Genomic DNA, 72,089 nt, shown 5'->3' on the forward strand with positions numbered 1-72,089 from the left:
TTAAGGAATACCTTCTTTCTAATAGTATCTTATTGGTAAAGTACTTTTTATTCTGCTGAAACAACTTCTTATCTCCTTCTCACAGGTTTTAATTATAAAAGCCATCTTAACTTTTTACACATGTACATACAATTTTCCCCATCACCTAGCCAAGAAATTTTCCACACACATTGCATATTTTTAACATGATATACATATGGCCATTATCCCCCCCCCCCTTTTTTTTTTCTTTATTCTCAAATGTATTTCATATTCTGGCTCCATTCTTCTGACTCATACACATTTGTAGGCTTCCACATATTTCCACTGTTTCTAAAATCTACTGTGCTCCCTCCCTCGTCCCGCTTGAAAATGCCCATAAATGAGCGGCAAAAATACGCATCTTGGTGCAGGACAGCCTGGAGGCTTTGAGGCCGTGTAGACCTGTCCTTGGCTGCTGGCTCCAAGGCCTACCTTGGACCAGTGACATATCACCTGTTTCTATCAGCATCTGTCACGTGGGGACAGTGATGGTGCCTGCCTTGCAGTGCTGTTGTGAGCACTGAATGAGACAGAAGATGCTCCAGAGTCTCTCCCACGCTTCCCTATTTTTGCCAAGTCGTCAAAACCTTTTTATAGGAGCATGTGAACGACAACATTGGCGGAAGTGGCAGGCCCCGTGTCCAATAGGTTATATGCACTCTGGCACTCACCATCATAGCCACCCTGCCAGGCCCGGTCTCCCCAGCTTGCAGAGCAGGTACCGAAGGCTTACAGAAGTTCAGTGACTCATGTGCTCAAAGTCACACAGTGAGGAGGTGGCCTGAAGCCCTAGCTCTGGCGTTCTGACTCCCTCTTGTGGAATTCCTGCACCTGACCTCCATTTCCTCCTTTTGGAGAGATTATGTTTTTCTTCTCGTTCTTTTTTAGATACATAGGGTGTCTCCCAAAAATGCACACACACACTTCGAATAATTATAAAGGCAGCGTTTATTAAAATACATTGCATTTTCAAAATAGACCGATCAGCTGTTACATTGTGTGTACATTTTTTAGAAGACATCCTATATTTTCTAACTTCGATTTTTTTAGTAATCTTATCACCTCAAATATTTTGTCAAGCAAGGTGGATATGAATAAAAACACTTTCATAGTGATATATTAAAAGCCCTTGGTTTTGAATTAAACCTTTCCCATGAGTTCCCACTTTTGTCTTAAAGTTAAAATCCTATAGCTACTTTCTGACATGGTAGCCACCTCACTTGCAAATCCATTGACTCCTTAAATCACCTTTGAGATTGCCTGGCATTTTAAATTCATCCTGTCATCTTCCTCATGTCTTTTTCAGACATTTATCTTCGTCTGTTAGGCATCTTCTTCCCTCCAGAGCAGTACTCCCTCCTTACCTATCTTAAACATAGGGCCGCGGAAATTCACAATTCTGTTCATGTTTGACTTCTGAGGCTTCCCCAAATACCCCACATCCGGGCTCCTGTGAGCTTGAGCACTCCCTCCCTCCTTTGATGCAGCAGGAGGTTCAAACCTCACAAGCCCCTCCCCACCTGGCCTCGCCCCCCAGCCCGCCTGGCCTCGCCCCCAGCCCACAATAAAACCCACAGCCACCTCCTCGCCTTGCTCTATGAAACCACTTTGGATAAACTTGGGAGGCCTGCTACTCCCCAGAAAGACTTATGAGTAATAAACCTCTTCATGCCTTTTGTTAGGGGAGGTGGGGGGAGGGAATCATTAGTGTTGACATCTAAACCAGATTTGGTGGGGAGGGTCCACCCTGTGTCTACAAGGCCCCGCAGGAGAGGAAGCCTTGCTCTCCTGCCTCTAATGAGTCCACTTCCCAAATATGTTGTTTGTTTTTCAGTTGTGTTCCTGTCTACATCATCATCATTAATATTTCACATAGTATTTTTTGGTGGGTGTGGGGGTAGGGCCAAAGCATCAGGGAAATTAAATAAATTCCAGTTTCAAAGGTAAACCTCAGGCAGCCTCATTCTGAACTGCCTTTTGGAGTCCATATAAAATCTCAGATATTTAAACTGGAGTACACTTAAAAAGCAAATATTTAAATGCCAAGACATTCCTTCATAGGATTCTGGAGAGGAAAAGTACGAATGATAAGCCCTGATAATAAAAATAAACATAACTGAAACATGCATAAAGGTTGACTCATTTAGGTAAACTCCAGTGAAGACAATTGGTATTTTCATGGGTGGCGATAACAGAAGTATTTTTGTAGGATGCCCAAAGCTGCTATCTTAAGACCAGCACAGAAATATACAGGTGATTGTAGGCTTTTAAAAAGTGACTTTGATTTCTATAGAAAAACATTTTTTTTAGCCATTGTCAGAGGTAGTTAAAAACAACAGATTGCACTTAATGCTGATCTGGACACAGAAAGATGAGTCGCTTAAAATGCATTTATCAGTGGCTCCCTTAAAAATGGGGGATGTTAGCTGGAATCTTGAAAAGCATAAACACTACATAATGAAATTACTAAACACATCCTAGAAAATAATAAAGGCTTGGAGAAGCTATAAACAACTTAGCACTTCCTCTGTGGGAGACCCCTGCCTGTTATTTCTACTTTGGTTCGGCAAGTGTGTATTTAGTGCGCACAAGAGTAAGACTCTGGCCTGGAGCAGCCCCCAGGGAGACAGGCATTGAGGCAGAAGGGCCTGAAGGGGAGTTCCCTGCTGTTTAGGAAAATGGGAAAATCGGCAAATATTTGATGGTTCTCAGCTAGTTAAGGTGCAAAGAGGATAGAAGACCCCAAAGTTTTTCCTGGGTCAACAGAAAGCTAGCAGACTCTGCGCCTGGGGAAATGTGGTTGTTTGGAGCTGGCGTCGGAAGCAAACCTGCACGTTCTGAGTCCGGGGGTGTGGCATCTGCCTGAGAACATGAAGGTTCCTCTCAGAATAAGCAACACTGAGTTCACTTTGGCGTGATTCTCATCATTCAAGCCAAGGGCCGTGGCCCTTTCAGTCCTGCTCACATCTGTACCATTTTATTCATTATTCGGTGCATTCAAGAAAGATTTGTATGGTGTTGGGAAAATTGGACAGGTACATGCAAAAAAAATGAAACTAGACCACCAGCTTACCTTACACAAAAACAAACTCAAAATGGATAAAGGACTTAAACATAAGATGGGAAACCATAAAAATATTAGAGGAATCCACAGGCAGCAAAATCTCAGACATATGCCAAAGCAATATCTTCACTGATACTGCTCCTAGGGCAATGGAAATTAAAGAGAAAATAAACAAATGGGACTATCAAAATAAAAAGCTTTTGTACAGCAAAAGAAACCATCAACAAAACAACAAGAAAGCCCACTGCATGGGAGAACATATTTGCCAATGTTATCACCGATAAGGGTTTAATCTCCAGCATTTACAGGGAACTCATATAACCTAACAAAAGGAAGATAAACAACCCAATCAAAAAATGGGCAACGGACCTAAGTAGATTCTTTTTGAAAGAGGAGATAAGGAAAGCCAAGAGATATATGAAAACATGCTTAAAGTCACTAATCATCTGAGAGATGCAAATCAAAACAACAATGCAGTACCATCTCACACCTGTCAGACTGGCTATCATCAACAAATCAACAAATGACAAGTGCTGGTGAGGACACGGAGAAAAAGGAACGCTCGTGCACTGCTAGTGAGAATGCAAACTGGTGCAGCCACTGTGGAGAACAGTATGGAGTTTCCTCAAAAAACTAAAAATGGAACTCCCATTTGACCCATTAATCCCACTTCTAGGACTATATCCCAAGAAACCAGAAACATCAATCAGAAAGGATATATGCACCCCTATGTTCATAGCAGCACAATTTACAATAGCTAAGATTTGGAAACAGCTAAGTGCCCATCAGCAGATGAATAGATTAAAAAACTGTGGTACATCTACACAATGGAATACTATGCTGCTGTAAAAAAGAAGGAATTTTTACCATTTGCAACTGCATGGATGGAACTGGAGAGCATTATGCCAAGCGAAATAAGTCAGTCAGAGAAAGATGAATATCACATGATTTCACTCATTTGTGGAATATAATGAACAATATAAACTGATGAACAAAAACAGATCCAGAGACAGAGAAGCATCAATCAGACTGTCAAACCTCAGAGGGAAGGTAGGGGAGGTGGGGGTAAAGGGGAGATCAACCAAAGGACTTGTATGCATGCATATAGGCCTAACCAATGGACACAGAAACCAGGGGGGTGAGGGCATGAGTGGGGAGCGGTGCGGTGGGAAGGGGGGATAAGGACACATACGTAATACCTTAATCAATAAGGAAAAAAAAGTTAAAAAAAATTACTTTTATAGGAAAAATATAACAAAGTGAATGGTATGCGAGACTCACCCTCCAATTATTTACTTTTTTAAAAAAATATTTTTATTGATTTCAGAGAGGAAGGGAGAGGGAGAGAGAAATAGAAACATCAATGAGAATCATTGACTGGCTGCCTCCTGCACGCCCCCTACTGCGAATCAAGCCCACAACACGGGCTTGTGCCCTTGACTGGAATTGAACCTGGGACCCTTCAGTCCACCGGCCAATGCTCTATCCACTGAGCCAAACCAGCCAGGGCTAATTCACTTTTTAAAATGTGATCCAATGAGCAATACCTCTCATTTAAAGTTTACCTTCAAGAAATACTTAGATAAGAAATATTCTAGCCCTGACCAGTTTGGCTCAGTGGCTAGAGCATCGGCCTGTGGACTGAAGAGTCCCAGGTTTGATTCTGGTCAAGGGCATGTACCTTGGTTGGGGGCACACCCCCAGTGGGGAGTGTGCAGGAGGCAGCTGATGGCTGTTTCTCTCTCATGCATGTTTCTAACTCTCTATCCCTCTCCCTTCCTCTCTGTAAAAAATCAATAAAATATATTAAAAAAAAGAAAGAAAGAAAGAAACATTCTAGAGCTGAGCTGGGCGCATGCTTTCTCTAAGGGCCAGACGGAGATAAGTTAGGACTGCAGGCTGCACTCTCGGTCACAAGCCCTCAGGTCTGCCGTGTGCGACAGCCGCCACAGATGACAGGTAAATGAGCGAGCGGCTGTGTTCCAATAAAACTTCATTAGCAAATGTCGAAATCGGAATTTACGTAATTTTCATGTGTCTGGTATACCGTGCTTTTTGTTTTCTTCAACTGTTTAAAAAAGGTAGAAGCCACTCTTCGCTTGTGGGCTCTACACAAACAGGCTGGGGGTATGTTTGACCAGGGGCCCCCGTTTGCTGACACTACTGCCATCAAGACACCAACATCTATGCCCCTCCACCCCGCCCCCCAACTTCAAGCTTTCCAACAAAGGCTGATGGAAGAAAACTGGACCATCCTCGAGGGAGAAGGGGGTTGTAACTCCTGTCATTAACTGAAGGCTATATTAAGCCCTGGGGAGAGAGATGGCAAGAACAAATATATGTTGAAAACCTAGTACCGTGCCAGGGACTAACCATGCTATAGTCTCATGACTTAATCCTCGGCATACTATGGGCTAGTTCACATACATACACACTTCATCCGTACACACTTTTCTTTTCATGGATAAGGAAACGGAGACAGAGAAATGGCTAAGTGCTATGCCTAGACCTGGTTCCCCACAAGGATTTGAACATGTGTCAGTCTTTTCAGAAAAGCTTCTAGGTGGCGTCTTGACCTGGAAAAGAACCGAGTGTGGTGGAGACGGGAGGAGCAGGGCCAGCACTCGGAAGAGATGAAACTCAAGAGCAAGGGCCCCAATGCCAGGGTGCGCGGCCTCGGCTGAGCGAGGGCGCAGGGGAGAGGCACGAAACCGCCTTGCTCTGCTGGTGTGGCAGCCCCAGAGCTGCCCCAAGTCAACCCGCACCGGCCGAGGGTGTGACCTGGGTGGGCCTGTCCCGGTGAGAAGGTGAGACAGGCAGTCAAGAAGCGCATCATTAACAAACCCATTGTAACTAAAGCCAGACCAGAGAGCAGGTTAATCCTCACACAACAGCTAGAGGCTTAATGTTCTATTTTGAGCTCTGGTATTTAGATTAACTTCCTGACATTTCCTTTTTTCTCCTTTTACAAATGAAATGCATATTCACTTTGTAGAAACATCAGAAAAAATATAGATAAGGACTATATTTTATTGATTCAGAGAGGAAGGGAGAGGGAGTGATAGAAACATCAATGAGAATCATTGACTGACTGCCTCCTGCACGCCCCCTACTGGGGTTAAAATTGTCAAGATCATCACGGCGAACATTTCTGTGTAATATCCTTTAAGTCCTTCCAGCCTTTCGGCACTGCGCTATTCGGACCACTTTTTGCACCAACTCTATATCATGAACATGTTTCTATGTCATTTTCCAAAGTGTGATTTGCCAAGTGTGCCCCCGCAACAAAGCCAAGCAATCAGAATCAAACAGGTTTACGCAATTCCGCACGGTCAGGTGTTAACAATGCCCGTTGCAAAGGCTCGCAAGGGGCTCCAGGAGAGAAACCTGGCTCCCCTGGCCGGGAACCTCCATCAAACTTACCTAACCACAGGATCTCTCTAACGTAACTGCTGAAAAATTAACGTCCTACAGGATATCCTTGGTGGAAACTGCTCTACATGGTTTGTCCTGGGTGCATAACATCCCCCTGTTATTTAAACAATCCGCCAGAACGGAAGACTGAGGTTGTTTTCAGATGTTCACTATCATAAACAAGGCCGCCACGCAGATGTTTGCAACTAAGTCTTTGCAGACATTCATGGTAATTCCTTGGACATGCAGCTGCTTTGTCAAAAATATGAGCATTTTTAAGTTTTGTGTGTTTTTTTAAAGAAATGGATATGAATTGGTACTTTGAAAACGGTTGGCAGCGCCTACTAAAGTGAATGCATGCAAACTCTGTGTTAGTTTTCCGTGGCTGTATAACAAATTACCACAAACTCCAAACAAAACCATTTTTACTCACAGTTCTGAAGTCCGACACGGTGCGACTGGGTTATCTGCTCCGGGTGTCACAAGGCTGAAAACAAGAAGCTGGGGGGACAGAGTCCTCATTTAGAGGTTCTGGGGAGAAACCCGGGTCCTACCTCAGTCAGGTTGTTGGCAAAATTCCGGTCTTTGGGGTCCTAGGGCGAGGGGCCCTGTTTGCTCCCTGTCAGCAGAGGCCACGCTCCAGTCCTCGTGTGGGGACCCCTGTATCGTCGAGGCAGCGACGAGGCAGCAAGGAGCACTGATCTCAGACCTGGCTTCATCTTCTGCTCCCAGCCCCTTTCTCTTGCTTTTAAAGCAGTTGGTGTGATCAGAGTGGGCCCACCTGGATCTCTCCCCATCATGAAGCCCACCTGGAAAACCTCCTCTCATCAGGGTGTGGAATCTTGGAGGCAATTTCCAACATTCTGCCTGTGACTGAGAGATTCCAGTCTTAGACATAAAACCAACAGAAACGTATACATATATGTTGACCAAAATAACATGCAAAAAGAATGCTAATAGAAACACTACTCATATAAGCCAAAACCTGGTGAAATTCTCAACAATAACTGTGCTATATTCTTAGAATTGAATACAGAAACGAGAATGAACAAACTGCAAGGACTTACATGAATGGATCTCACACACTAATGTGGAGTCAGCAGGTAACTGTGTTTTATGGGAGCCGATGGAGGTACCTGCCCCAGCCCAGAAAGTCGTAGAAAGCTCCTGGGGAAGGTACAGCTCTCACTACAAAGAATTATTGAATAAAACGGGGGGAGGGAGGACAGGATTGAATTTTAAATCAAAGGATTAATGAGCAGAAGTAACATATCTGAAACAATTATAAGCAGATGGGTATTATGAATTGATGACAAAATGGTGAGGGACAGTATGTCTAGAGAATTTGATAGGAGTCCAAACGTGGACCTTGCAAACCATGTTAAGATTGACCTTAGCCCTAGCCGGTTTGGCTCAGTGGATAGAGCATCGGCCTATAGACTGAAGGTCTTGGTTTTGATTCAGGTCACGGGCACATGCCCAGGTTATGGGCTCCATCCCCAGTGTGGGGCATGCAGGAGGCAACCGATCAATGACTCTCTCATCATTGATGTTTCTCTCTCTCTCTCCCTCTCCCTTCCTCTCTGAAATCAATAAAAATATATGCATACATATTTATATGTTGTTGTTTTTTTAAAAAAGATTGACCTTAAACCAACGGGGACATGGGAGATCCGTGCAAAATGAAGGATATGGACATGTTTATATTTGGGTTCACTGACACTGCAACCTGGAAGATGAAATTAAACAAGGAAAATGAGGAAATGAGACTAGTGAGGAGGCTATTCAAGGAGTGCAGGTGAGAGGATGGGAGGCTGAATTAGCTGGAGTGAGGGGGAGGAGGGACAGTAGAAGCACAGGGTCTTGTATCCACCCCCCTTCCAAAAATCTCTGAGCAAGGTCCTAAGAACATTTTCATTGTTTTTTAATCCTTATAGCCCAATTGTCTCCTAGAAAACATGTGCCAATCTAAATTCCCACTAATAATATGCCCATCTCACCCAATTCTTGACAAAATGGGTGCTTTATTTTTTAAATTATTTGCCAATTCCATAGGCAAATAACTGTACCTCATTATTTTACATTGTGTTTCTGACAGAAAATCTGGTAAACATTTAAAAAATTATTTTATTGACTATTTTTGTTCATTTTGTAAAGTGTGAATTCATATCATCTACCAGATTTCTCTAAATATGTGCACATTTTAGCCAAGACCGGTTTGGCTCAGTGGATAGAGCGTCAGCCTGTGGACTGGGGGGTCCCAGGTTCGATTCCGGTCAAGGGCATGTACCTGGGTTGCGGGCACTTCCCCAGTGGGGGATGTGCAGGAGGCAGCTGATCGATGTTTCTCTCTCATCGATGTTTCTAACTATCTCTCTCCCTTCCTCTCTGTAAAAAATCAATAAAATATATTAAAAAATAAATAAATAAATAAATAAATATGTGCACATTTTGACTTGTAAGAAGTTATTGCCCAGCTGGTGTAGCTCAGTGCTTGAGCATCAACTAATGAACCAGGAGGTCATGGTTCAATTCCTGGTCAGGACACACGCCTGGGTTGCAGGCTCAATCCCCAGTGTGGGGTGTGCTGACCAGTGATTCTCTCTCATTGTAGATATTTCTATCTCTCTCCTCTCTGAAATCAATAAAGATATATATGCATTTTAAAAGAAGTTATTCATTAAAAATACCCTTCGAAGTACATTTTTTCCATACCTTTTAATTTTGTTTAGGCAAATTTTTCATTTATAATAGTTTCACATTATTAGTTAAATCTATTAAACTTTCTGTTTTTGGTTTCTATGTTAAATTTGTGCATTTGAGTTCTTCCCCAAGTCATGATTGATAAATCTTCACCTATATTTTAAGTGCTTTACTCATTTTAAATCTTTAATCCATATAAGATTTATGTGTATATGGTATGATGTACCTTAAATTTTTTCCAGATAATCAGTTGGCTAAATACAATGGATAATTTATGCTTTTCCCCATTGATTTGGAATGCCATTTATAAAATGTTTTGAATTTTTACAAATTCTCCTGTCCTCAAAATAGGTCTAATTCCTGATAGGGCAAATTCTCTTCCATTACTTTTCTTTTACAAAATGTTCTTGACTATGCTGGTAAGCCAGGGTTAAACTAGCTTCCCACAGTGAATTGAATTGTTTCCCATCATTTTGTACTCTCTGTGTTCTAACAGTTGAAATTCTAAAGGAGATATTGGTGCCTTAAAGATTTGAAAGATTTTTGCCTTTAAAAATTATCTGGGTCCTGAAATTCTATGGTATTTTTCAACTTATTTTATAGTTTTATTTGTTTATAGATAATACAACCATATGGAGCTCTACATTTCTCTCTACATACAGCTTTTGAGTATATTTGGGACATATAGTTTTCTCTAATTTTTATTGTCTTAAACTCTGAATATAATTTATTTTCTCTTTGATCTATTAAAGACAATATTTTAATTTCTAGTATTGTATTCATTTAAAAATTATCCTTTTGTTATGAATTGTTCACCTTATTGCCTGTTGGTCAAAAAAATGTAGTCTATAGTGTGTTACTTATAGTCTTATTATAGCCTACATTTTTGTATAGGTTTCATGGATAGTTGAAAAGCATATGCACATTATTAAAATTCACTATCTTTTTAAGACTAGTTTTTATGAAATTCTCCTGCTGATTTTTGTGTTTTTGCTTTATCTATTTTGGTGTGGTTGTAGGAGGATGTGAGTACGGCATTTACCTACACTACCATCTTGACTGGAAGCCTCTGTCTTGTTACTTCTTGAGCTTTCTGTTTCTTCCTCCTGTTTCTTCTCTCACCTTCCCCTCTCCTCCCCCCTCCCCTTATATTCTACTTCAGCTGATATCTTCTTTGGCTTCACTTACTATCAGTTATGACTGGCACTTCCAAACCTCCAGTCCAGACCACTGTTTTGAGCTCTACACTAACATACACAATCATTTTCTTGACATTTTCATGTGACACGTCCAAACTTGGTCAACGTTTCCTTCACGCCAAGCCTCTCCTTTCTTCCACCTCACCAAACTGCATTAACGAAGACCATAACCTGAGGGTCATTGTTAGGCCTTTTCTTCTCTTATCCCTGACACCCTAACATCCCCAAATCCCAATGATTCTGCCTCCAACTTATTTTTGGATCTACTCACTTCTTTCCACCCCTACTGCTAACCACCTGGTCCGAATGACCACCGTCTCTTGCCTGGACAAATACAGCACCCTCCTCACTAGTGCCCCAGCTTCTACTCTTGCCCTTCTAAAATCTATTTTCCATGCAGCACCCAGAAAGAGCTTGCTGTCATATATATGTGATCGTCGCACTCTCTGCTTTAAACCTTCCAGAAGGTTCTTCCATCCTTTGGATCAAAAATCAAACACCACGTTATAACCTACGATACAAGGCCCTCGTGGCCTGTCCTGTACCAACCACCCCAACTTCCCATCCTTTCTTGTCCTTTTATATTCCAGCCACCAAACTCCTGCACTGGCTCTCCTCACTCCCTCCACATCTCTGCAGGCCTGACTCCTCCATGTCATCCAGGTCCCAGATCAGACGTTCAAGTCCCCTCAATCGAAAATCACCTTCCCCAACATGCAAGCCACCCGGCTCTGTGGTATTGTCATCATAATGCTTATCACTATCTAAAATTATATGGATAATGTGTTTACCTGTTTATGTGCTTCCATCCACTAACATATAAACTCGTCTGGTTCTTTTTTTCACCTTTGTGTCCTCAGAGATAACAATCCGTGGCACTAACAGGTACTCAATAAATGGGTCAAATGGAAATAATGCTCTGTTAGTCCATGGCTGCTCTGATGCAGGCATAAAGAGATGGAGGGCTGGAGTCAGCAGATCCAGATTTAATATAACACCTATTAAATGTGTCTTTTGGCAAGTTATGTGACCCTCAATTTTTTCATCTGAAATATGTGGATAACAGTGTCTACTGTATGACCTGTAGTGCTGCTGTAAGGATTAAATGACGGAAAAGACCTAAACACGTGGCATCATGATGAGACAATAGTAAGACTTTAATGAGTCATAGGCAGCTAGTATGTATCTACAGAAATTACACACACACACACTTTGGTGTTCACCTTCGCTTGGCTTAATGGTTCCACTGCCCCAACTCCAAGACCTCAACCTGGGTGCTCTTACCGATATCATGTCTCAAAAGCACAGCCTCAGTCTCACATTCTCTGACCATTTCCTACCACACCCCCGCCTCGTCTGAGCTTTATAACCTGTTAGTGATTCACACTGTCCTATATTACGCTATCATATACATTGCTTTATATTCCAGCCACCTCCTCTTCTCTTACCCCTGACGTCCTAACATCCCCTGAAAATACAAACATTCCGCTCCAGCATCATACAGTGGTTCCCAGCAGCCTCCGTTCCACCCGCTGCCTCGCGGTCTGTGAATAGCCAGTATGCACAGGCCTGTACAGATACCGCCCGTGCTGAGGCGCACAGGGCCGACGCCTCTTGGCGCTCATCATAACCTCCTCTGAGCACCGGTGAAAGAAGTAACCGCTCTTGCAGCGAAATGAGCCGCCTTTAAAACACAGAAAGGCAGGGACGATGAAATCTTGATCATTTTTATTATTTTTATTTGGACAACATATATACATATGTACAAAATACCTACTGTCAGAATCCTCTATTATAATTTTGTTTGATTTACAAAAACAGGACAGCAAAATAACTTAGGTCACTAATACTGTACAAAAATAAAACTGATTAAACAGTTGTAAAGATCAGTATCTTACAGTGTTACAGATCATCTGTGTGAGAGAACATTGCAGGCTATCCAGAGTGATGAGTACTGTGCTAAATCTATCTGCAAACTTACAACTAATCAGTTTCTGTAATTATAACTACCAAATGTAATTCTCAAAAAAAGCATGATGTAGAGACAGACCTTAACGCCAGGGCATCATTCCACAGTGGTGAAGGGCTTTCGTCTTCCCTAACCAAGGAGAGGAGTTATCTTAACTCTAAAACTATTAAATGTTTCCAGAATATGACAACTACTTACAGTATTAGGTAAAACAACTTTCCTTTCTGTTTAAACACCTGCAATAGACTTTCAAAAAATTCCATTTGGTTAAAAAAGTAAACAAAAATTACTATCCTGCATTTGGATTTTTTAAAGTTAAATCCATGGTCTTTTTAATATAAAAAGTAATTGCTTCATAGTTTTAGTAAGTTCAATGAACTCTAGTAGTCCTAGTTGAACCAAATCTTCATATAGTAAATCTAATTAGAATGCTGGTTCCTGTTTTGTGACATTTTAAAACAGGATTTATCACAAAGAATAAAAAGCCTTGAGTTTATACGTTACGTTACTATAACATATAAGAGAATATCAAATGTGTGTCTGTCAACACCTTGAAAAGGCAAGGAGCAACTTTTTGGGGGAAGTAAATTGTGCATTTTTTTTTTTAAACAAGTTGCTGCATTTATATCCATCTAAGTGCTGGACAAAAGCCACATACAGAATTACTCCTGAAACTACAAAGATTGTCTTTCACTGACTTTGCCTGGTTTTTCTTCGTTTCTTTCTGTGAGGGAAAGATGAGTTTGTACAAGTTGGTGGGTTGCTAGGCAACCCCAAACTCCTCTCTCACCAAAAGGCCGCGTGCAGAGGGTCACAAGCAGAACCACTCCGTGAACTCTGTCAGAAGCAGGCGGCCTCCCCTATTTCGCATGGAAGAACAGATGTCCTTAAAACTTATTTTGGACACAGAAATTAAAATTTGGTTTAAAATAAGCGTTTCAAAAATCTGAAACAGAGGTAGAAAGTGTTCTTTTATTTTTCCTGACATGTTTTCCCGTGAGAAAACACTTTCCGTTTTATCCCATGGACTGCTCCCAGTCCCTAATGTTAAAAGCAGTTCTCTTTATAGAACTACTAATACAACTATGTTGGTTAAACAAAACAAAAAGGAAAAAAAAAAAGCAAAACCCACCATGCTAGTGATGGCTACTGTGTTGGAAGCAGGAGTCAGCCGTGACCCACGCCTGCGGCAGGAGCCACACGGGTTCTGAACTGGAAACGAGCATGTATCGGGGGAAATAACGCGTCCGCTGGCAGGGGGGCACCCTAGGTTTACACAACACATCTTCTAGCACATGTGTAAACGCCAGTGCACCAGGGCTCCCTGTTTTAAATACCAGATAAAATTGTCAGGAAGCGTTATTTCTGAAGAAAAAAAAAAAATGTAAACATTTTCCCACCATCACTGCTGACTCCCCCATGTGAGGTTTATTCTTCACTATGAAAACTCAGTTTGTGTTTTTGACCGTGGAAAGGCCAAAATGAAGTTTTCAGGTAAATGGCGTGTAATGGATGTAGTGGTTTAGGCCATTGTAGACACCTGGAGACAAGATACATAGTGGTGAGGCTTCGGATGTATCAGGTACAGTGATGTGTTGTCATCCGTGTGGATCCCATGTGCCGGCGTTGCCGTCTCCTCTGATATCATCGTGGTATTTTCCCTTGGCACTCACTGCTTATGGGGTATAGTTTTCTTTTCACAGTTCAGCTCCCTTTTCGTTTTATATAACTCTTGCACCTGTTAGTGGGAGTTTTGTAGGAACATGGGAAGGAGACCAACACACCTTTCCCCCCCAAAAAAACAAAGGTGTTTCCAGAACCAGCTACTGTTATGCATCCATTCAAATAAAACCCACCAGAGTCAAAGCCCTCTCCCTTCGTGGCATTATGGTACAATACGGTGGCGTGAACTAAAAGAATCGGAAAATTTGGGGAAGTTAATAGAGCCAAAATTCTGTTTGTTCTTTTTAAATGATTAAAAAACAAACAAACCTACCCTCCTTCTCCTTCAGCATCTATTGCATATATTCTGCCCTCGCATCTTCTGTGATTTCTTAGGGAAACGTGTATACTGTAAAATAAGCAGATTATAACGTGGTTCCAAAAAGAATGTCTGCTTCTATCCTTAAAGCATGAACGTAACTTATTCATCCTCTGCATTACAACTTAAAGTGCAGCTTATGTTCGGAAAGTACAATTCATACAAAGCAAGGTTTAAAAAGTTCTGTACTCAGTGTAACCTTTCCAAGGTTTGTCTTGATTAGTGTAAGTTCAGACGGCTTACCCATTCATTGACTATAAGCAACGTGTTTGTTTCCAAGTCTTTAGATGACAGGTCATGCTGGAGGAGGTGTGCTCTTGCTTGCATAAAGACAGCTGTGCTATGGCGTTTTTGTCTCAAAAGTTAACGTGATTCAAGAGAGTGGTTTTGCTAAAGAAACCGAAGCACACTCGTCATTACATTAAAAGGTACGAAAACAATTCTGAGAGACAGCAAGCAGAAAGGGCCCGGAATCACTGTGATGCCACAGGTCAACTCACCCAGTCACACGTATGTACACCAGTGTTGAATCTTTAAAATTCTGCCCCAGTCTTGGCCGGACCCCCCTCTCCCCGCCCACGGTGACCCTCCCACCGCCCCCCACCCCCCCAAAAAAATAAAGGAGAAAAAAAAACCACACACACACAAAAAATTTGCTTTTCCTCCAAAAGTCAGAGGCGGTTCAGAGTTCCCTTGGGCCACAATGTGCTTTTTTAAAAACAATGCAGGGAGAGGAAAAATCAGAATATTGACCAAAGAACAGGGCTTCCTGTGCTGGCAGCGTGCCTCTCGGGGGCCTGGTTTCTGCGTGTCCGTCCGTGTGCGGGGAGTAGCTGTGTCTCTCCGGGCCGGGCCCTCCCTGGCTCCCGCGGGTCGCCCCTCACAAAGGGCTGGCCAGGGCCTTTTTGGACCGCTTGATCATGCTGGGGTGGAACTCGGTGTGGCGCCGCGCGTGCTTGGTGAGGTGGTCGCTCCTCATGAAGCGCTTCTCGCAGAGCGGGCAGCGGAACTGCTTCTCCCCGGTGTGGGTCCGGTAGTGGCGGGTCAGCTCATCGGAGCGGGAGAACTTTTTAAGGCAGTCTGGCCACGTGCAGGGGAAGGGCCGTTCACCTAAGAGAAGCGAAGCGAGACAAGAGACTGTTTCAAGAACACGTAACCGAAGGTCTGGAGGCTGGTGATGATCAACAGCCCCGATGGCCCAAAGCACGGCTCCCTTGTATATAGGTGCGATGGGATGAATGATGTGCTCCCACACCCTCCCCCGATTCGGAGGTTGACGTCCGCACCCCCAGTTCCTGAGAAGGTGGCTGCATTTGGAGATAAGGTCTTGAAAGAAATAGTTAAGGTTGAATGAGGTCATGAGGCTGGGTCCTACGCCAATGACTGGTGTCCTTGTAAGAAGAGAAGATGCCCTGGCCTGTGTGGCTCAGTGGGTGGGGCATCTGCCTGTGCACCAAAAGGTCCCGGGTTCCAATCCCGGTCAGAGCATATGCGGGCTGTCCCCAGTAGGGGGCGTGCAGGAGGCAGCTGACAAAGTTTCTCTCTCACATCAATGATTCTCTCTCTCCCTCTCCCTTCCGCTCTCAATAAAAACATTTCTTAAAAAGAAGAGGAGATTAGGACACACACAGACACAGAGGAAAGACCATGCAAAGACACTGGGAGAAGACAGGCAGCTCCAAGCCAGGGAGAGAGAACCCTCAGAAGAAACCACCTCTGTCAAACATCCTCATCTCGGACGTCTAGCCCCCAAACTGGGAGATATATAAATTTCTGTTGTTGAGGCTGCCCAGTCTGTGGTGCTGAGTTATGGCAGCCCTAGAAAACTGGTCCCAGGAAGAAATAGCTGAGAATCATCTCTAAGCAAATAAGCTTGCTGTTTTGTACCCAATGGGTCCCTAAGAGCCTTGGAAATTACTCGTTCTGGTTTATGGTACGCGGTTACTGGCTTCATGAGTCTCCCAGAGGGGTCAAAACCTCAGGCCTTTGCTGAATTTCATGGCATCGCAGAGATGGAAGAGAATGGAGGCGTCTAGGACAACTGACCTCCCACCCGGAGCATCTCCCCGAGCTCCCGAGGGCAAGGCTGGTGCCTGGGAGCCATACGCAGAGCCAGCCTGCTGCTCCCCAGCATCTCCGTCACACACACCCGTCGATATAAAATCTGCCTCCCTGCGAAGGCCATATTTTAGTCATTTTTTTCTTCAACCTAAAAATAAGTTGGTTCCCTCTGCCACATAATCATCCTTTAAATATCGAAAGGCAGCTCACATATCTCTCTCTAATCTTTCCTTGTCTAGACTAAACAATCTGAGTGTCTCCCATATTTCTCATAAAAGAAGAACCAACATTACACCTAAAAGTGCAGGCACAGAGCTAAGAGAATTATCTCATTGAAATCCCATAGGACACCCCATGGAGGTGGCCCATTTTACAGATGAGGAAACAGAGGTGTAACACGCGACAGTGGCTCCAAATCCCTCCCCATCCTAGTTGCTTTCCTCAAATTCACATCATTGTCTGTGTCCCTTGAAAATGCAGCTAAACCCTGCCTTCTAGACATGGTCAGGTCCAGCATCAGGGGCCTCCTGACCCCCCAGAATGGCAGGGGAGGGACTGTGTCCATGACTGGGGACACACAGCAGAAAGGCAGAACGAGCTAAGAGAAGAGTCTTGCTGGCTCCTCTAGCTCCAACCGCCATCCTGCTCTTCACACCTTTCCCAGCGCAGCCCAAAGCAGCTGTTTCATAGGCTCAGGCACACAACTCCTGGTTTACACAGAACACTCCAAGGCACTCTCTGTAGGTGTGAGGAGTGACTCTTTTCTCACTCTGGTCCCCACCTTGCTGGAACCCAGAGACTCCAAAGGCTGGGAGCTGTCCAGCGTGATGTGACTGAATCGCCCAAACATTTTCCTTCTTTTCCCCAGCTCCTCCTAACCTGTGCCAGAGATGCAGAAATAACGGTAATAACAACAAAGCAAAACCCCCCATCACCTCGTGACTCCTCTACATGACTAAGGTTTTATTTGCTGTCCTCTGAGCAGAGCAATGGTGACCACAACCTCTCCAACTTACCTGCTCTTGTGGGAAACCCCAAGTGGGAAAAACCAACCTGTATTCAATAACACCCCCCCCCCATCCTCTTATCTACAGGGATATGTTACAAGACCCCCATGGGTGTCCGAATAGTAACAAACCCTATATATACTACGTTCTCCCCTCCCCCCATACATACACTTTACAGCTTCTCTGCAACATATCTGAATTGCCAGCATCACTATTCCTGCACTTTGGGGCCATTATTAATCAAAATAAGGGTAACTTGTGCTCGCTTCGGCAGCACATATACTAAAATTGGAACGATACAGAGATTAGCATGACCCCTGTGCAAGGATGACACGCAAATTCATGAAGTGTTCCATATTTTAAAATAATAATAATAATAATAATAAAGTAAAGTAAATAAGGGTAACTTGGACGCCATCACTGCCACCCTGGGACAGTCTTCGATAATTGAGACGGTCACTGAGTGGCTAGCAGGCGTGGCGCGTAGACAGTATGGACGCGCTGTACAAAGGGATGATTCACGTCTAAGACGGAACGATGCACACAGCAGAGTAGTCAGCACACTGCCCAGGATGTACACAATTTACAACTTATGAATTCTTTATTTCTGGAATTTTCCACTTAGTACTGTCAGACCGCTATTGCCGGTGGCTAACTAAAACCAAAGAAAGGGAAACTGAGAAGGGGACTCCTATAGGCCAATTCTCTATACGGGGGTCTAGGGGTAAGCTCTCACTGAGCTCCGGGCTGCAAATCCACAGCAGCAAAAGGCAACAGCAAACCAATAAATGCTGAGGCCTACCCACGGGGATGAGCTGGGGTTAATGGTGCCCGAGGATGCTCGGTGGCTCTGGTAGGGACAAAACCAACAAAAACGCAGAGAGCTTCACAATGAACTCTGAAAAACTCAACCACATGGAGCTGGAAACTACATTTTGCCACTTTTGTTGGATGAAATAGCATTTTTACCCAGTTCAGCAGAACTCTGGGCAGAAGGTGAAATGCAGGTTGTCACAACCCAACAAGGTTGAGCTTCCTAGGGCAAAGACAATGTCACATCTGACTGTGGTGCTACTTGTGCTGCCAAACATTTAGTAAATGCTTCAACTGTGTGTGTGTGTGTGTGTGTGTGTGTGTGTGTGTGTGTGTGTTGAGTGTGTTCATCCTCCAGGATGCTCACATGACCGAAGCCTGCTCAGAAGTTTCCGGATCCCTGGGCAAGACTCTGCGCTACTCCAGATTGGGACAGCAGCCAAGTCCTCTCTAAGCCCAATGATGTGTCTATGGGAGAGATGTTCTTTTAAACATGTTATGTTAAAAATATACATAATAAAGGATCGGCATTCAGAGAGTGATGAGTTGTGAAAACCAAAACAAACAACAGAAAACCCTCTCTCCGCTGCTTTACGGCTTGGAGGAGAGGAAGGTGCAGTGCGTTCTCGGTGCGTGTCAGGACAAAACCCACCAGCCGCGGTTTCCTTGGAGCCGCGGTTTCCTTGGAGCCGCGGTAGGTGGTTGAGCTTACTCACTGGCACATGCTTCTTCCAGGTGAGTCATGAGGGGAGGTTAATTCATTGGGATGGATCTGTCTCTATGTGGAGAAAAACGGACCAGAAGCCCCCCCTGCCGTGTGCTAGGATCATGAAAGAAATAGGGCGCACCCTCTGTAGGAGGGTGGTGGTGTGGAAGTGACAGCGAGGGGAAAACCGTCAGGAAGCCCGAGTCAGCCGCGTGCACAGGAGACCTATTAAGTACAAGATGCTCACAAGTTACGTACATTTCAACCGTGATCAGGGCCGATTCCCATCGAATTCACTTTCCATGGACCTTCTGGCTACAATCTATTCACTGCCCCTCACAGCTGTCTTCCTGTGACAGCTCTCCCCGCTTCTAACCCAGATGCGGCCACTGGCCTGGCATCCTTATCCCTGAGTGTTCCCGAGAAAAGAGGGCCACCCACAGAGCCCAGCGCAAACCAGTCAGCAGCAGCCTTTGTTCGACTCCTGTAACTCAAGGAATTAAACTTGTATAATTCAAGTTTACAGTTTCCAAGCATTTAAAAAAGCATCTCCTTGGAAGTGAGCTGCTGGTGTAAAAGCTCTGGGATCACTGTGGTTCTTCTTGGATCCTGTGGAAAAGCACTAGAAGCTTCTGAACCACGCTCTTCATCAGGGGCTGCAAACTGCGGCCCGCAGGCCCAAAGTGACGGGCCATGTGGTTTTGTCAAGTCCACCAGCTAAGAACGGTCTAAACACCATTCTTAGATTTGCTTTTTACCAAATGGTTCGGGGGGGTGGGGAATCAAAAGAATAATATTGTGTCACAGGAGAGAGTTATATGCAGTTCACATCCACATACAAAGCTGAACTGGGAACCAGCCAGGCTCGTGTGTGTATCATCCACAGCTGCGTCTCCACGACAACGCAGGGTTGAGGAGTTGCGACAGGGATCGTGTGGCTCACAGAGCAGAGAATATTTACTGCCGGGTCCTTTACAGGAAGCTGACTGACCCCTCATCTCCATCTGAAGATGTGAACTTGCACCTGGTGTAAATCCAAATGTCTTCAGGAGCCAGACACACAATAAGAACGGGCGAAATGCCAGGCGTGTGAGATCAAGGGTCAGGGTGGGATCCAGGGCCAACTGGAAAGGGCTTTTCCCTACGAAAGGCATTCAGTTCAACCCTCCATGACGCGTTGTGCTGGCCAGGCAGGGTCTGGCAAGGGACCTGGGTCCTTCCTGGGACTTAGAACTGGGAGCCCTTTAACATCGCCCAGCTTTGACCCCCCAGAGTTTGCATGCAACCTACTATGGGATACATTTCAGCATGCTCGTCAATGACAGACACTAACAAGGTATCATCTGGGAAATGATACACGCTTCAGACCTAAACAAGTATGGAATGGGGAAATCATCTTTAGAGAAGGAACAGAATCTCGGACAGAACAGGACCAGAGATGATGTGCACAGAAGGAGGCCTGAGTGACAATGGGGTGACCTGCATCCTGCAGCCAGAGGGAGACCAAGTCCGGTCCTTTCTTTCAGCTCAGTGCTGAGGCCCCCAAAAGAATGGTCGCAGCCTTCTTCATGCCGAAGAAATCATACCGGGGAATCAACTATCAAAGAATATTTAAGCTTGTCTTTGGTATTAATGAGAGCGTTACCATCCCCCTGGGAGGAAGGAAGAGGAACAGACATGTACTAGTGCTTTATTTCTGGCCTTCGCAGGAAAACACACCCAGAGGCAGCGACACGATCAACTCTGCGTTACTGGAGCAGAGCTGTTAACAGCCCAGGTTTCTCCACACTTTCATTATTTATATGACACTCCCCTCCCCTTTCAGCAACAAGCTAAGCACCTCTCACTGACAGACTCGGCTCAGAGTATAAAATAAACCTGATCAAACCCGCTCCTGAACCCTGCAGCAAATGGGTAAAAGGCTCTCTTAGCAGAGGCAGGCCAGGCCTCCAGAAGTCTCCTGGGCCTGCAGTGGGTTCAGGAGCAGTGGAGGGGAGCCTGCCGGCTATGCGCTTGCCTAGTTAGCACAAATGACGGCTCATTGCTTTGAAGGAGGAGCCTGCACTCCACCAGGTGATTAGTATGCCTGTACCAAGTGAAGCTTATTCTTCTCAGTCAGGTCTTGAAATGAACAGTGTTGAGTCCTCCAACTGAAGGGGGAAAGAGCACAAGTACGGGGATAGCTCATTGGACACACCCAACCCTATCCAGGCTCCCCTGGGCTGCGACAGGCTGCCACTGAGGTCCTGGCCTGGGGTCAGGGCGGCCTATGCTCTCAATACTACTCCTTTCCCGGCCCTAACCGGTTTGGCTCAGCGGATAGAGCGTCGGCCTGCAGATTCAAGGGTCACAGGTTCGATTCCGAACAAGGGCATGGTTTCAGGCACAGCCCCAGTGGGGGGTGTGCAGGAGGCAGCTGATCGATGTTTCTAACTCTCTATCCCTCTCCCTTCCTCTCTGTAAAAAAATCAATAAAATATATTTTAAAAAAAATACTACTCCTTTCCCACCGGGTTCTTCTCACCTTTCCGTTCACAATTCCACAGAAGGTGCCTAAAATGGGCTAACCTTAATAGAGGCAAGGAGGTTAAATACACAAACTCTAGCCCTGTTCAGGTAGCTCAGTGGGCTAGAGTGTCATCCCAATGCACCAAGGTTGTGGATTTGGTCCCCAGTCATGACACATCCAAGAGTCAACCAATGTGTGCATCCATAAGTGAAACAACACACTGATGTGTGTGTGTGACTCTCTCCCTCTCTTCTCTCTCCCCAATCCAATAAATAAAAAAATTTAAAAATACAAACTCTGAAGCTTCCATTGCCTCTAGCAAAAGTAACCCAATCTAGTAAAACAAATCTAAGGGAACTAGACCTCCTTTTCAGAACAGAACTCTAAAAATGCCAATTAAGGATGATAGCTACGCACAGATGTACAAAATCAAGGCCGCCTCTTGAAAAAGAGCCGTTTTTTTATTGCAAAGAAAGCAAATAGGATTCCAGAGATAAAAGGATAATTTGATATTAGGAAATCATATTGGTATCATTCCCCATCTTAACAGGCTAATACACCCGCAACCCCCCCCCCCTCCCGCCACACACACACACATCTCTTGCCTTAACAAATACAAAATAGTATTTAACTTTCAGGAGAATAGAAAAATAGTTCCTTAAAAGGATAAAAAAAAAAATAGACCTGAAACCTTTCCCCAGCTAGGTCAATTGTAAAATGAAGTCAAACTCAAAGTAGGGTGGACACCCGCCCCATCATCACTGCCATTTAATGTTGTTCAGAAAATGTTAGTGCAGTGATGGCGAACCTTTTGAGCTCAGCGTGTCAGCATTTTGAAAAACCCTAACTTAACTCTGGTGCCATGTCACATATAGAAATTTTTTTATATTTGCAACCATAGTAAAACAAAGATTTATATTTTTGATATTTATTTTATATATTTAAATGCCATTTAACAAAGAAAAATAAACCAAAAAAATGAGTTCACGTGTCACCTCTGACACGCGTGTCATAGGTTCGCCATCACTGTGTTAGTGAGTGCAACTAGATAACAGAATAAGAAGCAACTTGTGAAAGGAGGAAGTGAAATAGGAATTGTTCAGTCGATACAACTTTCTATTTGGAAACCCCAAAATAAATAACTGAAAAACTAATATAAATTAAAAGTGCAATCATAGGAGTAAGGAAGGATACAAAAGAGCAATGGTTTTCTTATATGCTAACCAAAGCTAGTCAGGATAAGCTTAACAACAAAAATTCAGGACCTGCGTGAAGAAAACCCTAACTTTAAAAGAAAACAAACAAACGGAACATTTCCCTGCTCTTGGCCACTAATGGTGAGAATATGGCAATTCTGTACAAATTCATCTATGAAATTAACACACCCCATAGAAATCCTTTGTTCTTGAACTTGACAAAATTATTCTAAAGTTATTTGCAAGAATAAGTATGCTCAACTTGCCAAGGAACTTTTGCATTAGAATAATAATAAGTGAGCACTTGCAACACCAGTTATTAAAATGTATGATTAAAGCTGCAATAATTAAGACGGTGTGATGCTAGCACAGGAAAAAGCAACTCAGTGGAGCAGACTCGAGTCTGAAAATAAACTCAGACTGTACAGGGTTGGGACATTTCTCAGTGAATAAAAGGATGTTTAATTTGATAAATGGCATAGACATCAGGTTTTTAAAAATTAGATCTGGATCCCTACCTTCTACCTTTGACTTAAATAAATTCCCAATGGGCCATATATGTAAATGTAAAAAGAATTAAACTATAAGGGTAAAAGAAAATATAGGTGCACATTTTTAGAATGCTGGAATGGAGAGAGACTTTCGAAACTTGAAACCAAAGGCAAAATCCTATTTAATGGATAATTTTGAAATACATAAAAAACGTATTTCAAAGAAATTTCAAGAACAAAAGAGTGAACTAGTAAAGGAAATTGCAACATATAACAAAAGGTTAAAATCTGTAATATAAAAAGGACACTTGCAAATCAAAATAAGTAGCCCAATTTAATGAAATTGAGCAAATTTTAGGATGCAAATAAGTTATACACTAACGGCTAATAAATATATAAAAATATATTCAATCTCACAAGTAATCAAAACATACTAATTAAAACACCAATGAAATGTTTATCAGGCTGGTGAAAATGTTACAGTATGTTCATATACCTATCATTGATGGAGGCACGAGGAAATTGGCCCTCTATTGCACAGATGGGTCTTATAATTGATCCAGGGCCAGATGGCAATATATTTGTCTAGGAATTGTTTTTGGTAATAAGTAGATGGGAACACAAAAATATATAGGGATAAGATAAACCTTGATAATTTAAATGTGTAACAATAGCCCTAACTGGTTTGGCTCAGTGGATAGAGCGTCGGCCCTCGGACTGAAGGGTCCTGGGTTTGATTCTGGTCAAGGGCATGTACCTTGGTTGCAGACTTGATCCCCAGTAGGGGTTGTGCAGGAGGCAGCTAATCGATGTTTCTCTCTCATCGATGTTTCTAACCCTCTAACCCTCTCCCTTCCCCTCTGTAAAAAAAAAAAAAAAAAAAAAAAAAAATCAATAAAAATAAAAAAAATGTGTAACAATAAAGAACTGGTTTAGTAGATATAAGTATAACCAAACAGTGGAATAATACGTACCTGTTAGAAAGGTACTAGGTTGTGACAATGAAATGGAAAGATGTTAGCAGTACATTGCTGAGTGAAAAGAGTACAGTCTGCCATGTACATATGTGGACATGTATGGAGAGAGAAAATCCTGGGGGAAAATATACAAATTGTGAACAGCAGTTTTCTACAGGTAAGGGGACAAAGAGTAACTTCTTTCTGTAATTTACCCCTATATTTTCTAATTTTTTAAAACAGTAAGTACAAATTTATAATGAGAAAAAGTCAGGAAAAAAGTCTTACAGAAAACAAAGGAAACAATGGCGTGCCCGAGTTTAAATTTTCCCATGAATGGCTTATGTAATTGTGGGGAATGGAGAGGATTTACTTTCTATTGAGAAATTGCTGGGACTCTCCAGTGTTCAAACCAAAGAAAGGATCAACCAAAGGACTTGTATGCATACATATAAGCCTAACCAAGGGACACAGACACCAGGGGGGTGAGGGCATGAGTGTGTGTGTGGGGGGGGTGGGGGGTGGGGGAGGGGCCATGGGGGGATAAGCACACATATGTAATACCTTAATCAATAAAGAGAGAAAAAATATATTAAAAAATAAAGAGAAAAAAAAAAAAGACCACAGAAAGGAGAGGCATCATTCTGTGTCTTTCTCAAATAAATTGTTAGAAAGTGAGAAACTTTCAGAACAAGCTACATCTGTTTTCTCACTCCTCCTCCACCTCCCCCGCTCCTCCTTTTTCTATATGTGAAAGGAAAATGGCCCATAGCACAGACAGGAATCTCCCTTCAGATACGGAGTCACACAGACAGGAACAGCAGGGCTGCCCCACCTAGGAGTGTCCCCTTTAGGAAGCTGGGGACAAGAGCGTGCAGATGCAGAAAGCCAAACCAACACAGCATTCCTCACGGATGAGGATGGGGAGGCCCATGTCCACACACACACACACACACACACACACACACACACACTGCCCTGACCCCAGGCCTTCGGTGACCCTTGTCCATTATCTTCTGTCCTCATTACCTACAGCAAAGCGACGTTGACTTGCAGGAACAAAATGTGAGCCTTTGCTTTACTTTTCAATTCCATTACTCTCAAGCGCAGACGCACCCACACACTCGATTGAGGAGGTATGTAGGCCATCTATGGGTACAGGCAATTCTGCATTTCCCTACGTAAATCACTCCAATTCCTACTGGACTAAAAATATCGAGAAATCAAAGCCTTCCTGTTTGCCCAAAATATTACCACCTACACATGGAGATGTTCTGGAAAAATGAAAACACTTGATAAGCTTTGGAAGAGTAATCCTGTCTGAATGCCATCCCATCGTAATCCCATTTGCTCTCGGCCCCCCTCTGACCCCCTCCTGTGATCTGGCTTCCCTTTATATGGTATGTGTTGATACAACAGAGTCACTATAGGGTTTGGATGTGTGATTTTCCTTCCCGGCCGTGTTTATCTGTGGAAGGCAGCTGGCCCATACTTCAGGTTCTGCACCGGGAAGTGGGTGTGTGTCTGTAACCTGTCACCCAGCACTTCCTCACTGGAGCATGCTGTCCAGGAAGCAAGCCTGTCCGAGTACTGCTAGTACGCGCCCCCAACCTCTGCTGATCCGTGAGGCAGCTCCTGGGCTGGGACCTAGGAGAAAGATGGCAGACAATAGATTCTTGACTCTTTAGGCTCTCAACCCGGCTAGAGGCATGTCTTGGTGTCTCAGTTACATGGCCCCCATCTCAGCGACTCGGAACCAGCAAAGAGGTGAAGTGACCTCCTCACAGCCACACGGCCAGGCCCAGGCCCAGATTAGCTGATTCCCATGCCCACCTTCTTCCTGCCATCCCAGACTACGGACGATGCTTCTTCCCAGTTATTTGTAAAAAAGAGAAATAATAAACAAACCTACCAGGCACTAAGCAAGGAACGGATATACGTGTTTGATGGCAAAACGATCCTGAGGACACAGATTGTTAGAATCTTTGCATTTTGGGTGATTTTTATGACCATCGAATTCAAAACTGTCCTGTTTCAGATAAAGCCGACTCAGAGGGCAGGTGATGTCCCCAAGGACACCCTCAGATCGGAACCAGCTGTCAAATCCTCCTTCAGTTTGGGCACAAAACAAGGAGTAGAAGTGAAAGGAGCGAGAAGGCCCTACCTAGGTGTAGAGAGAGCCTTTTAGGGCATGTTTTCCTGATTCTCTTACTTCCCAGACGCACGGCCTTGGGGCGGGCAGAGACAGTTTGTAACAAATAAGTTGCTGTTGAGCTTTAAATTTCAAAATAGAGTTTTAAAAATGTAAAGGAGACCCGGAAGTGCTGAAGCTCTCTTGATTGGCCGGAGTTTCCTGCCAAGACCTGGGCTGTAGGGAAAGAGAGATTAGAGGGGCTGTGTGTAGAGAACAGATGCAAAGGTCTCTAAGAGGAGCCTGGCATTTTCTCTCTCCTTTCATAAACAGGCTTGGACAGTCCCAGAGGAGCGGCCACTGCCACCTGCCCACAGCATGTCCAGAGCCAGTACAGCCCCTCCAGGGGAGTCCCCACAATGACTCAGTGAGAGGAGTTGGGTTGCCCCGCTGAGAGAAGGGTCCCAGTGTATGCCTCTCAGCTCCGCACCCTTCCAAATGTCTTTTTTTTAAAAAAAATATATCCTTATTGATTTCAGAGAGGAGGGGAGAGGGAGAGAGAGATAGAAACATCAACGATGGGAGAGAATCACTGATCAGCTGCCTCCTGCACGCCCCACACTAGGGACAGAGCCCCGCAACTGGGGCATGTGCCCCGATGGGGATTCAAACTGTAACCTCCTGGTTTATAGGTCAACACTCAGCCACTGAGCCACGCCGGCCGGGCCAAATGTCTGTTCTGTGTGTTCCTGAGCCCAAGACCAAGCACTTGGGAAAAGGCCACAGGAGGACTGAGTCACAGAGGACAGGATCTGACACCTGGAGCCACTGCGCAGAGGCCCTCTCCAGGGGGGGAGGTCAGCATGTCAGAACCCGGGCCCCCGCTGGTGCATGGCGCCCCAGGGGAGACCACCATGTCGAAGGATGGCATGCAACACGGACAACTCTCCCATGATGCCAGAATCAGAGGTGAGCCTCTTGCCTAACAAGTAATAGATTGCTACCCAGGGAAAAGAAAGGCAAAGGGGGAGGGAGAGAGAACTCTGATTTTGCAAACGGCACCCAAAAGAGGACCGAGAGACCCTGAATTGCCAAGGAAAAGTTCTTGCATTCACAGCAGAAATGGGAGGGGGGGAAGGGGCCTGAAAACTCAGTCTGGTTACGTGCAGCTTACTCTTTGCACACCCAGGCTCGTGACTGGGAAGTTCTTACGCAACAGGCATAGCAGCTTTGCAAGGGCCACGGAGACTTTTGGCATCTTTAGTGAACACAAGGTTAACCTCTCCATTTGTGCACTTGGGTAAGATTATGTGTAGCGCCCACAGCTTCCAGTCTGGGGACAGCTGCTCTCCAGAAAGCCGAAGCCTTTGGCTCAGAAAAGACAGTGGGCAAAAGAGGCAAGTACCGGAGAGGAGACTGGTGCCTGGTTAATGAATGCCCACTCCACCTGCCGGCCGGTCCACCTGCCTGCACTCCGTCACTAGTGATGCTCCACCAGCACGTGTTTCTAGCTTTCCCTCTCTGGGCTTACCCTCTGTATACAGCTGGCACCAGAGGAAGGCTGTGATGACCATAGGTCTTCCTCACAGAGGCCACTGTCAAATAGTGTGTCAAGCCTTAATGAAGCGAGCCACTAATTAGTATTGCCTGGCGCCTGTCACTGTTGACCACAAAAAATGGCAGGTCTGAGCATCCAACCATCACCAAACTGCCCCCTGCCTGACGCCCCCAGCTCTCCCTGAGCAGGCATTCCTGGGCAGTGTTTCGACATTTCTCGGCAAGCAGGACACTGAGAGAAAATGACTCAGGTTGGAGGGGCACATCCCGTGTTTCTTTCATGCTGGGAAGCTCCGCCTCAGTGGGATAATGCTCACCAGACAGGCATTTTGTGCCTGGCCATGGGCGTGATTTGCAACACGAGAGAGGGGAAGCCAGCTGTCTGGTTGTCACGCTGCTTGTTTTCGTTGAAACGGCAACGGTACAAAACTGCTGTGGAATTACGGCAGCACGGGGATTTCAGTCATTTTGATGTGTTTTTGAAGATCTAATTTGTGCCCCTTATGATTTATTACGGTGTTTTTGTTGGGCATTACGCACAACTAAATAGACTTCTGAATCCCAGCGGGCTTTGCCAAATAAACAGCTCATCTTTATAAAGATGAGGCCTTTATCTATTAGCACAGAGGGTGACAGCCGTTCTGGGCATTAAAATGGACAGACGATCGGAATTAAGGCCAAGTGAATGGCACCACTGATCACACGGCTGCTGTTACACTTGTTCCCGGTGAGGCTCTGGGTACTGGCTTCCAGAACCCCTCTGAAGTAGGCCTATAGTGATGAGCCTGAGCACAAGACATACATGTTGAAATCCTCTATGTTTACTAAGACGATTCAGCCCAGCACTGGTGGCCCAACTTTAGGCTGAACTCCAGAGACAAGTCAGAGCCCTTTCTCGTCAAAGGGAAGAAAAATATGGAGAGACAATGTCATACTCATCTGTCTCTCATTTGGTCAAAATCTGCTCTTTGGAACATCCTGCTTGTAATTCTAAATGGGCAGATAGAGTGATTGGCTGTCGGTTTTGTCTGGCATCCACTGCCTCTTTGGGGTAATAAACAGCACACCTCAAATTTCCTTTTAGAAACCACACCTTCCTCACTCTGAGTCGGCGCAACTCCAGAGGTGACCCCACAACCCCAGACGTTGCATGTGACCCATCCGTGCCACAGTGGTTGAGTTCAGAGAAAGGCACAACATTCTAACTCAGGTATGGAGCGTGAAGCCCGGGACTTTGCTGGGATCATTAGGAAAGGGGAACTGTCGGCATTGAGAGGATGGGAGTCTGGAACTGCCGTCAGCCATCTTACTGCCATTCGGAGACAGCCTGCCCCTGAATGAAGCCAAAGCAAAAACCAGCAAAGCTGAGCCGGGGAGAGAGGCAGACACTGAGTACCTGTATCTAGAGATACCTACAACCAGAGCTACTCCAGATGTGTTGGTAATCCGAACCAATAAAGTTCTATTTTTATTAAGCCAGTCCAAGATTGGTTTCTGTTGCTTACAACCAAGGGTCCTGACTAAGACAGCTATGTGCCCAGAACTAGGGTCTTTTTCAACGGGAAGGAAGTAGATTCTGGATAACTATTGGAAAAGACAGGACAGGTTTGATCCAAGTCAAAGATTTCTACAGATATTCCTAACTAAGGTTCATAAAAACTAACCACAAACCAGAGTTAGAACACAAGAGTAGAGAGCTAAAGAATGGTAGCTTTAGAGCCAAATCCAAGAGAGCCATGCAAAACGCAGGGTCTTTTCCCACTGGCAGAAACCCAAGAGGTCCAGGCCAACCACCATACATACACGACTCCAACCACCTAGAAACAAACTAGGAAAGTTCCAGAGTAACCTTGGGCTAAGTTAACTAACTCCAAGTCTAACTCCTATAAAATGAGAATAAGAGTACCTTCCTATCTCATAGGACTTCTGTGAGTTTAAATGTGACAAAGTATGTCAACTATTTGGCTTGGAACTTGACATATAATAAATGGTAGATGTTACTGTTCTTAGTACTATTATTACTATTACTATTAATAGTACTACTAATATTCATAATTTACCTTATTACTGTTATTACTACTATTATTCACTCACAACATTCACAGTGCCTGCTACCAATATCTAACACAGCTCTTTATATGTAATAGTCACTCAATAAATAATTATTATTTAAATGAATGAGCTGCTGCTGGATTAATCTGGAATTTTAAACAAAAATTCTAGAAACAAGGGCTTTCTGAGCAACACGTTAATTTTTTAAAAAATTACAATATTCATAAATATTATAAATATAATTTATAAATTATAATAAATGGGGACACTGTTCTAAATGCTTTAAATAACTCATTTGAATTAAGTCTTATAACAAACCCAAGTATAAAATGAATTGAACTCCATTTTACAGATGGAAAAACTGAGGCTCAAAAAGTTCTCATCATTAGAGTGGCAGAGGCAGGATTTGAACACAAGGTTCTTGGAGGGGCCTTTGGAAAGTCCATGCTCTAACCCAGTGGTTCCCAACGTGGGGCACAGGCCCCACAGGAGGGCAATTTGATTTTTAAGGGGGGGGCAATTCGAGAATGATTGATTAACAGTGATTTTTTTGCATTTCTTATGGTTCTAGGGGCCTCAAATACAGTATATAAATATATATTGTGACATATTTATATATTTCAGTTCTCTATGATATGTTTTTGAAACTTTATTTGCTATTTCCTCCCATCACTTCATATTTTTTTGTAATAATTTCTTGGTGATTTCTTCCTCGGTACTTCAACTGTCCTTTCGTTCTTTTATTTTTCTCTTTCATGGATGCCACGTTCTTTGGAAGCTTGTTTAGACCAAGTTAATGGCCTTTTAGGCTTCCTCCCCGTGAATAGGAGTTCACTTTTTGAATAACAAGAATTATATGTCACGGGGGGGGGGGGGGCATCAGGATTTCAGAGGTGCTTAGGTGGGGCACGGCCAAAGAAAGGTTGGGGACCACTGCTCTAACCGCTCCTACTGCAGGTAAAGGCCTCTCCGCACGTTCCTTCAAGGGGCCTGGTCTCTTCATCACAGGCTTCACTCCTCCCTTCTGCCTCTCTCTCAACAAAGCTGGATTCTTGGAAGGAAGAGATGTAAGTTCTTTTCTCCCCCCTTTCTTTTTGAACAAAGTATGGTTTCTTCCAGGTCTGAAATGTCTATGATTCTCAGGCAAGATTTTTGTTCCTCTGTCTGCCCCTTTGGTTCCCACTTCGGTTCAAGTCAGCTGCTCCAGGAGGTACTTACTCACTTCCAAAACCACAGAGACTCGCTTTGCGGTTTTCAAACATGGAAAAATGTTCAAAGTTTGTTTAATTCAAATACTACTAATGCCTGCATGTCAGATCCTTGTCATTAATTTTGTATGGCTTAAGCTCCCATCTCTTTACTTTAATCTATTTCAATAATGTCCTCAATTTTTATTTTATTTTATTTTTGTTAATCCTCATCTTTCCATTGATTCTTAGAGAGAGTGGAAGGTAGGGAAAGAGACACATCGATGTCAGAGAGACACATCAATTGGTTGCCTCCCACATGTGCCCTGGGATGGAGCCTGCAACCACATGCCCTTGACCAGAATGGAACCCGGACCCTTCAGTCCGCTGATCATTGCTGCATCCACTGAGCCAAACTATCTGAAGCTGTCCTCACTTTTTAAAAAAGGATCGATCCATCAGGGATGAATTCCATTCTCCTGTTCAAATTTGTGATCATTCTCAATTTCATTAAAAGAAAAACATTCAAAGGCCTTGGGCTTAGATGGAGAGCGAACTGGTTCTTGCAGCTCTAGAACCTTTAGATTCCAGATCCAGATAATCAGTTCTCACCTCAGGATTCCAAACGCTAACACAGGTCATGACAGACGGAGATTGAAAGGGAAGCCTGCGGGCACACCGTCATAAACAAGGGCTGTAAGCACGAAGGGAAAGAAATGCCTCGGAATATCCCACGCATAAAAAATGGATGCACCTGACTCCTTCCGTGGGGAAGGCCTTCTCTATGAATAATGTGAGTCCTATTATTTGCTGAAGGGACGGCTTGAGGCCTGGCTAAAACAAATGTTTACTCTGGTCCTTAAGGCACCAAAAAGGTATTAAAGTTTCAGGAGGGCTCCAGGAAGGGAGGAGTAGGAAATCTCCCAGGCACCGGGCTGTGCGCGGTTTCACAGAATATATAATACATAATAACAGGGCAGAGGTCCAGCGCTGACTCCACGGCTGCCCTTTTACTCAGTTAATTTGGTTAATTCAAAGCAGATCTTTAAACCAAGGTTAAATTAAACAACAACAACAAGTTTACCACAAATTGAAATCCTCAGGAGACCATGCTGGAAAAGCATTCAAATCAAAGAACTGGGCCTGACTCTGGGCCTTTAGCTCCGCCCTCTGGAGTGCCTGGGGCCCTCACTGAGCTGCTGAGGACACTGGGGCTCAGGGCAGTCAGTGCTATGTCCAAAGTCACATGCTGGTCAAGGCAGAGTCGGCTTCGGAACCCTGGGGGTGCACTACCAAACTAGCCAGGGCCCTTGAAATGATTAACCGGAACAATCCCCATCTATCTGAGAGGGTGGCATCTGCTTTTTTAGAGACAAGATGATGGATGCGATGACCTCTCAAGGTCAATTCCAACCTCCAAATTCTATTCTTTTGATACCAACTGCTGCCGCCAAGTGCTCTCCGTCAGGCCCAGGCCTGTGACTAACTTGCCATCAGACGTGGGGAGGAGCGAGAGGCAGGATTGCGCAGAGACCACAGCAGAGGATCCCATTCCTTTTTCACTGTCTGTGGGGTGTTTTTCTTCTTCTGCCTGTTGCCCCTCCTTTTTGCGTGTGTTGCATAGAAACAGAAAGTGCCTTTGTACCATTACTAGGCGCTAATTTACGCTCTTCAGTGGGAGCTGGGCCTGCTGGAGAAACATTAGGAAAAGGTGGGAGGGTCGGATGTGGGGGAGGATTTAAGCAGCAAAGGCCTGGAATGCTGCAAGCTTTTTCTCCAAGCCTGAGAACAGCCAAGGGGGGCGGAGGGACCCAGAAAATTTGGAAGTCAAGACTAATTAAAATGATGATGCTGTGGTGTTTTGGGGTTGTTTTTTTTTTAATCAAGAATGCTAATGATCACCAGGCTTTCAAAAATCACATGGGTGGGTTGGAAAGCCTACTCTAACCAGGGCTTGTCAAGTTGTTTGAGGGGCTACTGAAAGTAAGTGCTGGGAAATCGTCCACCCACTTTCCTTCTCAATGAACTTATTAAGGAAGACCATTGCCAGCCACTTTCCCGGTCTGTCCTCTAATGTTTCTCCCTGGGAAGTTCAGTCTGGGAATTTCTCACAGATGTTCGCTGGATAAGCATCAACAATGGAGACGGGAACGTAAATCTGACCCTCATGTTCAGAGTCTAAGAATTCATTTCCCTCAGGTGACATCTTTGCCTCTGAAAGTAATGGGGTGTTACCATCAAAACATCACAACATATTTACTCTGGTATCTCCCTCCTTAACCTGGGCCCCACTTTCACCCCTTCCCTCTCTCTTCTCCCCACTACTCACAGAAGATTTTCGAGGAAAATCAAGGAAAACGATGTTTTTTCTCTGTAATTTCTACTCCACTTGTATTTTCTGTTGTGAAACAGCAATCCTGCCAGCAGCTGAAGCTCTTCTAGGCAACCCCACTTTCTCTTTGCTGGGGCAGCTAGATGGCAGATGATGGGCAGGGGAAGTGAGGCCAAGCAGCTGGTCCCTCCCACCTCTGTGTCCCGTCCCCCCCCCAACCCCCCCCCACACCCCCCGCAGTCCTTCATCCACTGGGTGAGATTCCAACAGTGGGCTGGGCCATCTTTCCTTGGAATCAAGGGAATTTTAACCTCTTGTTGGAAAACCAAGAGCAATCCCTTAGGGAAGTGGTTCTCAACCTTCCTAATGCCGCGACCCTTTAATACAGTTCCTCATGTTGTGGTGACCCCCAACCATAAAATTATTTTTGTTGCTACTTCATAACTGTAATTTTGCTACTGTTATGAATCGTAATGTAAATATCTGACATGCAGGATGTATTTTCATTGTTACAAATTAAACATAACTAAAGCATAGTGATTAATCCCAAAAACAATATGTAATTATATATGTGTTTTCCGATGGCCTTAGGCAACCCCTGTGAAAGAGCGACCCACAGGTTCGCAACCGCTGCCTCAGACATCCTTGCAGTCCTTAGAAACCATCATCCTATGCAGCTAGAGACCAAGTGCAAACCCTTTGCTCTCTTCTCGAATGTAGATTTTTATTTTTTCCTACTGGAAAAAATATATGGATACATGAGACTGTGTGTGGGGGAGGGGGGGGAGAGGGTGTCGGGGGTGTTATTGCCCCTAAGGGGCCAAAAATTAGATCTTGGGCAGGTGAAAAAATTCTCATCTATTACAGTGGTTTGTGGCCTTCTAAAGGGGCACAGTATATTGATGGCTCTACAATATACTGAAATGTAATGGGGGAGAACATTTATGGGAAAAAGTGTCTAACGTCTCCTTAAGGGAGAGAAAATAGAAAAAAAAAAAAGGTAGAAAGACTATCTGTAGCCCTGGCCGGTTTTGCTCGGTGGGTAGAACATCGAGCCACAGACTGAAGGATCTTGGGTTCGATTCCAGCCACATACCTCAGTTGCAGGCTCGAACCCAGCGCTGGTCAGGGCAGGTGAGGGAGGCAACCAATTAATGCATCTCTCTCACATCTCTCTCTCTCTCTCTTGTCTCCCCCTACCTTCCAATCTCTCTAAAAATCAATGGAAAAACATCCTCGGGTGAGGATTAACAAACAAACAAACACAAACCTATCTGTTTAAGCCCCACCCAGGCTTAGCTGTAAATCTATCTTGGGTGAAGGATGTCAGGCTATGAAATACCATTCCAGGTCACTTTAGGAAGTCCTCTGTAAAGAGGGATGGATCAGAGAGAATGTCATGAGGAGAGAAGGTGGTAAAGACTGGGCAGGGGCTAGTTAATGGGCTGCCTGTAGCCCACTTCTGAGATAGGGCTCCTGGCCTAGGGCTGTGGCCACAGTTAAGACCTTGCCCTGTTCCTGAACCCCTGCCTCCCGGGCAGTGTTAAGTGGGTCCTTCTCACACCTTTGATGGCACTAGATTCTCCTGAACCAAACCCTTGACTCTAAAGGTTCTAGCAGTAATTAAGGGAGAAGAGTACAGGAGGTACAGAGCAAGCCTGGCATAGAGAAGCAAAATCTACAAACTTTAGTCTCAGGGAAGGAACATCCCAGCAGAGTTTGAGTTGGACATTCCTAGAGAGGCCAGAAAATCTATTTCCCATATTGGCAGAGAACTGCCACGGTGGGGGGTACTCAGGTCCCTTCAGCCAGATAGTCTAAAATATTGCAGGGAAATGTTCAGACAGCGTTAAGGAGAAACAGAAGCAGCCACTCTTGGGGTGTTTACAGCTCTTGTCTCTCCTTGTTGCACATAAACTTCCTTCTGCCCTACTTAAAAAAAAAAAAAAGTTTAAAAAATTTTTTTTCTGCAGAACTGGAGTGTGATGGCTGGGATTTGGGGCTTTCCAATTTTCAGAATCCTGTAAACAGTGTTATCAAGCTCAACCTGTTGTCACCAAGAGAGGACAGATGACTTAAGTCCCACCAAAGAGAGTAAAATTGCACCTGGCTTGGAAATAAGGCCTAAGGTTTCTATCATTGAGATGTCAACCTAGTGTGACTCCACATCAGGCAGTTCTAATGACTTCTGACCTGGAGTTTTGTAGTTTTCTTTCCCCCAAAGATACTCCCCACCCCCAACATATGTATATTCTATGTACAGGGTGACCACAATATCAGGATAACATTTTCTTAAAATCCTCACCTGAGGATATTTTTCCATTGATTTTTAAAGAGAGTGGAAGGGAGAGGAAGAGACAAGAGAGATGGTGAAACATCAATGTGAGAGGCATTGATGGCTGCCCGCGACCAAGCTGGGGATTGACCTGCAACCCAGGTACTTCCCTTGACCAGGAATCGAACCCACGACCTTTCAGTGTGCCTGCCTTCACACTAACCACTGAACACACTGCCCAGGGCTGGGTGGTGGTGTTGTTTTTATTGATTTTAGAGAGAGGAATAAGAGAGAGAAATATTGATGTGAGAAACATGGATCAGTTGCCTACCATAAACACCCAGATCAGGGATCAAACCCGAAACTTAGGCATTTGCCCTGACCAGGATACCACCAACTTTGGTGTATGGAATGACACTCCAATGAACTGAGCCACTCAGCCAGGATGGGGTAAACTTTTTATAAGTGCCCGTGGGAGGGTTGAAGGGACACAGGTACAAGGAGTAGGTATGGGGGGTAAGTGGGTTTGAGTGGATGTTTGTGGAGGCTAGTTTGAGGTATATGCTGGGAGGTTGGGGAGTATGTGTGTGGATGTGGGGACTGTGGGGAGGCGGGGGGGGTGGGGGGGTGGGCAGTGACCTGGGTGTGGATCTGTGGTGGTGTGCCAAGATCAACTAAACACTGGTTGCATTTTCAGATAATATGCTCGATATGTTTTCAGGCCAAGTACTCCAACATGTCTAATTGTTCATATGAAACATTACAAAGTGTCTAAAATGTCTGGGAAAGGAGTGTATTTGTTGTACTTTTTTTTCAGATTAACCATGGATCCACTGCTTAACCTTTAGAGGTACATCACCTGAGAAGATAACTGACCTAGAGGCTGAAGAAAAACAAATTGAGCATAGTATCAGAAAATGGAAGCTAACATACAATTTTTAAAAACTTTATCCTGTTTCCTAATTTTGAAGACCCCTAAGCACACAAACTGGAAGACCCAGCATTTCTTGCGGGACTACTATGTGTGGAATCCTATTAAGTGCTTTATCGATACTATCTTATCTTTGTACAAGAACCTTTTCTCTGTGATATTACCGTTTTGTGGAATAACAGGCTCGAATGAAGCAGAGTTTGTAAACTTAAATGCCAACAGAGAAGATGTAAATGATTAAAACAAGGGGTACTGCCCCATAAAAAGATCAGCTCAAGCCAATTGTTGCTAAGCAGGAATTCAGGCCCAGTATTGCCAGATCGTTCGATTTTTCCAGAGAAGCCAGAAATCTGGATTCGTGCCGAAATCCTCTGATTTTTAGATACTGGTAACTAATTAAGTTTCTTAAACCATGTGCTGGCCAAGGCAAACAGATATGCAAAGCAAATTCAGCCACAGGCCTTGCAAACTCTGAAATCCAGTAACTTGCTTAAGGTCTCACAACTGGGGAACCATAGGACAAATCAGAGCGCAGCTCAGCTACCTCAAAAGCATCTCTTCTCTTAGAACGGTATACCTGTACTGAATTAAATGCAATTTTATTTAAATGACTCAACTTATATGCCTGTGGTTCTACGGAAGTGGCAGCAGTAGGAGGCTCTATAGGCGAGCAAGCAGCCTCAGGGATTGTTGCTGGGCCACAGGGAGCAGGGGGTGTGGCTGGAATTTTAGCTCTTACAACCTTCACAGAATGCAGACATTCCAACCCTATCTCCCATCCACCTTCTGGATTTACCAGTAATACCAGCAGAAGGACCATCAGGGAGCTCCTTACCCACCCCACTGACAATCTAACTGGAAGCTGCATCTGAAACTTGGGAATGCAGGAAACTCCTACAAGTCTTTTTTTTTTTTTTTTTTTTTTAAAGCAGGAGTACCCTCTGACCATATTTAGATGCTGAGGTTTTGTTCTACCATGTCCTAGTATTACAGAGCTCCAGAACATAAACAAGACACCTGCAATCACCATATCACTAGTTTCAGAAGACTGGCTGTAGCATTTAAAACAGGACTAACATTTCACTCCGTTTTCCACTCCTGACTGTGTGAAAGGTTCTCCTGAAACAGCTGAGCTGACTTGTCGTAGGGAGAATTAAAGAGCACCACACATGCATGCACACATAAGCAGCCATTTCTATAAATGCCTGAGAAAATCACTGAGCCGAATGGTCCAGAAGGTTGGAAATCTTTTTTTCCCCCGGGTCGGGTAGACTCAGGTAGCTCCCACAGAAGCACTGCGGGCCTCCCCAACTGGGAGCTCCCTGAAGGAGAGCGTGCCTTTGCTCAAGGTGGAGTGGGTGTCCATGGGAACAACCGAACTCCGGGAACATGGCTGACACAGCCAGGCCCGCCGAACAGCTGTCGGTGAGCAACACCCTCGGTTAATACACCCCACTTTCACCCCCGCCAAGCCACATTAAAGGTCACATCCCCCAATTCAGGCACGTGTCTGTCAACAGCCATATAGATGCGAACTTTAAAATGTGCTGTTTTAAGGCAGCCTAGATGACAACTCCAAAACAGGACCTGATGTTGCATGAACCACGAAGGAGAAACTGTTTTACTCCTGTGCCAGCAGCCAGCTCCACAAGGAGCATTTTGCAAAGGAAGTAAAATACGAGATGCAGATATGTAGCCTTTCTTTTAAAAAGCAAAATAAAACAGAATCAACCAATTATCACTTTAAAAACCACAGGCCCGGGGCCTGATCTTAAAAGTGCCAAAAAATTACATAGAACCGACAACCTTCTAAAAGTGGTGTCAGGACAGAGGGGAAAGGCGCTGCCTGGGAAGACCAAGCCCCGTGCTTCCTCGTCAGAACAGCAGCAGTAAAGGAACCTCCCTACAGACGGTGAGGCAGCATGGCCAAGTGTCGGCGCTTCCCCACTTTCTCAGGACGTTCCGCAGAACCAACAGAACCGGCTGACCCCAGCCTCCAAAGCCCATTTTTATCCCGCAAGATGTCTTTTTAGCCACATTCACCCGGCCAGCCCTGCCCTTTGCTCTCCCTCGGAGAGACCATTCCTTGGGGCCTCCAGAACGTTTCAACAGTCATTATCCAGCCATGACCTCCAGCAAGGACCACACCTCCTCCTCCCGAACTGCTCAGTTCAGGGTGGAGGGTGAACCCTAAGTCACGTGGGGGGGAGGGAGGGGGGAGGAAATCAGCTCTGAAACCTCCCTCATCAAAGAGGCTAACCAGTCATGAAGTTAACCCACCAACCATTCCTTGATCAACCTCCTCTTGCTGCCTGAAGCAGTGTTCTTTTAAACCTCTCTGGGGACTCTTGGCCAAATTTAAAACCACCTTGGCAATCCCTGAAAAGTAGCAGGCATACAGCTAAACGAGTCCTTAGTCATCCTTAAAGGGTTCCATCCACGTAAAGAGTGCCGCTTCTCCCAGGTTTTGGGCCACTTCCCTGCAATCCCACAAGAGAATCAAATAAAAGGTACGCCATTTGGCTCTCCCCTCACCCCCACCCCCACCCCCACCCCCGCCAGCCTCTGCTCAGGGAGGGTGGCCCCAACATCGCCGGGTGCGGGAGTCCTGGGGGCGGGGCAGCACCACTTCCCGCGAAGCCGGGCGCCGAGGCTCGCACCCAGCACTCACTCCGCCCGCCAGCTGCACGCTCTCCGAGGCTCCCCAAGGCTCCCCGAGGCTGGGGGCAATTAAGGGGAGTGAGTTGCCCGTGTCGACACGGCCCAACTATTTAAAGAGTTAAACAGCATCTCATCCAAAATGTTTGCACCCTCCGGGCTCAGTGTGGTGTCCTCGCCGCCCGGGAACGCTACCAGGCCAAAGGTTAACCAGCCCCAGAGGTCGGTGGGAGAGGGAGGCGCCGCTAACCTGTATGCACTCTGTAATGGGCTTTGAGATGGGAGGATTTTCCATAGACTTTCCCACAGCCACTGTAGGGGCACTTGTGCCTCTTTTCGGAGGCGTGTTTCCCCTTCGCAGCCACTCCAGGGTGGAGGAGGGAGAGCGGGCTGGGCGCGCCGCCAGGATCCTGTCTCTCCTCCGGGCTGTGGGAAGGACTCGACCCAGATTCGGTGGTCACGTCGCTATCGGATCCCATATCCTCATCCGGACTCTCCAGACTGTCGCTACACACCGAGGGGGTCTGGATGGGTCGGTACTTGTTCAGGTCCAACAAGCTCTTGGCGATGGTGACCAGGGTGCAGTAATCCTTCCAGGTGTCCCCCGGGTCGCCGTGCTCCTTGGTCACCTCGCGCTCCGGGAGTCGCAGTCGCTCGGCGTCGGGAGCGCCCCCCTGCTCCGGCACCGCAGCGCGGTTCGAAATGGAAACCAGACACTGGGCAGCCACGAAGTCCATGTAGGCGGCCGCGGACATGGTGCGGGCGGCGGCGGCGGCAGCCCGGGCGGCGCGGTCAAACTTGGCGGTGGCGGCAGAGGTTCGGCTCACCCTGCCCTGGCCTCGGACGACGAACGCGGCGCGGCGGCCAAGGGGGCGGGGGCGCAGGGCGCTTCCGACTCGCAGGAGCGCCGAGGCGACCTCAGCCCCTCATCTTTACGTAACCGGCAGCGCCTCCGCACGCCGCCGCCACGGTCCCGAGCGCCGCCGCGCCGCCGCCTCTGGCTGCCGCGCTGTCCTGCGCCCGCGCGATCCCCCCCGACGGGCGCGCCCACCGCTCCGAGCCGGCTTCCTTGGAAAGATGCCACACGTGGCGGCCGCAAGTTTAGTCGACTGAATACGCCCCCGAGGCGCCGGGAGAGGAAACTGCAAGAGAGGTACACGCCCTCCTCCGCCTCTCCCTGGAGTCAGAGACCGAGGACCGTCACCCGACCACCCCGACGCGGGTGGCGAGGGTCGAACCAAGCGCCACGTCTACGAGACACTTTTCCACCCCCGGCCCCCTGACGGTTTCTGAGCCCCTGCTCTGGCCGGTCCGCACCGTTTCGGCATTCTCTTGCTCAGTAACAATTTCGCAGAATCCCATCACGTCACAATCCAAACCCCCTGCAATTGGCCAGTGGGGAGGGTGATTCAACTCTGTTTACTTTCTCCCCCTGCCAGTGAGGAGGGCCTTTTGGTGGAGAGGTGCGTCTAGAGCTGAGGCGTGCGGCCAATCCAACAGTTCAGTTTCGGTGCCTCGTGCTACCCCGACAGCCACGAACGCTGACATTTAAAAGGGTAACAGCCCGGGGGCTGGAAAGGAGCTGGCACTCATCTTCTGGAGCGCTCCTGGTCTGGGGGCCGGCCCAGGCCTCCTGGCTCCGTCCCAGCTTGCGGAGCCGTGGGACTCACGTTCCCTAGGCTCGCTGGTCGGTTGCGCCCCTTCTTGTGGCAAAAGAGAACTTCTGGTGCGGCTCTCCAGCTTGCAAACAGTTAAGTGACTTCCTGCAAACGCGACAGTCCCAGCAACCAGCCTTCCAATGAAAAGTAAGTTGGTTGATGTCACTGACATTGGCTCAGCCAATCAGAAGGGCGTTCCGAAAGCAAGCGCTCAACACTTGTAAATGCTTAGAGCTGTAGTGAAACTGGACACATCCTTGTATTTTGTGTTGTTGGTGGTAAAATTGAGAAATGTTTGGAAAGGGGTGGGTGATGAATAAGTGCAATGTGAGTCTATAAACACAATCGAGGAAGCAGCAATTCTTTCTTTTTCAGTTTTGGTATGCAATACACTTTTGGAAAGAATTTTAGTAGTCCTTCCATCCAATACATGAACTATGACCAATTAATTTTTAAAAATGCCAAGCTAACGAAGTTCTGTTTTAAAGCACAATCTTCATCTTGTTTGGCTATTCTTACATGGAAACACCCCATCATTGCTTTTGTGATACCTCCAAATTCCTCTCCTTCCCCAGCCCAATTTATTCTAAATAAGTTTTTTTGTTGAAGTTGTAACCCACCTTCAAATAAATGGAGACAATATCCCTCATTTATGTAACTTTAAAAAGCAACAACACACCATTCTTAGTTCATTTTCCTTCCCCAGACCCCTGCATGACTGTTAAGGCATGTTTTCTTCCCTCCAACTTAACATATGTGGAGACTGGGGACACAGAGAAGTGGCTTGTCTACCTTATCTGGTAGATAGTGACAGAACTCAACTGAAATCATAGATCTCCTGATTTCTAGCTCTTTGAGCTTAACAATAACTGAACTCTTTGGTTTGGTGAAATATTAACTATGTTAAACAGATTCTTAACTGTAACCAGCCAGAGATCCTTAGCCATTGAATATTGTGGCATTACTTGATCAACAATTAGTATGGGTCTTAGAGTCTGATTAACTCAGTTTGCTTCTCCCTCTTAATGAATGATGGGGTTGTTTTCCATCTTGATAGCTAAGGAAAGAATCTAGGGCTAATGTCTCTTGCAGAAGGCTTTCTGTCAGCACAATTGATTAAAAATGCATTCACTTTCCTAAGTGGGTGTGAGAGGTACCTGCCTTTATGTGATGCAGATCCAGTGAGATCCAACCATGACTCCCACTGTCCGTTAGCCTTTGTTAAGAAAGTAACACCAGGTTCTTGCTCTCTAAAGGTAGGATCTCAAATTAATTGTCCCAGTCGGAAGGCTAGTGTAGTTTATTTTGCTTTTGCTTTTGAAGTCGTAGAGGAAGATACTGCAGTAGGTGACTACAGGGGAAAGGGAAGTATAGAAACATGGTGCTGGTCAACCAAGAATATCATCACCATCATAGTAAGATAGGTACATACATCATAGCATGTAAAAGTGAAGCCATCTCAGGTTTCTGGTATTTCAATCCCCTTAATTTTAGGGGGAAAAAAAAATCCCTAAAGCCCAGGAGAATTTGCCTACTTCATGATTTTTCTGGGACAAATTCTGTCCCCAAGGATACATGACCACTTAGCAATTGCACCTCTGCGTGCCTCTTTAAGGTCCTGCACAAATATACCAGAGGGATCTCTCCACAGTCCGACTAGCACTGCAACTGGCATTGCACTGGGCATCTTCAGACAGCCCTAGAGTTAATTCTGGGGATATTCTAGAAAAGAAGGAAAATCTGTCTCTTTCCTTGATGATTGCAATCCAGGAACTTGAATTTATCAGTCACCACAGTTTTTTACAAATAAACTTTCCCTTCCCTACTTCTTGTCCTCTTTAATTCATTTTCATTTAATTTTGTTCAAATGGAACATAAACCCTGCGCTCTTCCAACTCATTTATTTCAGAATTATAAAAGGAATAAAAAGAAAACTGAGATTTCATACACGTGAATTTCTCACACACATTTGCAAACATAACTGCTGCTTGACTTGATTTATAATACCTTTTTAAACCCAACAATTCGAAAATTATAGACAACTCTCTTCCTCCTTTTCCCTCATTCACTCCCCAGATATTTATGTTTCTGTCAATGAGCTAGGCATGGGGAAGTATAGAAATAAAAAGGCACCCTGTTATCAATTAGGCTTATAAGTTAAAAACATATGTAATATATATATATGAAACTGGACATCACATGGGTCCGGGCTGCCTGTCACATCCTGACATCCTTGAGCCACTTAAGCAGAGACAGGGTTGAACTGAATATGAGCGTTTTATTTTCCAATATTGCAGGCAACAAGGGAGAGGAGCAGGTCATGCACAAAAATCTGCTCTGTCTCCCTCCACTCCCCACAAACCAGCTGCTTATATTAGGTAGGAGGACAAGGATTACATGGGGAAGTAGGCAAAAGGAATAAGAATGGGTATAAATGGTTACAGATTACAAGCAATGGGGGCTGGGAGCTGCAAAGGGCGCCTCTGGGACTCCATTGTTAATCTTTCCTTGATGATAGGCGGTTCTCAGGTAAGGAGACTGCATTTCCCGGTTAACTCTCCCTCCCACTGCTAACATCACAAGTAATAATTCCTACATTGGGATTTATTTTTCTTGTATTTTCAACAACAGGTTTTCTTACTGTTTTGGGATGCATATTATAAGTTTTATTATTAACACCAACTTATGCTGTTTTGCCAGCATGTGATTGTCCTAATTAAAATTCTGGCAGAATAAATTATCCCAAATTAATATGAATCATTCCTAATTACAATGAATAATTTACCAGTAAAATATATATTACACCACATAAATATGAAGTCTGTTTTCCTCCCAAGTTAATCTTTATAAATATACATTTCAAATCCACACAAACCAACTGGGAGGAGTAGGAGAATTCAAAGACTATAACAGTGTTTCTAGTTTGTAAATGTGCATTTTCCTCTCTAAATTCTTCCTAAACCTTGGTTTTATTATCCAAGTTCTCAAGAACAATGGCCTCCTGGGCCTGAGATGAGCTGTGTTACTTTAGGCAACCTCTTAGAGCTATTTCCCTATTTGTTAATTAATTGATGGGATTAAATTAATGCACCTCCATAGTTCCTTCCAAACTCCAAATATTCCAGAGGCCCCCTTCCCCCCCAAAAAAACCCTATGGAAAAAAACTGGGCAAGACTTGAGTTTTTTCAACACCAATTCATTTGCTGTGCATCTATACAAACAGCTCTTCATGGCAGTGAAGGTCAGAATACTTTACATCAATATTTGATGGGATAGCAGGCACAAATATAAATTTGTTCCAAATCCCTTAACTTTCTTCTTTCATTTCATGGTCTTTCTTTCTCCAGGCTAGTTTGTGGGAAGTGGCCTAGAGAATCCCCTCGTTTTTTCCTAGATAAAGTTTTCCACCCACGCCCAACGTGAGGTAGGTATTTCTAGGCTGAATGCAACCCATTCCCGGGCCCCTTCCCTGGAGACTTTTATTCAATATGAGCTCAACGCAGAGTTTCCCCAACTAGCCAGGGTAGAACTAATCCCCCGAGTTTAATTTAAAATACTTATTGCCAGATCTCATCCCTATCCAAAGCCCTGGGAGGTTTAGGTTAAAATCACACTCCGGAGGCACTGGGTTCCGCCAACTCTTGGCGTTTCTCATTCTTTCCTACTGGGAGGCGTGGACGGTGCCGGGCAGAGCAGCCAGCCTCCAGGCGGGAAGGAAAGAGAACAGATGGCTCGCTGGGGGTAGGGGATCACGTGTCAGACCTGCCTCTGGGCTGGATCCAGACTTCTTTCTGGACCCTGGCCCTTCGTGTACAGCAGCCTCGCCTAGGCTCTCAGGGCAAATTTGGGGGAAAGCCGTGTTCATTCTAGTGTAAACCGGGGAATTAGAAAAAGGTGAGTTTGGGGAGGAGGGAGGCGGGCTTCAGGGATCCGGCTTGCAACAATGGCGGAGTGCCTGGATTTGAAATACAATCAGGTAAAGCCCTATCTGGTGATACATCCCTGGCCATAGCGACAGTGAACACCCCAGGGGCTGGAGAGGGAGGGGGCTCCGGCCAGTGCGAAAACTTGCACGACGCCCTACTTTGCTCTCGCCCCACTTAGCAGCCTTCCGCACAGCTCCAGGCCTCTCCTTCGCCAAACAGAAAGGCCACCCGTTCATGCATATGCAGGAGGATAAGTTTAGCTCGCAGCCCCCCGCGCTGGGAGAAGCCCCACGCGGAGCTCGGTGAATCACCCACGCTCGGGGGCGGGCGCAAGGCTCCACCGAGACTGGCGGGCCGCTCAGCCACTGGCGAGACGCGCGCCCCGGCCTGGCATCGCCCTTTTAAAAGTCTTCCGCAGGCGGCCACCGCAGCAGCAGCAGCCCGAGGAGGCGAGTTCATCTGAGGACAGTCCCAGTTCTCAGAAATCCCTTCCCTGCTGGAACATCAAGCTCCCTTTACTGCAGTTGAACAAACTGCCCTAGATTGGGGGATGAGGAACCCGCCCCAAACTCGTGCAAGGAGCTCCGGGCGCCCGCGCCCACGTGAGCTAACCTTGAAGTTAGTCCCCGCACTCAGGCGGGAGGCGGAGGGGGGCGGGGTGGGCGGGGCAGGTGGTGGGTCCCTCCCGATCCAGGCCCTGGGGTTTGCACCCTCCGCGTGAGCGAACCGCCCCCACCATCCTGTTTCATAACTGGCGAGCTGCATTTTTTTTTTTTTTAACTCTCTGGGGGTAAGATAGGTGTGGGGAAGGTTGTGTGTTGGCGAGTGGGGGGCGGGTAGGGAGGCATCTTCCGGGTCCACCACGCCCACGAGGAAGAGGAAAACCTGCCCTGCGCTCCCCCCACGGGAACACGGCGGAGTAGGGTGTCTGGATGACATCAGCTTCTAAACATAGCCCGCACCCCCCAACTCTGGGCGCCGGGAGCAGGTTGGGGCGGCGGTGGAGGGGGAGGCGGGTGCCGCTGCCCGCGGGCGGGGCCGCCCGGCCCGCCTGGCTGTGCGGGAGATGACTTTGCAGGAATCGTGCTCGCAGAGTTTGCAGGCACATTGCCCCCGCGATGGTCGGGCCACGGGCGTAGGAAACATTCCTACCCCTCCGTGCTGTCCCCTGCCTCGCATAAGGCAAACACACACACCCTGGCAACCCTGGGCGCGAAGGTGTTTTTCTCTCTGTAAGTCAGTCTACCCCTCAGCCTAGTGCCCAGGTCAGGTCCGTCCGCGAGCATCCGCGCCCTCCAGCCCCGCGTCGGTCTCCAGGCTGAGACCGCGAGGGGTCGGCGCGGCCCTCCCCGTGAGTCAGATGGGCTGTTTCCTGTGGTTGTTGTGGAACAGTGTGTCCTTTTTCACCCGCCCCCCTCGCTCCCCACCCCCTTGGTAAATATAGCGCTCACGTTTCATCATCTCTTTGTCCAACGAGCGCCAGACACCGCGGCCCGCTGCCCCCGCCGCCTCCCCCCGCCTCGCCGCTCACGGTTACCTCGCATAACCCCGCGCGGAGAGGCGGCGGGTAGTGGCCTGCCCCGCGGTCCCCGCCAGCGCTGCACCCCATTGTTTTCCCGGCGCAGTACACTCCCACCCCCTTACCCCCTCCCTTGCTACCACTTGCTCCTGAAGTTATGCCCCCATGCCCTCGCCGCCTCCCCCTTCCCCCACCCGGGTGTCCTGGGGACGGGGTCGAGGTGTGTGTAGGTAGGTATTCGAAGGTAGACACCCCTTCTTTCCAGCCCCAGCTGTCACCCCGCACCCAAGATCCACACTGCCAGTCCTGGATCTTACATGCACCCCCTCCCCCTTCCCAAGTCCCAAGGCCGCCCCCTGCTCCCCTCCGGAGCTCAGGTGACAAGCTGCTGAGACAGTCAGTGTCTGATTCACCGACAGCTGAACCAGCTCCGTGTACTTGGAGGTGGGCGCCACGCGCACCGGCTTCCTCCCACCCCCACCCCCCACCACCCCTGAGGGGGGTAGGCTGGAGGGTCGGGAAAGGAGAAGTGGGTGGATAGCAGCCTAGAAGTGCGTGCTTACTCTTCCCTCTCCCCCTTCCCCTCCCAGTTTCATTTCCACACACACAGCCACCCACCGGGGACCGGAGGCGGCTGGTGTTCTCTGAACGCAGGGAACTGGCTCTCTCTTTGGTCTCCTGTTTACTTCCCTCCTCTTCCCCTCCCTCCTTTTCGCCCCCACCACCCTGCCTCCCTCCACGAGCAGCTGGGAAACCTGCAGCAAAACACTGCAGTCATGAGCCTTCCCAGGACCGAGCTGTGGCCGGGTTTGCCCTGCCTCACCCTGCCTCGCCCCGCCTCGCCTCGCCAGGCCTCCACTTGGGGTACTTTGTCCTGGAAAGAAAGGCTCTTAGGGCTCCTCGTCCAGAAACGTGGGAGAGGAGACTGCCTCCCTCCCTCTTCGCCCACCTTGGCACCAGAGTCTGTCCTGGAGGGGCCTTGCCTGGCTGACTTGGCCGGGGCTCCGGGCCACCCCCATGAGCGGCCACCTGTCTAGGGAGGGGTAGCGAGAGCATGGACAGTGTGTAAGCACGCGGGACTCAGGGTGCCGCGGAGCTGGCTGACCTGCGATCACAGGCTGTCCTGTTCATGACGGGGTGCCCAGAGCTCCCTGCCGACCCGGGTTTTCAGGCCGAGCTGGGAAACCTGCTCCCAGGGACAGGCACACCCTCTCCTTATGGAGTCTGGCAAAAGCTTTCCCTTTCAAAGCTTGTTTCCCAGCCGGGAAGAATTCAGCTTCTCTCCCGCAGTAAGCTGAATGAACAAAGAACGCCGAGGAGGCCGCGAGGGTTGAGCTCTGGGTGCCGCCTGTAGGAAGCTCACCCCATTTAAAAACCACCTCTTCACCACCTCTCTCTGCCCCACTCCCATGGTTACCGGCTCCCTGTCCTTCAGCAGCAACAAACAAGGGCATTTTAAGTGTGCTTTTAAATATCCAAAACACTGCCCTGGTCTTTCGGTAGCAGGAAGGGGTGTGTTGTGAAAGTCCCCACTGTTCCCTGGTTTCCTTCTGACCCAGGACCCTGAATGAATCCCTCACCCTGGATGGCCTCCCAGCTGCCAAAGGAGGGAAGGCAGCTTATTGAGATAGGAGGGAGTGGGATTCAGAACAGAGCAGCAGGTCTACCCTCTCCAGGCTTCACCTCCCACCCCCCACCCCCCACCCCCCAGCTGCTCTGAAGTACCTGCCTTGAGACTATAGCACCCCCCCCCCCTTGTTGTTATCTTCTGTAGGCTCTTGTGCACTCCCCCTCTTCCCCAGAACCCAGAAGATTCTACTTCCTGGTCAGGCCCTGATTCTGTCCAGCTCAACATGGCTACAGTGCTAACCATTGTCACTAAATTTATGATCATAAATCTCAAGTGGGCTCTCCACACTGCCCTGCTAGCATTTCCCTAGTCGGTTTACTTTCCACACTCTGAAATGACTATATTGCACCTTCTATCCTCAAACATCCAACACCCCTTCCCTTCCTCACTCTGAAAACCTTGCTTCTTATTTCACTGAGAAAATAAAAGCAATTTGACAAGAACGGCCTCATTTTTCCACCACCATAGCTTCTGTCCTACCTGCCTCTCTGCCAGGACTCTGCCTTCCCTCTCGCCACATGGATGTAGCGTCCCTGTCCCTCCACTTAGCACCGTGGTTCCTTCCCTTCTTGATTTTTAATTTCTTAAAGCAATATATTTCAGTCTTACAAATCACAATTAAAAAGGAACCACCCTAGCTGGTTTGACTCAGTAGAGTGTCGGCATGCAGACTAAAGGGTCCTGGGTTCGATTCCTGTCAGGGGCACATGCCCAGGTTGTGGGCTCCATCCCCAGTAGGGAGCATGCAGGAGGCAGCTGATCAATGATTCTCTCTCATCATTGATGTTTCTATCTCTTCCTTTCTCTTCCTCTCTGAAATCAATACAAATATCCTATATAGCAAAAGGCCAGCCACTATGAGCATAACAACTGCAACAACCAGAGGCCAGAACTACCACAGCCCCTCGCCTGGGCTGGCCCTGCCCCCAAGCAAGTGGTTAGGGGCAATCAGGCAGGCAGACAGAGTGGTTAGGGGTGATCAGGTAGGCAGACCAGTGGTTAGGGTGACCAGGTAGGCAGGCAAGTGGTTAGAGGCAATCAGGTAGGCAGGCCAGTGGTTAGGGCGATTAGGTAGGCAGATGGCCTCTTGCTGGGCTGGCCCTGGCGGGGCAGTGCTGCACAGATGGCAAGCAGAGACAGTGGCAGGGGTGTGGCCAGCTGCCTGCAGCCGGGGGAAGGAAAGCCCCAATAGGCCCTGATCTCAGGCCAGGCCTAGGGACCCTACCTGAGGGATCCTGGATTGTGAGAAGGTACAGGCCAGACTGAGGGACACCCCTGAGTGCACAAATTTCATACACCAGGCCTCTAGTATCCTATATAATAAAGAAGTAATATGCAAATTGACCATCGCTCCAATACAAGATGGCTGCCCCTATGTGGTCAAAGATGGCCGACCCCATGTGGACACAAGATAGCCACCACAAGATGGCTGGCAGGGGAGGGCAATTAGGAGCGACCAGGCCTGCAGGGGAGGACAGTTAGGGGTGACCAGACTGGCAGGGGAGGGCAGTTAGGGGCAATCAGGCAAGCAGGGGAGCAGTTAGGCGTCGATCAGGCTGGCAGGGGAGTGGTTAGGGGGTGATCAGGCTGGCAGGCAGAAGTGGTTAGGGGCAATCAGGCAGGCAGGCAAGCGGTTGGGAGCCAGCAGTCCTGGATTGTGAGAGGGATGTCCAACTGCCCTCGAGGGGTCCCAGATTGAAGAGGGTGCAGGCTGGGCTGAGGGACACCCCCCCCCCCCCGCACGAATTTCGTGCACCGGGCCTCTAGTGTGTGTGTGTGTGTGTGTGTGTGTGTGTGTGTGTATATATATATATATATTCTACACTAATAAAAGACAAAGATGCTAATTGACTGCACCTTAGCTATGCCCCAAGCCACGCCCACCAGCCAATCAGAGTGACTATATGCAAATTAATCCAACAAAGATGGCGGCCGGCAGCCACGGAGCTGGAACAAGCAGGAGGCTTGACTGCCCGGGCGATGAAGGAAACCAAGCTTCCAACCTGCCCTGAGCCAGCTGTGGCTTCCGCTCATGGCAACAAAGTTTCAATTATAGAATACAAATAAATCTCAGATACCTGCTTCCAGCCAGCCTCCACTGTGAGCTTGGGTGGCTGGGGGCCGTGGCCAGCCTGCAAACGGCCCTCAGCTCCTCACCCAGACTGGCCAGGCACCCCAGTGGGGATCCTCACCCTGAAGGGGCTGTGACCAGCCTGCAAACAGCCATCAGCCACTCATCCAGGCTGGCCACACCCTCATGGGGTGAGGGTCCCCACTGGGGGGCTTGGCCAGCCTGCAAACAGCCATCAGCCCCTCACCCAGGCTAGCCAGGCACCCCAGGGGGAACCCCTACCCTGAAGGGGCTGTGGCCAGCCTGCAAACAGCCATGAGCTCCTTACCCAGGCTTTCCAGGCACTCCTATATAATAAAAGGATAATATTCAAATTGACCCTAACAGCAGAACGACTGGGAATGACTGGTCACTATGACACACACTGACCACCAGGGGGCAGATGCTCAATGCAGGAGCTGCCCCTTGGTGGTCAGTGCGCTCCCACAGGGGGAGCTCTGCTCAGCCACAAGCCAGGCTGACTGCTGCCAGTACAGCGGTGGTGGTGGGAGCCTCTCCCGTCTCCTCAGCAGCACTAAGGATGTTTGACTGCAGCTTAGGCCTGCTCCCTGCTGGCAAGTGAACATCCCTCGAGGGCTCCCGGGCTGCCAGGGGGATGTCTGACTGCCAGCTTAGGCCCAATTCCCCCAGGGAGCAGGCCTAAGCCAGCAGGTGGTCATCCCCCGAGGGGTCCCAGACTGCGAGAGGGCACAGGCCGGGTTGAGGGACCCCCTCGAGTGCGCAAATTTTTGTGCACTGGGCCTCTAGTATATATATAAAAGAACCATCACAACCTTTTATAGGCAGCAGACCACACAAAACTACAGCATATTGTTTCTGTTCCTTTAAAAAGCAAGTCACTCTGGACCCATAGAGAATGCTGGGCATAATGTTCAGTAGCAGAGGACCTGGGAAAAACTAGGGGCCCAGGTGATATCTGCAAGGTGGGTACCAGTTATTAGCCCAGGAGAAAAGAGAGAAGTTCACTTTGCATTAGTAGTCATCTTTGGCCAAGGGGGCAGAAGTTTGGGCCTCTCTTGACTATTTAATGACTGCTCCTGAAGTTATCGCCCATCTCCTGCTCATCAATTTTATCGCTTTCATAAAGAATTCACATTAGCAGAAAAATATGGTGTACTCCTTCCTGTCTTTATATGTTTACGTGTGTATATCCCCTTGACCCTTTATTCCCCTCCAATATTACTCCACCTGCTTTTTTTTTTACTGCAAACATCACAACGTTGCTTGTATTCACTGCATGTCTGTTCACACCTCCCATTCTCTCTTGATCTCACACCAATCACACTTCATCCAATTGCTCTACCAAAGCCACTCTTGTCAAGTCCACAAATGACCTCCATCCTCCAAATCTATTAGATACTTATTTCACCCACCTTGAAGCAAAGAAGAATAAGGAGTGGGCAGTAAAGTAAGAGGAAAATCGGAGAATATGGTGTCAGAGAAGCCAAGAGAAGAAATTGTTTCAAGCAAGAGAATTTAATTCCTTCTTCACTGGTTCTTTTGGCTCTCCAAATATTGAGGTGCCCCATGGCCCTGTCCTTGGCCCTTTTCTACATCTTTGGTGACTTAATCCTGTCTCAAGGCTTTAATACCTTCTATATGCCAGTGTCTCCCAAATTTTTATCCAGGCCCCTCTCTTGAACTCCACATTTGACTATTCGCCCATCTGTTCATCGTCTCCACTTGAGTATCTAAGAGGCATCTCAAACTTAACATATTAAAATTGAACTGCCTGGCCAGCATGGCTCAGTGGTTGAGCATTGACCTATGAACCAGGAGGTCATGGTTCAGTCCGGGTCAGGGCACATGCCCGGGTTGTGGGCTCAATCCCCAGTGTGGGGTGTGCAGGAGGCAGCTGATCAATGATTCTCTGCCATCACTGATGTTTCCATCTCTCCTTCTCCCTTTCTTTCTAAAATCAAATATATATATATATATTTAAAACAATAAATAAACAAGGATTACCTGGGGTCTTTATTAATTCAGGACCCAGATTGATGGAATAGCTACCATTTGGGATATTCAAGTCATAATTTCTACTTACATCTCATATGTCACCATCCCATCCATAAGGGGAACAGAAGCCACAATCCTTCCATGTGTCCTGAGGGCAGAGAGCTAAAAATGTTGGGTTCATGTCCAATGTGACTGGTAAGCTCTTGTTGAACACACCCTTTCATAGATAACTCTAAACTCTCGGTAACATTTAAAAAAACTATCTGAGACTCCTGGAGAGTGAACAAAAACTGGCAGATAGTGGAAGGGAGTTGGCATTTGGAAGATGAGAATGATGTGAGGAGAATTTGTTTATTATGGTGTTTATTATGCGGGTAGGTCCTGATTTGTACCATTTACAATTATTAAAATACAGATAGAGAGCCAACAGTCTCATTGGCTCGAAGAGCCAGAGGGTAAGTTTTGGGGTACCCACAAGTGCTAGAAAGTAAGGGAATAAATTCAGAAAAAGAAAGAGCTAGAAAGGAGGAGCCAAACTTAAGCCTTGAGGCAGGATTAAGTCACCAAAGATGTAGAAAAGGGCCAAGGACAGGGCCCCTGGGGCACCTCAGTTTTTGGAGAAAATTTTGGGTATAAACTCTGCCCAAAGCTCTGGCAGATTGCTGAATCGCACATGCATGTAGCAGACTCTAAATAGTCCAGGTAAGTCTACACAAGTGAACCAAAACTTGAGCAGCTGATCAATGTACAGAAAATGGAGTTTTGCAGTGTGAGTCCAGACAAGTTCACTCTTTGAAGTGAACTCTTTGAATTAATACTCTTTGAAGGAATATAACAGAACCCTCAGTTTCTACCACCATTATTCATGATATTCAGGATATATCCCAAACTTACTTGACATATGAAGAAACAGAAAAATATGACCCATTCACATTAGAAAAGACATTCATTGGAGATGAACTTCTAGATGACTTAGATGTTTGATATTCCAGATTTGAATTTTAAAGCAGCTATTATAATTATGCTCATTTCTTGCAATGAATGAATAGGAAACCTCAGTAGAGAAATAAAAACAAAAAAAGTCAAATGGACATTCATAGAATTTAAAAACATCTGAAATAAAGTATTCCTTAGATAGGCTTTAATAGAGATGTAAATGAAAAGGATGAGATCTTTAAAGTACTGAAAGAAAACTGTCAAACCAGATTTCTATATCTAGTGGAAATATCCTTCAAGAATGAAAGCAAAATGAAAATAATTTCAAATAAAAGAAAACCAAGGCAATTTCACACCAGCAGATCTGTACTACAAGAAATGGTAAAGCCTAGCTTGTTTGGCTCAGTGGATACAGTGCCAGCCTATGGATCAAAAGGTCCCAGGTTCAATTCCTGAGTATCCGGGTTGTGGGCTCGATCCCCCACCAATGATTCTTCGTCATCATTTATGTTTCTATCTCTCTCCCTTTATCTCTGAAATCAATAAAAATATTTTAAAAAAAATGGTAAAGGAAGTTCTTCAGGATGAAGGAACATGAAATTTGATGGAGACTCACATCTTTAGGAAGGAATGGGGAGAATCAGAAATGACAAATAAGTGGGTAACAAAAGAAATTTTCTTTAAAGTACATATTAACTGTGTAAGGCAAAAATTATAACATTGTCTCATGCAACTCATAATAATGTACATGTACTACATGTGATAATTAGAAGATAACAGATAAGGGGAGAGTAAATAGAGCTATACTGTTGGAAGTTTTCTAAATTTTATGTGAAGCACTATGAATGAACTTTTATTAAATATATTTGATGTGCAGCAAATTAATGACTACTGTGCCATACCTTCCCAAAGAATTCACAGAATAGTGGAAGAGGACATATGTCCAAATAATTCCAACACTGTGGGATGTACAAACAATGGAAGTTGTAAAAAGAGCTCTGGGATTCTGAGCAATCAGTAATTAGCTCTCCTTGGGGCAGATGAGTGAAGGCTTGTAGTAGAAGGCATATTTGAGCTGGGTTGTGAAAGATGAAGATGAGAAGGAGAAGAAAGGCATCCCACATAGGGCAAACATTATGAGCACTGATGTGAGGGCAAGAATATGTTTAGGGCACCAACAGTCATCTGATGCTACCACTGGGAGTGGCGGGAACTCTGAACCTGTCAAGAAGGGCCTCATATAAAAAAGTCACTGTGGGATAAAATATGGAAGGTAAACCGAGGCAGAGTGAACATGGAGGCAAGAAAGTAATTGGGAGGTGATTACAGAAATCCTCATAAAAGATGATGAGGGCCTGAATAAAGGCTATGGCAACGGGAATGGAATGAGGGAATCTACGTATATAAAACCCTAATATGCAAATAGACCAAACGGAACAACCAAACAACTGGTTGCTATGATGTGCGCTGAGCACCAGGGGGCACATGTGGAACATGGCGGGCGTTGGCTGTGGTGGGATGGTGGAGCAGTGGGGGCCTGGTGCCAAAGCTACCTTCATGGGATGGGGCAGCCAGGCAGGCCCAGGGAACCATCTCTCAGTGTTCCCTTTCGGGTTCTGCCCTGCCTGGGTTTCCAGTTGTGGGTTCTGTTTCATCAGAACACTCTCCACGGGCATTGAGATGCTGCAGCATGTCCGAAGCCAGCCGCTGATGGAGATTGACTGGCAGCCATCAGCTGCACCCCATAGCCCTGACGTTGCCGGTCAGGATGAGAAGGTCATCCTACGCTTTCTCAGGCTTCCCCTTACCATGTGGTTGGTCCTCCTTCTGGATTCCATTAGGTTTCACTCTGTCAGTAATAAAAGACTGATCTGCCCAGCGCAGCTGAGATGTCATGAGGACTGGATTTTAAAATTAAGAGGTGACTGGAGAGCTTGGTGGCTTAAACACTTTATTTTTTACACTAAAGCTACCCCCCTTCCTTTCTGGAAGAGATCCCTTGATCTCAGCACAAGTAGGTCTCTCTGTACTACGGAGGTGGCCACGGGACTCAGTTCTAACCAATGGGTGTGAGGGTAAGTTTGCTGAGGGGCATCGCAGAAAGCTTTCCTCCGTGATGAGAGGCAGGCACAGGAGGAGGAATTCTGTCCAATGAGCCATTCAGGTCCCTTCATACAGTCGTGGGAGGCTATGATGTTTAGATCTGTTATGACCATGAGAAGAAGGTCAAGAGGATTTCTGAGATACCGACCCAGAGCCCTGTCATCCATTAAATATTGAATTGCTAGCAGTGACCTACTTCTGGGCTTGTTTATGAGGAAGAACGTTGCAATGGCTTAAACTTGCAGCCATTGCTCCTTGCCATGCCTTAAACCCACAGCCATAAGCAATCCTAACAAACACCTTTAGGAAGAAAAGTTTCAGGACATTAGTGGGACGTTAATTTCAAATGAACTGAGGTGTGAACTATAGGTAAACATACCATCAGAGATTTTTCAAGTTGGGAGGTTAAGGGGAAAAGCAGATGTAGGGGTATATTGAGGGAAGGAAAGATGATTGGAACATTTTTTTTCTAGATTGCAAATACTGGAATATGTTTCAGTTGAGGAGAAGGAGGCAGTGGTTAGTAAGAAATTAAAAATACCTGAAGGAGGAGATCGGTGATGAACAAGATGGCATCTGTTTCCTTGTGAAGTAGAATTGCGGTAGGCAGTTAGACAGACATAAGCCGAGCGAGGGTGACGGGCCAGATACAGAAGGTCACAAAGATGGAAAAGCCCTGGGTGCCCAGCAAAGGACAACTGTAGGCTGGGACCTGGCCCCAGGGTGACTTTTCCTCCCCTAGCATATCGCTGGTCATGTGGTTCGGGCCCCCTGACCCTTCCTCCCTAGAGATAACCTCTAGGCCGCAGTTGTATTTCCGCCCCAGGTCCAGAAAAGCAGCAAAGCCGGGCCAGTGACCCCATGGCTGACCTCAGGACCAGCTTCATTGAATAAAGACCTCCTGCCCTGGTGCCAGCCAATCAATCAGTGGGGACCACAACCCTGAAAGGACACACCTGCAAAAATGCTGAATATTCTATTGAGATCTGCTGGGACCTTCCCTAAAATCTCCACCCTTAAAGCCGTTAGGATGGAGGACCCAGTGCACTCTGCCTCCCGGAGCATGCCTGCCCGTGCCTTTCCCTTTTCCCTTTTCCCTTTTCCCTTTTCCCTTTTCCCCTCTTCTCTCGCCCTTGCTGCCCCAGGCAGGTTACCATTAGCTTCCTCACTCCCAAGCTCCTAGGGCCCTTTCTTTACCTCTATAACTTGTTTCCTAAACTCATCTGCCAGGAATTACTTTGTACACCTCCGTGATTAACCAAATAAACGTTCTCTTATAGTTTGGGTCTTGTGTCTGGATTCTTTCCTAGCCAGAACCCAAGTACTGAGGTTGCTGAACCCAGGTTTGATCTGACTCCACTGGTCAGATACCTGGTGAGGTTCCTGCTGCTTACAACAGAATCAGTCTGTGCGAGAGAGGTGATGGGGAATGTGACAGAGGCCATGGGGAGAGTGGCAGGGGTTTGGAATGCCCATCAGTTTGATAAGCTGCCTTATTTATATCTCCTTTCACTGTGCCTGACACCTGGCAGGGTCTGTCTGTTGGATGAATGAGTTGACTCAATATGAGTTCAGGCATACTTCAAAGGTATTGCAAGCTCAGTTCTAGACCACCACAATAAAGTGAGTCTTGAAATAAAGCAAGTCTTAATCCTTTTGCTGGTGGAGGGTCTTGCTTTAGTTTGCAGAAAACACACCTGTGAAGGCAGTACATCAAAGCACAATAAAGCAAGGCACACCTGGAATAGAATCATTAAGTGGCAACAACTGCCTAGTTGAGGTGGGAAACTATGCATTTGTGATGCTTAATAACTTATTTCTTATTACAAAAGGAATCTATATTTATAAAACCCTAATATGCAAATAGACCGAACAATGGAACAAACGAACAACCAAACAGCTGGTCACTATGACATGCACTGACCACCAGGGGGCACGAGTGGAACATAGCGGGCATCGGCAGCAGGTGGCAGAGCGCAGAACATGGTGGGTGTTGACCGCGGAAGGATGGTGGAGCAGGTGAGAGGGGGCACCAGACCAAGGCAGGGTGCCGGTTGCTGTCATTGGGGCGAGCTGCGGTCCCGCCTGGTGCTTGCACCTGCTGCCGGCGCCAGAGCCATCGCTCACACCCACAGGTGGTGCCAGAGCCGCTGCTCACACCCGCTGCCGGTGCCCAGCGCAGGTCCTGATTGCTCAGTGCTGTTAGCACTCTGGGAGCGGCGGCGAGAGCGAGGCTGCCAGCAGATGGCACCAGGGGCTGTGGCAGGAGGGGCTGGGGGGGGGGCACAGAGGATGGACCGAGACCCACCCCTGTGCCCACCACAGCCTCATAGCCCACAGTTCCTTTCAAGGTGCATGAATTCGTGCACTGGGCCCCTAGAGAGAGAGAGAGAGAGTGTGTGTGAGTGTGTGTGAGTGTGTGTGTGTGTGTGTGTGTGTGTATACCTATATATATTTAAGATTTTATTTATTTTTTAGAGAGAGAGGAAGGGATAGATAGAACATTGATGAGAGAGAAACAACATCTATAGATTACTTCCTGCATGCACCCTGCTGGGGGCAAAATATCTTACCAGGAATCAAACCGTTGACCTCTCAGTGCATGAGTCAAAGCTCAACCATTGAGCACACCGACTGGGCTATTTTCATTGTAGAAGAATTTTAAAAATACAGATAAACAAAAAGAAAATATATGAAAATCAGTCATATCCCACAAACCAAGAGGTAACCATGTTTAATACTGTTGTCCCCCCTTATGCCTGGGCAATATGTTCCAAGCCCCACCAGTGGATGCCTGAAACTATGGATAGTACAGACCCTTTATACACTATTTTTTCCTATACATACATACATACCTATGATAGTTTAACTTATAAATTAGGTACAGTGAGATAACAAAAACTACTAATAAAATAATATAACAATGTACTGTAATCCTATATAATAAAAGCCTAATATGCAAATTGACCAAACGGCGGAATGACCAGCGGAATGACGGGTCCCTACGATGCGCACTGACTACCAGGGGGCAGACACTCAACACAGGAGCTGCTCCCAGCCCACAGGCTCCAGGCCAGCCATACAACCCTGCCAGTTGCCTTGCAGAAGGAGGCGACCAGTGGCAGCAGCGGTGGGAGGTGGGGCCGGTGAGCAGGCGGTGCCAGGCCGCCAAGGTGGTTGCCAGTGGGGGGCCCCCCCATTGCCCCATTGATAGCCTCACAGATTGGCCCTAATTGCCAGTCAGGCCTAGGGACCCTATCAATGCACAAATTTTGTGCATCAGGCCTCTAATATATTATAATAAAAGTTCTGTGAATGTGGTCTCAAAATATCTTATTGTATGTATGTACTCACCTTTCTTCTTGTGATGATGTGAGATGATAAAGTGCGTTATTAAGTTGAGAACTTTCACCTTATCACTTAAAGGAAGCACTTTACAGCTTCTCGTTGGCATATTTGAATTGCCAGCATCACTATTCTTGCACTTCGGAGCCATTATGAAGTAAAATAAGGGTTACTTGAACACAAGCACTGTGTTGATGTGAGAAACATTCAAGCCTGTAGATAATTTTTGAGTTTATTTGAGCCAAACTAATGACATATGCTGGGGAGCAAGATCTCAAAGACTCTGAAGAATAAGTTTTGTGCCCAGCGGGTGTGCTTCAGTGGTTGAGTGTCGACCTATGAATCAGGAGGTCATGGTTGCTTTTGATTCCTGGTCAGGGCACCTGCCTGGGTTGGGAGCTCCATCCCCAGTGGGGGGTGTGCAGGAGGCAGCTGATCAATGAGTCTCATCATTGATGTTTCTATCTCTCTCTCTCCCTTACTTTCTGAAATCAATAAAAAAAATATTTTTAAAAACAATAAGTTTTGCAATTCATTTTATGCATTTGAAATTAAGGAAGGAACATACGGAAGATTACATGGAGGTGGGAGAAAGCAACTCTGGGATTGGATTACAAGAAAGTTGACAGTTAACAAGATTATGTGCTCTCTTGAGGGCTAATACCTCCTACAAGGGGTATTATACTTCTGGTATTTGAAAGGTGTGTCAACCTAGATGCATGAGAACAATGGCCAAGGCTGGCTTAAAACCTTTCACTAAAGAAATTATAGGCCTGGGGGCAGAAGGTGGGGCATGCCTACCCACAGTGACCTAAGGAGTTAGAAATTTATGGTCAGATCACCCTGTGAGGTGACTTTCCATAGCCTCCGCTCCCCTTTTTTAAAATATATTTTTATTGATGAGAGAGAGAGAGAGGAATAGAGAGAGAGAGAGAGAGAGAGAGAGAGAGAGAGAGAGAGAGAGAGAAAGAAACATCAATGATGAGAGAGAATCATTGATCTGCTGCCTCCTACAAGCCCCCTATTAGGGATCTAGCCCGCAACCCAGGCATGTGCCCTGATAGAGAATCGAACCATGACCTCCTGGTTCATAGGTCAGTGCTGTCATGCCAGCTGGGCTAGAGCCCCTTTTTGTCATACATAAGTGCAGTACCATTATCTGATAACCAAGATGGTAGCTACTGAGTGACTAAAGGGCAGGGAGCACATGTAGTGTGGTGACACAGGACAAAGGAAGGTTCACATCCTGGGACGGGGGAGGAGCAGGACATTCGAGATTTCATCACTACTCAGAATGGCTCACAATTTAAAAATTCTGAATGAGCCCTAGTCAGTTTGGCTCAGTGGATAGAGTGTCGGCCTGTGGACTGAAGGGTCCTGGGTTCTATTCTGGTCAAGGGCACATGCCCGGGTTGCGGGCTCGATTCTCAGGAGGAGGCATGCAGGAGGCAGCCGATCAATGATTCGCTCTCATCTTTGATGTTTCTATCTCTCTCTCCCTCTCCCTTCCTCTCTGAAATAAATAAAAATATGTAAATAAGTAAATAAGTTCATATTTAAAAAAATAAACAAAACTTCTGAATGATTTATGTATGGAATTTTCCCTATAGTATTTTTGTATAGTGGTTGACTGAGGATAACTGAAGCCACAGAAAGTGAAAATGCAGATGGGGGTGGGGTTTACTGCATTTCAGTATATTGGTTTTGTCCTTTTTATGCATACCTAAACATTTTCTAAAAAAAGAAAGTGAGATCAAGCTGCATGTATTTTTTAATAATCTCTTTCTCAGCTAACAATTCTCTATGAATGTATCCCACATTATTTTACATTTTTCTGCCTTGTTTAAAAAATAATTTGTCTTTGAGTAAGTAAACATTCACATGGTTCGATTCAAAAGTATAAAAGACATGTAAGGACAAATTTCCTTCACAATCTTGTTCTTCAGCTATCTAGTTACTCTTTCCAGAGCAACTAAATATTATCTTTTATTTTGTAATGCCTTCTATTTCATGTATATCCAAGCAAATACATATATCTTGCCCACCTAAAAAAATATTTTTATTGATTTCAGAGAGAGAGAGAAACATCCATGATGAGAGAGAATCATCGATCAGCTGCCTCCTACACATTCCCTACTGGGGATCAAGCCTGGGACCTGGACATGTGCTCTGACAGGGATCAAACCGTGACCTCCTGGTTCATAGGTTGACGCTCAGCCACTGAGCCACTCTGGCTGGGCTTGCCCACCTTTTTATACAAATGGTTAATATCACTGTTCTGTACTTTACTAACTTAACTACAGGCCCGATGCGGGCCATCTCGCAGTCTGGGAGCCCTTGGGGGATGTCTGACTGCTGGCTTTAAGCCAGCAGTCAGACATCCTTAGCGTAGCTGCGGAGGCAAGAGAGGCTCCTGCCACTGTTGCTCCACAAGCCAGCCATGAGCCTGGCTTTTGGCTGAGCAGCGCTCCCCCTGTGGGAGTGCACTGACCACCAGAGGGCAGCTCCAGCATTGAGCGACTGCACCCTGGTGGTCAGTGCGCATCACAGTGACTGGTTGTTCCACCGTTGGGCTGAAACCGACTCTCCGACATCCCCCGAGGGATTCTGGATTGCAAGAGGATGCAGACCAGGCCGAAGGATCCCACCAGTGCATGATCAGGGCTGGGGAGGGATGTGGGAGGTTGGCCAGCCGGGGAGGGACCATGGGAGGGCTCCAGGCTGTGTCCAGCCCATCTCACTCAGTCCTGATTGGCTGGACCCCAGCAGCAAGCTAACCTACCGGTCGGAGAGTCTGACCCATGATGGTCAGTGCACATCATAGCTAGCAGTTGAGCAGCCTTAGCATATCATTAGCATATTACACTTTGATTGGTTGAACGGCTGACTGGACAACCTGACACTTAAAATATTAGGCTTTTATTATATAGGATAATGCATCTTTTTTTGTTGTTTGTGTTAATCCTCATCCAAGGATATTTTTTCCATTGATTGTTTTAGAGCAAGTGGAAGGGAGGGAGGAGGAGGGAGAGCGGGAGAGGGAGAGGGAGAGGGAGAGAGAGAGAGAGAGAGAGAGATTGGTTGCCCTGCAACCTGGGCATGTGCCTGATCAGGAATCAAACTGGGACCTCTTGGTTCATGGGTTGATGCTCAACCACTGAGCAACACCGCCCAGCGGCCCTGAAAACTTTGTAGTTAGTCCTGTAGAGCAGAGCATGGAAGGGCAAAAATGGAGCTGAAAGCAAAGAGAAAAATGCCAGGATTGCTATGTGTTGCCAAATTGATCTCCCTAAATTTTATATCAACTTGAACTACTTAGAATGTAGGGAGTTTCCTGGGAAACCATAAATTAGTGTCACACTGATGGGCAAGTTCTTAAATTTTCCCTAGGCCAGGGGTAGGAAACCATTTTTCTGCCAAGGGCCATTTGGATATTTATAACATCATTCGCGGGCCATACAAAATTATCACCTTAAAAATGAGCCTGCTATATTTGGTCAAACATTTAATTAACTCACCCCTAATGCCTTGGCAGGGCCAGACCAAATGTGCCCCACCCCTGTTCTAGGCAGTTCCAAAAGCAAGAGCAGAGAAGTCAAAGAACAGGTTCTCTGGACTCTCAACTCTTAGAGTCAGATTAGAGACCCTCCCTGAGCTTTGATGTATAAATTATTTACCTCACCCCTTCAAGGAGAAAACAGATCTGACTGGGGAAGGTCTTCATTATCCTAAAATTAAAATGTAATTGCTTTGTTTTTGTATATCTAGTCTATTATTAAAATTATCTTTTATTGTTTGATTATTTTATTGGTACCACGAAAATGGTAGGTCAGACACTTAGAAGAACTGGAGGTTTTAGGATCAGGAGCTTAGATATGCTTCTGCAGCTAGACACCAGTCCTTTCTTAAAACTTGTGTTTGTTAACTTTTAGAGAGAGAGGGATAGGGATAGAGAGATAGAAACATTGATTGGCTGCCTTCTTCACGTCCCACACTGGGGGTGGAGCCTGAAACCATGACCTCCTGGTTCATGGGTCAACACTCAACCAATGTGTCACACCAGGCAGTAGACACCATCCCTCACCCTGGCTCTGAATATGGGAATATTCAGAAACAGTATTGGTAGGGTGGTTACATTATAGTAAGCACCAGAGTGTAGCCATGTCATTGAAGGAGGTGGGCAGGTGATGTGGAGAGGAAGTAGAGCAGTGATGGCAAACCTATGACACGCGTGTCAGAGGTGACATGCGAACTCATTTTTTTGGTTGATTTTTCTTTGTTAAGTGGCATTTAAATATATAAAATAAATACCAAAAATAAAAGTCTTTGTTTTACTATGGTTGCAAATATCAAAAAATTTCTATATGTGACACGGCAGCAGAGTTTAGTTAGGGTTTTTCTAAATGCTGACATGCTGAGCTCAAAAGGTTCGCCATCACTGCTTTAGGGACTGAAAAGAGCCAACTTTGGAACCATAAAATTATTTTTGTTGAGGAGAACCAAGATGGCGGCATAGGTTAACGCCGGAGTTTGCTGCTTTGAACAACTACTTCAAAAGTGAAACCAAAAAACGGAAGGGACATCACCCAGAACCACAGGAACGCTGGCTGAGTGGAAGTCCTACAACTAGGAGGAAAGAGAAACGCATACGGACACTCAGAGGAGGCGCAGTGCTGAAGTCAAATTCTGAGGTGCGGAGTGCGCGGAGCGGGCTGGCGGCGGAGGGCGTGGTTGGCGTTTTCAATCGGGAGGGAGTCGCAGACTCTGAGCTCCAGATACAGGTGAGTCTTTAGGGACCCAGACTCAAACGGGAGAAGCGGGACTGTCTGGCTTCGGTCAGAGCGAGTGCAGGTTTCTCTCCGAGCTTTGCAGCCATTGCTGGGACTCAGAGAGGCAGAGCCCCTGGGGACAGGACTGAGAGCCGCCATAACTGCTCTCTCCGGCCCACCCTATTGATCCTGTGCGACCTGCCCCGCCCAAGCCCTGCACAGAGGCATTTGCCGGATAGCCTCAGGCAAAGGCTAGATTAGCACCTCCCTAGAGGACAGAAGTTCTCTCACAGCAGACACAGCTGATTCTCATAGCCACTTGGCCTGAAGGTCAAGCCCTCCCTGGTATTAGCTACAACAATCAAGGTTTAACTATAAGACTGCGCACAAAGACCACTAGGGGGTGCACCAAGGAAGCATAACAAAATGCGGAGACAAAGAAACAGGACAAAATTGTCAATGGAAGATATAGAGTTCAGAACCACACTTTTAAGGTCTCTCAAGAACTGTTTAGAAGCCGCCGATAAACTTAATGAGATCTACAAGAAAACCAATGAGACCCTCGATCTTATATTGGGGAATCACCTAGAAATTAAGCATACACGGACTGAAATAACGAATATTATACAGACTCCCGACAGCAGACCAGAGGAGCACAAGAATCAAGTCAATGATTTGAAATGCGAGGAAGCAAAAAACACCCAACCGGAAAAGCAAAATGAAAAAAGAATCCAAAAATGCGAGGATAGTGTAAGGAGCCTCTGGGACAGCTTCAAGCGTACCAACATCAGAATTATAGGGGTGCCAGAAGATGAGAGAGAGCAAGATATTGAAAACCTATTTGAAGAAATAATGACAGAAAACTTCCCCCACCTGGTGAAAGAAATGGACTTACAGGTCCAAGAAGCGCGGAGAACCCCAAACAAAAGGAATCCAAAGAGGACCACACCAAGACACATCATAATTAAAATGCCAAGAGCAAAAGATAAAGAGAGAATCTTAAAAACAGCAAGAGAAAGAAACTCAGTTACCTACAAGGGAATACCCATACGACTGTCAGCTGATTTCTCAACAGAAACTTTGCAGGCCAGAAGGGAGTGGCAAGAAATATTCAAAGTGATGAATACCAAGAACCTACAACCAAGATTACTTTATCCAGCAAAGCTATCATTCAGAATTGAAGGTCAGATAAAGAGCTTCACAGATAAGGAAAAGCTAAAGGAGTTCATCACCACCAAACCAGGATTATATGAAATGCTGAAAGGTATCCTTTAAGAAGAGGAAGAGGAAGAAAAAGGTAAAGATACAAATTATGAACAACAAATATGCATCTATCAACAAGTGAATCTAAGAATCAAGTGAATAAATAATCTGATGAACAGAATGAACTGTTGATTATAATAGAATCAGGGACATAGAAAGGGAATGGACTGACTATTCTTGGGGGGGGGGAAGGGGTGTGGGAGATGCGGGAAGAGACTGGACAAAAATCGTGCACCTATGGATGAGGACAGTGGGTGGGGAGTGAGGGCGGAGGGTGGGGCGGGAACTGGGAGGAGGGGAGTTATGGGGGGGAAAAAAGAGGAACAAATGTAATAATCTGAACAATAAAGATTTAATTAAAAGAAAAAAAATAATAAAATAAATTAAGGAAGTGAAAAAAAAAAAAAAAGAGCCAACTTTGGGACAAGGCACTTACAGATATACTTCCTTCTTAACAATCCATTTCTTGAGTTAAATAAAGCTTGGAGTCCATAGGTAATATTCTACAGTTACTCATAAAGGAAGTAATTTATTCATTCTTCTTTTTAAAATATGTATCTATATTATTTCAGAGAGGAAGGGAGAGGGACAGAGAGATAGAAACCTCAATGATGAGAGAGAATCATAGATTGGCTATCTCCTGCACGACCACACTGGGGATTGAGCCTGCAACCTGGGCATGTGCCCTGACCGGGAATTGAACTGTGACCTCCTGGTTCATAGGTCAATGCTCAACCACTGAGCCATGCCAACCAGACCATTCATTCTTTAATAGATCTGGCCTCCACTATATGCCAGCATTAGGCTTGGCACTAGTGATATAATGTGAACAGAACACACATGACCCCCATTTCCCCAATCTGCAATGTAAAAGGGGAGGAAATACAGTGTGATTAGTGCTGCGCTAAGAATTAAAGGGTACCAAAAAGAAACTACACTAGGGATTGCTCACCTTTTCCGAACATCAGGGAAGGACTGAGAGCTAAGCTGAGTAGGAGTTAGGCAAGTAAGGAAGGAAATGGTAGGATGGTCTAGGAAGTCGGAATAGCAAGTCAGAGGTGCCGAGGTGAGAGATCAGGCTGCACAGAAGGACTGAAAGCAGTGCGGCACAGGAAGGCAGCTGTGGAGAAAGGTGAGGCTGGGAAGGAAGGCATGGATCAGATCTCAAAGGACAGTGAAGACCCAGATGGCCTTTATCCTAAGGACAATGGCCAGGAAGTATAGTACAGTATTCACTCAATGGCTTTAAGTGTAGCTCCCACCTCCATCTCAGCCACATTACCACATATACCTAATTAGGATTTATATCCTCCTGAGTTCAAGGGTAAATCGATCTTTGGGGCTTTGTTTTAATATTTTAAACATGTATTTACTTATCAAAAGTACACAAACCCTTTCTTTGACTGTAAACCTTAGGGAGGATGATACAATTGGACAAGGGGATTATTAAGCAGTGGGTCACCTGGGGTGAACCCTGTGATGGTGACTGGCCAGTACCACTTCCATTGGTCAGGCACATAAATAGTGGCAAAGCTAAACAGATTCATCAGCACCCCTACCCCCACCCAATTTAGGGAATACATGTGGGCCAACACTAAAAGTTGCAGGCTTACAAACACAGATTTTATTTATTTTTATTTTTTAAATAATTTTCATTTATTTCAGAGGGGAAGGGAGAGGGAGAGAAACATCAATGATGAGAATCATCTATCAGCTGCCTTCTGCACGCCCCCTACTGGGGATCATCCAGGAATCAAACTATGGCTTCCTGGTTCATGGGTCAACACTCAACCACTGAGCCATGCCGGCCTGGTACAAACACAGATTTTAAATCAACATTTGGAACATCTTTGCCCCTACCATGAGTGTTACATTTTTCCATGCAGACAGACTTCTGCATTTTGAGGCTTGAATAAGAACTAGCTGGAGACTTCTGTCAAGATCATTTTGTACATTTATACTTTAATCGCCATTTTTGCTCTAACGATACCAATAATAGACAAAATATAAAATAAGAAAATAAACACATAGCTATGCTCAAAGATAAGATAAACATTTGTTGATCAGATGTGGATTAGAGAGACAAGTAGTGCGTAGGCCTGGAGCAGCAGGCTGGGTCCAGGATTGGGTAGAAGCAGTAAGTTTTTTTTTTTTTTTTTTTATCAGCAATTACTTCTTTTTTTTTTTTTTAATATATTTTATTGATTTTTTACAGAGAAGAAGGGAGAGAGATAGAGAGTTAGAAACATCGATGGGAGAGAAACATCGATCAGCCGCCTCCTGCACATCTCCCACTGGGGATGTGCCCGCAACCCAGTACATGCCCTTGACCGGAATCGAACCTGGGACCCCTCAGTCCGCAGGCCGACGCTCTATCCACTGAGCCAAACGGGTTTCGGCGAAGCAGTAAGTTTTTTAAAAAAAAATTTTTTTTCTTGAAAGTAGCACATTCAACATATTTGGTTTTTTTTCAACATATTTGTTAAATATGAAGAAAGATTAAAAATAAATTATTTAAGCATTAAATTTAAGAAGGTAAAGAGAAAACAGGGTAAATCCAAGAAAGAATATACTAATAATAAAACTAAAATTAAGTAAAATAGAAAACTAGGAAATAGTAGAGTCTCAACAAAGCCCAGAACTGATTTTTTAAAAAATTTAATAAAATAGGCAAATTTCTGTCAAGATTAATCAAGGTATAGTATAAAGTAACAATATTGGGATTATAACTATAGATATGAGATTTAAAAAATTCTCAAGTGAATATGAACAAGTTTATAATTCTAAATTTTAAAATGTCAATGAAATGGACAATATTCTGGGAAAATATAAGGCATCAAGCGAAAAGGGAACCAAGAAGAATGATCAGTAACTGTTTAAAATATTGGCTGGGTAATTTTTAAAATCTTCCCTTTAATGACACCAAACCCAGATAATTTTTCAAATAAGTTTTACTGAATCTTTAAGAAACAGATCATTCTCCCTGTACAAACTGTTTATAGAACAGCACAAGACAGGAAACTAATTCATTTTATAAAACTAGAAAAATCTTTTAAAATCTAATCTCAGAGGTGACATACCATCATATCTGCCACTAGGTCCAACCCACAGGAATAGGAGGTGATTATACAAAGGTGTGAATACCGGGAGGTGGGGACAGAATAAAGGAGAAAAAATACGTGATTATCCTCAATGATAAGAGAAAACATTAATTAAAAATTTAAATTTATTCAGGATAAAAAATTGAAACTAGGGATAGAAGTAAAAGTTTAAAAGTTTTTATATCAATATATAATACATTCCAAAATTGTATAAGAAACATGATACTTAATGGTGAAATCTAGAAGCTTTCCCATTAAAATCAGAAACAAGACAGTATGATGCCCCCTTCATTACGACTAGTCAAGACTATAGAGGAAGTTCAAGTGAATTCAGTAAGATAAAGAGAAGAAACAAAAGGCATAGATTTGGGAAGAAAGAGGCAAAGGTTTCACATTTGTATTTTATAGAGTTGTCTAAATAAAAATTTCTAAGCACACTAATTATTAGAACTAATATAGTTCAGAATAGTAGCAGGTACACTTTCAACAGACTTATAAAAATCAAAACCTTTGCTAAAATCATTAGCAATCGATTAAAATATGTAATTTTAAAAGATTCCATTCAAAATAAAAATAATAAGGTACTTAAGGTTCAAAATATGTGCAAGACTGTTCTGGAGAAATTTTAAAAACATTTCAAGGGACATAAAGGAAGATCGAATAAAAGAAAAGATAAACTGGTTTCATGGGTGGAATGATTCAATATTTTAAAGATATCAATTAGTATAAATAGATCTATAATTTTAAGCCATTCCAAATAAAATTTCCAAGGTATCTATGAACAGTGTCAATTTAGCTAGGTATAAACTTTGTTACCCAGACTTTCCTTCACTGAATTAGGATGAGTCATAAGAAAAATTTCTTTTCTTTCTTTCTTTTTTTTCTTCTTCTTTTTTTTTTTTTTTAGCTTACAAGCAACAGAAATTTATTTGTCACAGTTCTGGAAGCTGGAAGTCCAAGATCAGAGTGACAGCATGGCCGGGTGAGGGCCCCCTCCTGGTCACAGGCTTCTCACTCTGTGCCTACGTGGCCAAAGGAACTGGGGAGCTCTGCGGGGCCTCTACTAAACATGTAAGGAAACAATAATACTAATTCTATAGAAACTCCTTCAGAATTTTTTAAGTGAAGGAAATGCTTACTCTATGAGGTCAGTATTAATTACTTTGATAACAAAATCAGACAGAGACATTATGAATAGGGAAAACTATAGACCAGTATTCTTCATGACTATATGTACACAAATGCTTAACAAAATGTTAGCAAATTGAATCTAGCAATGTAAAAAAATAAAAAAATTCAACTGTCTTTATTCACAGGTGACATCATTTAGGTAGAAAATTCAGTAAAACTTACTAGAAAAAGCTACTAGAACTAGTAAATGAGTGGAGCAAGGTTGCAAGATGTAAGATCAATACACAATATAATGGTATTTCAATTTTAGCAGCAGTCTGAAATTGAGTACCATTTACAAAGCATCAAAAAAATATGAAATGTTTAGGGGTAAAAAATATATAAGAGATCTACAAAAGTTATGGCAGACTTACATAGTGAAAACTACAAATCATTATAGTGAGAATTATAGAAAACCAAATAAATGGGGAGAAATACCTTGTTCATGAATGGGAAATTAATGTTAAGATAGCAATTCTACTCCAAATTGATCTATAGAGTCAGACAATGCCAATCAAACCCAGCAGGCTTTTTTTTTTTTTTTTTTTTTTTTTTTTTGGTACAAATTAACAAGCAAATTCTAAAATGCATATGGAAATGCAAACCACCTAGGATAGCAAAGGAAACTTTGAAAAAAACCCACGAATTTTGAAAGCTAATCCTATGTGATTTCAAGGCTTATAACCTATAATAATAAAAGTGTAATATGCTAATTAGACCAGATGTTCTTCCGGAGGAAGTCGGGGCTGCGAGGGAAGCGTGGTCCCAGGTGCCTGCCAGCGGCCGGAGGAAAGCCCAGGTCCCCAGTGAAGAAAAATTTCTTGACTGACAGCTGTCAGAGGGGAGGGAGAGTTGGAGGGCTGGGCGAAATAGGTGAAGGGATTAAGCAAAACACAAAACAAAACAAAAAAACCCCCCAAAAACCTCATGTACAAGGACAATAGTGTGCTGATAACCAGAGTGAGGGTACGTAGAAGAGGGTAAAGTGATGGAAGAAGACTTGACTTTGGGTGGTTAGCATACAATACAATATTATACAGATGATGTATTATATAAGTGTATACTTGAAACATATAATTTTATTAACTAATGTAACCCCAGTAAATTCAATATATATATATATATATATATATATATATATATATATATATATATATATATGTAAAAAAAAAAGAACCATCTGTTTAAGGGTTGGAAGATGGAGATGAAGCAGTACTCATTTTTTTATGCTGAGAAGGTGAGTCTAGGGACCAGGCCCTGTGGCAACTCATGGAGTGGCAGGTAGACCAGCTTTGTGTGACAGTTTGAGGAAGGGTGCCAGCTTGTCCTGATAGTCATCTGCATCCCTGAAGTTGGGGACAGTGAGAGAAAGACGGGGGTTTGCCCTTGTGGGTTCCTAATTGCCCCTGTTCTGCCCCATTCTTCTTCTTTCCCTTCTGCTAGCCTCGCTGACTTCAGGTCCAACATGAAACGCAGAACCAACTGCCTTATGTAAAATGCTTACTAGTAGCTGCCACAAATGTGTAAGGTTTAAGCCCTGTAACCAATCCCTATCTGTCTATATAAAAGGCTAATATGCTAAGTGTCTCTCTGGACGCACACTGACCACCAAGGGGCAGATGCTCAATACAGGAGCTGCCGAGCTGCAGTTACTTGGCAGCGGCAGTTCTCGGGTGAAGTACCCTAAAACCAGAGAGGAGGGAGCCCAATTCCTCATGGGGCCGTGAGATTCCACTGTGGGTTATGTTGTTGCTGGAGCACTGTTGGCCCTGAACCTGGTTTACTGCACATTGCATTTGCATTCCCCACCCTGAATGACAGCAACTTTGCAGAGTGCCCTCTTGCACTCCAGGACCCCTCAGGGGATGTCAAAGAGCCCATTTTGGCCTGATCCCCTCAGGCCAGGCCAAGGGACCCCACCTGCCGGAGAGACCCTGCTCACTGCGGGAGGTTGGCTCCAGGGCATGTCTGGCCTGTCTCACCAAGTCCTGCCCCACCAACCACCTTCTAATTAATTTCCTTTCAATGTGCATGAATCCATGCACTGGGTCACTAGTCCTATAATATTCATAGTGGTTTTGTGTTTGTGATCAACTTCTAACTAATACAGTTACAAATAGGCATTTCATAGACATTGGCAGGCAGATCCGATAATTAATTTGGATGATGAAGAAGCTAAGAATAAACTAAGAGAATTTTGAAAAATTAAAGATGGTAGATGGGGGGGACTAGATTTACTCTAGCAAATATCAAGAGTTATTATACAGCTATTTAATAAAAAGTGTGGTAATAGTAGAGTGATAAAACAAAAAGATGAATAAAACAGAATAAGAGCCCATGAAGATACTCAAATATACATGAAAACATGATAAATGTGATAAAAGAAGCATTTCAAATGAATAGGGAAAATGATGGACTATTCAATGTTGCTATGGCATTTGGATATATTATATGAGAAAAAATTAAAGTATATTTCTATGTCCTATTATACTAAAAATACATTCAAGAATAAGCCCTAAATATGGAAAAGCAAAACTTTAAAAAGACTTTATAGGAGATTATCATTCAGGACAGGGAAGAGTTTTTTTAATAAAACACAAAAATTGCAACCATAAGTAAAAACTTGATAAATTTAACTATATTAAGAAAAACTTAGTGTAAGCAATAAAAGACACCAAAAACACACTTAAAAAACAAAGTACAGCTGAAACCGGTTTGGCTCAGTGGATGGAGCGTCGGCCTGCGGACCGGGGGTTCCCAGGTTCGATTCCAGTCAAGAGCATGTACCTGAGTTGCGGGCACATCCCCGGTGGGAGATGTGCAGGAGGCAGGTGATCGATGTTTCTCTCTCATCGATGTTTCTAACTATCTCTCTCTCTCCCTTCTTCTCTGTAAAAAATCAATAAAATATATTTAAAAAAAAAACACAAAACAAAACAAAACAAAAAAACAAAATACAAAAAAACAACAAAACAAAGTACATTTTGGGAGAAGACTTTGCATTACACACAACAGACAAAGGATTAGCATCCAGAATACACAAAGAAATCCTGCAAATAATTGAGCAACAACCTACTAGTCAAAGAAAAGAATACAACTGGCAAGCCATTGTAGAGGCTCACCTGAAAGGGAAGATGCTCAATCTCACCAGTCATCATATAAATGCAAATTAAAATTAAAATCAGCCCAGTTGGAATGGCTCAATGGTTAAACATTGACCTATGAATTAGGAGGTCACAATTTGATTCCCAGTCAGGACACATGCCCGGGTTTCAGGCTCGATCCCCAGTAGGGGGCATGCAGGAGGTG

At 45.4% G+C, this 72,089-nt stretch overlaps 1 protein-coding gene across 2 annotated transcripts; it reads right to left on the reverse strand.

Annotated features, from left to right (window-relative positions):
• Positions 1 to 12,114: 12,114 nt before the first annotated feature.
• Positions 12,115 to 42,748, reverse strand: KLF9 (KLF transcription factor 9). 2 transcript variants are annotated; one of them, XM_081103882.1, is made up of 2 exons: positions 39,524 to 42,748; positions 12,115 to 15,521 (listed from the first exon to the last, which is right to left on the reverse strand). In XM_081103882.1, exons 1-2 carry the CDS (start codon positions 40,026 to 40,028, stop codon positions 15,292 to 15,294), a joined length of 735 nt encoding a protein of 244 aa, XP_080960008.1. In that variant the 5' UTR covers positions 40,029 to 42,748; the 3' UTR covers positions 12,115 to 15,291. The 2 variants fall into 2 exon arrangements, with proteins under 2 accessions (XP_080960008.1, XP_080960009.1); XM_081103883.1 differs by lacking the exon at positions 12,115 to 15,521 and adding an exon at positions 37,541 to 39,095.
• Between the last annotated feature and the right edge of the window lie 29,341 nt (positions 42,749 to 72,089).

Source organism: Myotis nattereri, assembly GCF_964212035.1.
Source record: "Myotis nattereri genome assembly, chromosome: 12".
Lineage (NCBI taxonomy): Eukaryota > Metazoa > Chordata > Mammalia > Chiroptera > Vespertilionidae > Myotis > Myotis nattereri.

What these genes read in the sequence shown, in the direction of transcription:
- KLF9 (XM_081103882.1), bottom strand. Translation starts at nt 40,028, where the DNA reads ATGTCCGCGGCCGCCTACATGGACTTCGTGGCTGCCCAGTGTCTGGTT. An exon ending in CCATTACAGAGTGCATACAG is followed by an intron (nt 15,522 to 39,523) that starts GTTAGCGGCGCC and finishes CGCTTCTCTTAG; the next exon opens with GTGAACGGCCCTTCCCCTGC.